Source organism: Hordeum vulgare, chromosome 2H, assembly GCF_904849725.1.
Source record: "Hordeum vulgare subsp. vulgare chromosome 2H, MorexV3_pseudomolecules_assembly, whole genome shotgun sequence".
In the NCBI taxonomy this organism is placed as follows: domain Eukaryota; kingdom Viridiplantae; phylum Streptophyta; class Magnoliopsida; order Poales; family Poaceae; genus Hordeum; species Hordeum vulgare.
The window spans coordinates 637037489-637108446 of NC_058519.1; the positions used below are offsets into that span (position 1 = coordinate 637037489).

At 47.5% G+C, this 70958-nt stretch overlaps 4 protein-coding genes across 6 annotated transcripts in view; 1 reads left to right on the top strand and 3 right to left on the bottom strand.

Annotated features, from left to right (window-relative positions):
• Positions 1 to 20613: 20613 nt before the first annotated feature.
• LOC123431056 (VQ motif-containing protein 31-like) lies at positions 20614 to 21446 on the top strand. Its single transcript, XM_045114869.1, has one exon. The coding sequence runs from the start codon at positions 20629 to 20631 to the stop codon at positions 21256 to 21258; it is 630 nt and encodes a 209-aa protein (XP_044970804.1). The 5' UTR covers positions 20614 to 20628; the 3' UTR covers positions 21259 to 21446.
• Positions 21447 to 34066: 12620 nt separating this feature from the next.
• On the bottom strand, positions 34067 to 46892 carry LOC123428166 (protein TSS-like). Of its 2 annotated transcripts, XM_045112335.1 has the most exons (23): positions 46640 to 46889; positions 45953 to 46014; positions 45524 to 45616; positions 45167 to 45239; positions 42944 to 43249; positions 42784 to 42842; positions 42530 to 42661; positions 42345 to 42386; positions 41723 to 42241; positions 41443 to 41633; positions 40774 to 41284; positions 40598 to 40660; positions 40327 to 40428; positions 39928 to 40245; positions 39755 to 39847; positions 39561 to 39662; positions 39312 to 39416; positions 38955 to 39088; positions 38164 to 38347; positions 37221 to 37352; positions 37024 to 37136; positions 36874 to 36955; positions 34067 to 36205 (listed from the first exon to the last, which is right to left on the bottom strand). In XM_045112335.1, the coding sequence occupies exons 1-23, from the start codon at positions 46716 to 46718 to the stop codon at positions 34544 to 34546; spliced, it is 5157 nt and encodes a 1718-aa protein (XP_044968270.1). In that variant the 5' UTR covers positions 46719 to 46889; the 3' UTR covers positions 34067 to 34543. The 2 variants fall into 2 exon arrangements, with proteins under 2 accessions (XP_044968270.1, XP_044968271.1); XM_045112336.1 differs by lacking the exon at positions 34067 to 36205 and having other exon boundaries at positions 36875 to 36947; positions 46640 to 46892.
• A 6822-nt stretch (positions 46893 to 53714) lies between these two features.
• On the bottom strand, positions 53715 to 58990 carry LOC123428168 (synaptotagmin-5-like). The gene is made up of 13 exons (XM_045112338.1): positions 58503 to 58990; positions 57624 to 57728; positions 57489 to 57539; positions 57251 to 57371; positions 56608 to 56729; positions 55985 to 56086; positions 55811 to 55885; positions 55637 to 55716; positions 55405 to 55555; positions 55094 to 55324; positions 54617 to 54913; positions 54355 to 54468; positions 53715 to 54258 (listed from the first exon to the last, which is right to left on the bottom strand). The coding sequence occupies exons 1-13, from the start codon at positions 58605 to 58607 to the stop codon at positions 54100 to 54102; spliced, it is 1713 nt and encodes a 570-aa protein (XP_044968273.1). The 5' UTR covers positions 58608 to 58990; the 3' UTR covers positions 53715 to 54099.
• A 4541-nt stretch (positions 58991 to 63531) lies between these two features.
• Positions 63532 to 70958, bottom strand: part of LOC123428169 (putative chloride channel-like protein CLC-g) — a 12712-nt gene continuing 5285 nt past the window's right edge. The window contains exons 3-9 of one of the 2 annotated variants that reach the window (XM_045112340.1): positions 67959 to 68119; positions 67647 to 67847; positions 67364 to 67541; positions 66540 to 66802; positions 65659 to 65928; positions 64231 to 65359; positions 63532 to 63884 (exon numbers count right to left, since the gene is read on the bottom strand). In XM_045112340.1, coding sequence (XP_044968275.1) covers positions 63750 to 63884; positions 64231 to 65359; positions 65659 to 65928; positions 66540 to 66802; positions 67364 to 67541; positions 67647 to 67847; positions 67959 to 68119 — 2337 coding nt within the window. In that variant the 3' untranslated portion in view covers positions 63532 to 63749. Of the gene's footprint in view, positions 63885 to 64230; positions 65360 to 65658; positions 65929 to 66539; positions 66803 to 67363; positions 67542 to 67646; positions 67848 to 67958; positions 68316 to 70958 lie in introns of those variants that run through there. The other variant, XM_045112341.1, reaches the window with a different exon arrangement.

The following is a 70958-nucleotide window of genomic DNA, read 5'->3' on the forward strand; positions in this document are numbered from 1 at the left end:
ATGTGCAGTCTTGTATGGCTTAGAACCGGGACTTCAACGTCGCTTTGAGCGTCATGGAGCATTTGAGATGTTCCAGGAGTTGGAGTTTATCTTTCAAAAGAACGCCCGGATCGAGAGGTATGAGACCTGCGATAAATTCTATGCTTGCAAGATGGAGGAAAACTCGTCTGTCAGTGAACATGTGCTCAAAATGTCTGGGTACTCAAACCGTCTAGCTGAGCTGGGGATTGAACTCCCGCAAGAGGCTATCACTGACAGAATCCTTCAATCACTGCCGCCAAACTATAAAGGCTTTGTGTTGAACTACAACATGCAAGGGATGAACAAGTCTCCCGGCGAGTTGTTTGCGATGCCGAAAGTTGCAGAGTCTGAACTCCGTAAAGAGCATCAAGTGTTGATGGTGAATAAGACCACTACTTTCAAGAGAAACGGCAAAGGCAAGAAGGGCAATTCGAAGAAGAGCGGCAAGCCTGTTGCCAATCCGCCGAAGAAACCCAAAGCTGGACCTAAGCCTGAAACGGAGTGTTTCTATTGCAAGGGTATGGGTCACTGGAAGCGCAATTGCCCCAAGTATCTGGCAGATAAGAAGGCGGGCAAAGAAAAATCAGGTATATTTGATATACATGTTATTGATGTGTACTTAACCGGCTCTCGTAGTAGTGCCTGGGTATTCGATACCGGTTCTGTTGCTCATATTTGCAACTCGAAGCAGGAACTGCGGAATAGACGAAGGCTGGCGAAAGACGAAGTGACGATGCGCGTAGGAAATGGTTCCAAGGTTGATGCAATCGTCGTCGGCACAGTGTCACTTCAGCTACCATCGGGATTAGTGATGAACTTAAATCATTGTTATTTAGTGCCTGCGTTGAGCATGAACATTATATCTGGATCTTGTTTATTGCGAGACGGTTACTCTTTTAAGTCTGAGAATAATGGTGTTCTATTTCTATGAGTAACATCTTTTATGGTCATGCACCGAATGTGAGAGGATTGTTCATATTGAATCTTGATAGCGATACGCATATACATAACATTGAGACCAAAAGAGTTAGAGTAAACAATGATAGCGCCATATTTCTGTGGCACTGCCGCTTAGGTCATATTGGTGTAAAGCGCATGAAGAAACTCCATGCTGATGGACTTTTGGAGTCACTTGACTTTGATTCACTTGACACGTACGAACCATGCCTCATGGGCAAGATGACTAAAACTCCGTTCTCCGGAACAATGGAGCGTGCAAGTGACTTATTGGAAATCATACATACCGATGTGTGTGGTCCAATGAGCGTGGAGGCACGCGGCGGATATCGTTATTTTCTCACCTTCACTGACGATTTAAGTAGATATGGTTATGTCTACTTGATGAAGCACAAGTCTGAAACATTTGAAAAGTTCAAGCAATTTCAGAGTGAAGTGGAAAATCATCGTAACAAGAAGATCAAGTTCCTACGGTCTGATCGTGGGGGTGAATATCTGAGTTTCGAGTTTGGTGCTCACTTAAGACAATGTGGAATTGTTTCGCAGTTAACACCGCCTGGAACACAACAGCGTAATGGTGTGTCCGAACGTCGTAATCGTACTTTGTTAGAGATGGTGCCATCTATGATGTCTCTTACTGATTTGCCGTTATCCTTTTGGGGTTATGCATTAGAAACAGCTGCATTCACTTTAAATAGGGCACCATCAAAATCCGTTGAGACGACACCATACGAACTGTGGTATGGCAAGAGGCAAAAATTGTCGTTTCTTAAAGTTTGGGGATGTGATGCTTATGTCAAAAAGCTTCAGCCTGAAAAGCTGGAACCCAAAGCGGAAAAATGCGTCTTCATAGGTTACCCAAAAGAGACACTTGGGTACACCTTCTATCTCAAATCCGAGGGCAAAGTGTTTGTTGCTAAGAACGGAGCTTTTTCTCGAGAAGGAGTTTCTCTCGAGAGAATTGAGTGGGAGGAAGATAGAACTTGACGAGGTTGTCGAACCTCTCATCCCTCTGGATGGTGGCGCAGGGCAAGGGGAAACTTCTGTCATTGCGACGCCGGTTGAGGAGGAAGTTAATGATGATGATCATGAAACTCCAGTTCAAGTTTCTGTTGAATCACGCAGGTCGACGAGATCACGCGCTGCTCCAGAGTGGTACGGTAATCCCGTCTTATCAATCATGTTGTTGGACAACAATGAACCTGCAAATTATGAAGAAGCAATGGTGGGCCCAGATTCCAACAAATGGCTAGAAGCCATGAAATCCGAGATAGGATCCATGTATGAGAACAAAGTGTGGACTTTGGAGATACTACCTGAGGGCCGCAAGGCTATTCAGAACAAATGGATCTTTAAGAAGAAGGCGGACGCTGACGGTAATGTGACCGTTTATAAAGCTCGACTTGTGGCAAAGGGTTTTTCACAAGTTCCAGGAGTTGACTACGATGAGACTTTCTCACCCGTAGCGATGCTTAAGTCCGTCAGAATCATGTTAGCAATAGCTGCATTTTTCGATTATGAAATCTGGCAGATGGATGTCAAAACGGCGTTCCTTAACGGTTTCCTTAAGGAAGAGTTGTATATGATGCAACCCGAAGGTTTTGTCGATCCTAAGAATGCTAATAAAGTGTGCAAGCTCCAGCGATCCATTTATGGACTGGTGCAAGCATCTCGGAGTTGGAACAAATGCTTTGATGAGGTGATCAAAGCATTTGGGTTTATACAAGTGGTTGGAGAATCTTGTATTTACAAGAAAGTGAGTGGGAGCTCTGTGGCGTTTCTAATATTATATGTGGATGACATATTGCTGATTGGAAACAACGTAGAGCTTTTGGAGAGCATAAAAGGTTACTTGAATAAAAGTTTCTCTATGAAGGACCTAGGAGAAGCTGCTTACATTCTAGGCATTAAGATCTATAGGGATAGATCAAAACGCCTGATAGGACTTTCACAAAGCACATACCTTGATAAAGTTTTGAAGAGGTTCAAAATGGAACAGTCCAAGAAAGGGTTCTTGCCAGTTTTACAAGGTACGAGATTGAGTAAGACTCAGTGCCCAGCAACTGATGAAGATAGAGAGCATATGCGCTCCGTCCCCTATGCTTCAGCCATATGTTCTATCATGTATGCAATGCTGTGCACTAGACCGGATGTTAGCCTGGCCATAAGTATGGCAGGTAGGTTCCAGAGTAATCCAGGAGTGGATCACTGGACGGCGGTCAAGAATATCCTGAAGTACCTGAAAAGGACTAAGGAGATGTTTCTCGTGTATGGAGGTGACGAAGAGCTCGCCGTAAAAGGTTACGTCGATGCAAGCTTTGACACAGATCCGGACGACTCTAAGTCGCAAACCGGATACGTATTTATTCTTAATGGGGGTGCGGTAAGCCGGTGCAGTTCCAAGCAAAGCGTCGTAGCAGATTCTACATGTGAAGCGGAGTACATGGCTGCCTCGGAGGCGGCTAAGGAGGGTGTCTGGATGAAGCAGTTCATGACGGATCTTGGAGTGGTGCCAAGCGCACTGAATCCAATAACCTTGTTCTGTGACAACACTGGTGCCATTGCCTTAGCAAAGGAACCACGGTTTCACAAGAAGACCAGACACATCAAACGACGCTTCAACCTCATCCGCGACTACGTCGAGGAAGAGGACGTAAATATATGCAAAGTGCACACGGATCTGAATGTAGCAGACCCGCTGACTAAACCTCTTCCACGGCCAAAACATGATCGACACCAGAACTGTATGGGTGTTAGATTTATTACAATGTAATTCACATGGTGATGTGAGGGCTAGATTATTGACTCTAGTGCAAGTGGGAGACTGTTGGAATTATGCCCTAGAGGCAATAATAAATATAGTTATTATTATAATTCCTGTATCAAGATAATAGTTTATTATCCATGCTATAATTGTATTGAATGAAGACTCATTTACATGTGTGGATACATAGACAAAACACCGTCCCTAGCATGCCTCTAGTTGGCTAGCGAGTTGATCGATGATAGTCAGTGTCTTCTGATTATGAACAAGGTGTTGTTGCTTGATAACTGGATCACGTCATTGGGAGAATCACGTGATGGACTAGACCCAAACTAATAGACGTAGCATGTTGATCATGTCATTTTGTTGCTACTGTTTTCTGCGTGTCAAGTATTTATTCCTATGACCATGAGATCATATAACTCACTGACACCGGAGGAATGCTTTGTGTGTATCAAACGTCGCAACGTAACTGGGTGACTATAAAGATGCTCTACAGGTATCTCCGAAGGTGTTAGTTGAGTTAGTATGGATCAAGACTGGGATTTGTCACTCCGTGTGATGGAGAGGTATCTCGGGGCCCACTCGGTAATACAACATCACACACAAGCCTTGCAAGCAATGTAACTTAGTGTAAGTTGCGGGATCTTGTATTACGGAACGAGTAAAGAGACTTGCCGGTAAACGAGATTGAAATAGGTATGCGGATACTGACGATCGAATCTCGGGCAAGTAACATACCGAAGGACAAAGGGAATGACATACGGGATTATACGAATCCTTGGCACCGAGGTTCAAACGATAAGATCTTCGTAGAATATGTAGGATCCAATATGGGCATCCAGGTCCCGCTATTGGATATTGACCGAGGAGTCTCTCGGGTCATGTCTACATAGTTCTCGAACCCGCAGGGTCTGCACACTTAAGGTTCGACGTTATTTTATGCGTATATGAGTGATGGGGAACGTCGCATGGGAAACAAAATTTTTCCTACGCGCACGAAGACCTATCATGGTGATGTCCATCTACGAGAGGGGATGAGTGATCTACGTACCCTTGTAGATCGTACAGCAGAAGCGTTAGTGAACGCGGTTGATGTAGTGGAACGTCCTCACGTCCCTCGATCCGCCCCGCGAACAATCCCGTGATCAGTCCCATGATCTAATACCGAACGGACGGCACCTCCGCGTTCAGCACACGTACAGCTCGACGATGATCTCGGCCTTCTTGATCCAGCAAGAGAGACGGAGAGGTAGAAGAGTTCTCCGGCAGCGTGACGGCGCTCCGGAGGTTGGTGATGACCTTGTCTCAGCAGGGCTTCGCCCGAGCTCCGCAGAAACGCGATCTAGAGCAAAAACCGTGGAGGTATGTGGTCGGGCTGCCGTGGAAAAGTCGTCTCAAATCAGCCCTAAAACCTCCGTATATATAGGTGGGAGGGAGGGGAGGAGGCAGCCTCAAAACCTAAAGGTTTGGCCGAAATTGGAGGTGGAGGAGTCCTACTCCAATCCTACTTGGAGTAGGATTCCACCTTCCCACTTGGAAACTCTTTCCACCTTGTGTTTTTTCCTTCTCAAACCTCATGGGCCTTAGTGGGAACTTATTCCAGCCCACTAGGGGCTGGTTTATCTCTTCCCATAGCCCATGAGACCCCTTGGGGCGTGACACCCCTCCCGATGGTCCCCGGCACCCCTCCCGGCACTCCCGGTACACTACCGATGAGCCCGAAACATTTCCGGTAATGCACGAAAACCTTCCGGTAACCAAATGAGGTCATCCTATATATCAATCTTCGTTTCCGAACTATTTCGGAAACCCTCGTGAGGTCCGTGATCTCATCCGGGACTCCGAAAAACATTCGGTAACCAACCATATAACTCAAATACGCATAAAACAACATCGAACCTTAAGTGTGCAGACCCTGCGGGTTCGAGAACTATGTAGACATGACCCGAGAGACTCCTCGGTCAATATCCAATAGCGGGACCTGGATGCCCATATTGGATCCTACATATTCTACGAAGATCTTATCGTTTGAACCTCAGTGCCAAGGATTCATATAATCCCGTATGTCATTCCCTTTGTCCTTCGGTATGTTACTTGCCCGAGATTCGATCGTTAGTATCCGCATACCTATTTCAATCTCGTTTACCGGCAAGTCTCTTTACTCGTTCCGTAATACAAGATCCCGCAACTTACATTAAGTTACATTGCTTGCAAGGCTTGTGTGTGATGTTGTATTACCGAGTGGGCCCCGAGATACCTCTCCGTCACACGGAGTGACAAATCCCAGTCTCGATCTATAATAACTCAACGAACACCTTCGGAGATACCTGTAGAGCATCTTTATAGTCACCCAGTTACGTTGCGACGTTTGATACACACAAAGCATTCCTCCGGTGTCCGTGAGTTATATGATCTCATGGTCATAGGAACAAATACTTGACACGCAGAAAACAGTAGCAACAAAATGACACGATCAACATGCTACGTCTATTAGTTTGGGTCTAGTCCATCACATGATTCTCCTAATGATGTGATCCCGTTATCAAGTGACAACACTTGCCTATGGCCAGGAAACCTTGACCATATTTGATCAACGAGCTAGTCAACTAGAGGCTTACTAGGGACAGTGTTTTGTCTATGTATCCACACAAGTATTGTGTTTCCAATCAATACAATTATAGCATGGATAATAAACGATTATCATGAACTAAGAAATATAATAATAACTAATTTATTATTGCCTCTAGGGCATATTTCCAACAGTCTCCCACTTGCACTAGAGTCAATAATCTAGTTCACATCACCATGTGATTCCAACGAATCCAACACCCATATAGTTATGGGGTCTGATCACGTCTTGCTCGTGAGAGAGGTTTTAGTCAACGGTTCTGAAACTTTCAGATTCGTGTGTTCTTTACAAATCTTTATGTCATCTTATAGATGCTGCTACTACGTGCTATTCGGAAATGCTCCAAATATCTACTCTACTATACGAATCCGTTTCACTACTCATAGTTATCCGGATTAGTGTCAAAGCTTGCATTGACGTAACCCTTTACGACAAACTCTTTAACCACCTCCATAATCGAGAAAAATTCCTTAGTCCATTAGTTACTAAGGATAAATTTCGACCGCTGCTAGTGATTCAATCATGGATCACTCTCTGTACCTCTCAACATACTTTGAGTCAAGGCACACTTCAGGTGCGGTACACATCATGGCATACTTTAGATTCTACGGCTAAGGCATAGAAGACGACCTTCGTCTATTCTCTTTATTCTGCCGTGGTCGGGTTTTGAGTCTTACTCAAATTCACACCTCACAACGCAACCAAGAACTCCTTATTTGCTGGTCTATTTTGAACTCTTTCAAAAACTTGTCAAGGCATGCATCTTGTTGAAACTTCTATTAAGCGCTTTCGATCTATCTCCATAGATCTTTGATGCTCAACGTTCAAGTAGCGTAATCCAGGTACTCCTTTGGAAACTTCTTTCAAACAACCTTGTATGCTTTACAGAAATTCTACATTACTTCTGATCCACAATATGTCAACCACATATACCTATCAGAAATTCTATAGTGCTCCCACTCACTTCTTTGGAAATACAAGTTTCTCATAAACCTTGTACAAACCCAAAATCTTTGATCATCTCATCAAAGTGTATATTCCAACTCCGAGATGCTTGCACCAGTCCATTGAAGGATCACTGGAGCTTGCATACTTGCTAGTATCTTTAGGATCGACAAAACCTTCTGGTTGTATCACATACAATGTTTGCTCAAGGAAACCGTCGAGAAAACAATGTTTTGACATCCTACGTGCAATATTTCATAAATAATGCATCAACAACTAACATAATTCTAACAGACTTTTAGCATCGCTACGAGTGAGAAAGTCTCATCATAGTCAACTGTTTGATCTTATCGAAAACATCTTTGCGACAAGTCGAGCTTTTCTTAATAGTGACTTATCACCATCATCGTCTGTCTTCTTTTAAAGATCCATTTTTACTCAATAGTCCTATGACCATCAAGTAGTTCTACCAAAGTCTACACTTTGTTTTCACACATGGATCCTCTCTCGGATTTCATGGCTTCCAGCCATTTGTCGGAATCTGGGCCCACCATCGCTTTCTCCATAACTCGTAGGTTCACTGTTTCTCAACAACATGACCTCCAAGACAGGGTTACCATACTACTCTGCAGCAGTACGCGACCTTGTCGACCTACGAGGTTTGTAGTAACTTGATTTGAAGCTCAATGATCATCATCATCAGCTTCCACTTCAATTGGTGTAGGCGCCACATGAACAACTTCCTGCGCCCTGCTACACACTGGTTGAAGTGATGGTTCAATAACCTCATCAAGTTCTACTACCCTCCCACTCAATTCTTTCGAGAGAAACCTTTCCTCGAGAAAGGATCCGTTTCTAGAAACAAACACTTTGCTTTCGGATCTGAGATAGGAGATGTACCCAACTGTTTTGGATATCCTATGAAGATGCATTTATCCGCTTTGGGTTCGAGCTTATCAGACTGAAACTTTTTCACATAAGTGTCGAAACCCCAAACTTTCAAGAAACGACAGTTTAGATTTCTCTAAACCTCAGTCTATACTGTGTCATCTCAACGGAAATACGCGGTGCCCTATTTAAAGTGAGTGCGGTTGTCTCTAATGCATAACCCATAAACGATATTGGTAATTCGATAAGAGACATCATAGTATGCACCATACCAAATAGTGCGTGGCTATGACGTTCAGACACATCATCACACTATGATGTTCCAGGTGGCATGAACTGCGAAACAATTTCCACATTGTCTTAACTGTGTACCAAAACTCGTAACTCAGATATTCATTTCCATGATCATATCGTAGACAGTTTATCCTCTTGTTACGACGAACTTCACTCTGAAACGGAATTGAACTTTTCAACATTTTAGACTTGTGATTCATTAAGTAAATACTCCTGTATCTACTCAAATCGTCAGTGAAGTAAGAACATAATGATATCCACTGCATGCCTCAGCATCCATTGGACTGCATACATCAAAATGTATCACTTCCAACAAGTTACTATCTTATTTCATCTCAATGAAAACAAGGCCTTGCTCATGTGGTATGATTCGCATGTCACTAGTGATTCGAAATCAGGTGAGTAGAAAGATCCATCAGCATGGAGCCTCTTCATGCAATTTATACTAACATGACTTAAGCGGCAGTGCCACAAGTAAGTGGTACTATCATCATCAACTCGTATCTTTTGGCACCAATATCATGAACATGTGTAACACTACGATCGAGATTCAATAAACCATTGAAGGTGATTATTCAAGAAAATAGAGTAACCATTATTCTCTTTAAATGAATAATCGTATTGCAATAAACACGATCCAATCGTGTTCATGCTTAACGCAAGCACCAAATAACAATTATTTAGGTTTAACACCAATCCCGATGGTAGAGGGAGCGTGCGACGTTTGATCATATCAATCTTGGAAACACTTCCAACACGTATCGTCACCTCGCCTTTAGCTAGTCTCCGTTTATGTCGTAGCTTTCATTTCGCGTCACTAATCACTTAGCAACCGAACCGGTATCCAATACCCTCGTGCTACTAGGAGTACTAGTAAAGTACACATCAACATCATGTATATCAAATACACTTCTTTCGACTTTTGCCAGCCTTCTTATCTACCAAGTATCTTGAGTTGCTCCGCCTCAGTGATTGTTCCCCTCATTACAGAAGCACTTAGTCTCGGGTTTGGGTTTAATCTTGGGTCTCTTCATTAGTGCAGCAACTGTTTTGCCGTTTCACGAAGTACCCCTTCTAGCCCTTGCCTTTCTTGAAACTTAGTGGTTTTACAAACCATCAACTATTGATGCTCCTTCTTGATTTCTACTTTCGCAGTGTCAAACATCGCGAATCGCTCAAGGATCATTGTATGTATCCTTGATATGTTATAGTTCATCACGAAGCTCTCACAGCTTGGTGGCAGTGACTTTGGAGAACTATCACTATCTCATCTGGAAGATTAACTCCCACTTGATTCAAGCGATTGTCGTACTCAGACAATCTGAGCACATGCTCAACCATTGAGCCTTTTCTCATGTGCTTTGTGGACAAAGAATCTTGTCGGAGGTCTCGTACCTCTTAACAAGGGCACAAGCATGAAATCACAATTTCATCTCTTTAGAACATCACTTATGTTCCGTGACGTTTTACAACGTTTTCGGCGCCTTGCTTCTAAGCCATTAAGTATTTTTGTACTGAACTATCGTGTAGTCATCAGAAACGTGTATGTCGGATGTTCACAGCATCCACAGACGACGCTCGAGGTGCAGCACACCGAGTGGTGCATTAAGGACATAAGCCTTCTGTGCAGCAACGCGGACAATCCTCGGTTTTACAGACTCAGTCTGCAAAGTTTGCTACTATCAACTTTCAACTAAATTTTCTCTAGGAATATATAAAACAGTAGAGCTATAGCGCAAGCTACATCGTAATTCGCAAAGACCATTAGACTATGTTCATGACAATTAGTTCAATTAATCATATTACTTAAGAACTCCCACTCAAAAAGTACATCTCTCTAGTCATTTGAGTGGTACATGATCCAAATCCACTATCTCAAGTCCGATCATCACGTGAGTCGAGAATAGTTTCAGTGGTAAGCATCTCTATGCTAATCATATCAACTATACGATTCATGCTCGACCTTTCGGTCTCATGTGTTCCGAGGCCATGTCTGCACATGCTAGGCTCGTCAAGCTTAACCCGAGTGTTCCGCGTGCGCAACTGTTTTGCACCCGTTGTATGTGAACGTTGAGTCTATCACACCCGATCATCACATGGTGTCTCGAAACGACGAACTGTAGCAACGGTGCACAGTCGGGGAGAACACAATTTCGTCTTGAAATTTTAGTGAGAGATCACCTCATAATGCTACGGTCGTTCTAAGCAAAATAAGGTGCATAAAAGGATTAACATCACATGCAATTTATAAGTGACATGATATGGCCATCATCACGTGCTTCTTGATCTCCATCACCAAAGCACCGGCACGATCTTCTTGTCACCGGCGTCACACCATGATCTCCATCATCATGATCTCCATCAACGTGTCGCCATCGGGGTTGTCGTGCTACTCATGCTATTACTACTAAAGCTACGTCCTAGCAAAATAGTAAACGCATCTGCAAGCACAAACGTTAGTTATAAAGACAACCCTATGGCTCCTGCCGGTTGCCGTACCATCGACGTGCAAGTCGATATTTCTATTACAACATGATCATCTCATACATCCAATATATCACATCACATCGTTGGCCATATCACATCACAAGCATACCTTGCAAAAACAAGTTAGACGTCCTCTAATTTTGTTGTTGCATGTTTTACGTGGTGACCATGGGTATCTAGTAGGATCGCATCTTACTTACGCAAACACCACAACGGAGATATATAAGTTGCTATTTAACCTCATCCAAGGACCTCCTTGGTCAAATCCGATTCAACTAAATTTGGAGAAACCGACACTTGCCAGTCATCTTTGAGCAACGGGGTTACTCGTAGCGATGAAACCAGTCTCTCGTAAGCGTACGAGTAATGTCAGTCCAAGCCGCTTCAATCCAACAATACCGCGGAATCAAGAAAAGACTATGGAGGGCAGCAAAACGCACATCACCGCCCACAAAAACTTTTGTGTTCTACTCGAGAAGACATCTACGCATGAACCTAGCTCATGATGCCACTGATGGGGAACGTCGCATGGGAAACAAAAATTTTCCTACGCGCACGAAGACCTATCATGGTGATGTCCATCTACGAGAGGGGATGAGTGATCTACGTACCCTTGTAGATCGTACAGCAGAAGCGTTAGTGAACGCGGTTGATGTAGTGGAACGTCCTCACGTCCCTCGATCCGCCCCGCGAACAATCCCGTGATCAGTCCCACGATCTAATACCGAACGGACGGCACCTCCGCGTTCAGCACACGTACAGCTCGACGATGATCTCGGCCTTCTTGATCCAGCAAGAGAGACGGAGAGGTAGAAGAGTTCTCCGGCAGCGTGACGGCGCTCCGGAGGTTGGTGATGACCTTGTCTCAGCAGGGCTTCGCCCGAGCTCCGCAGAAACGCGATCTAGAGGAAAAACCGTGGAGGTATGTGGTCGGGCTGTCGTGGAAAAGTCGTCTCAAATCAGCCCAAAAACCTCCGTATATATAGGTGGGAGGGAGGGGAGGAGGCAGCCTCAAAACCTAAAGGTTTGGCCGAAATTGGAGGTGGAGGAGTCCTACTCCAATCCTACTTGGAGTAGGATTCCACCTTCCCACTTGGAAACTCTTTCCACCTTGTGTTTTTTCCTTCTCAAACCTCATGGGCCTTAGTGGGAACTTATTCCAGCCCACTAGGGGCTGGTTTATCTCTTCCCATAGTCCATGAGACCCCTTGGGGCGTGACACCCCTCCCGATGGTCCCCGGCACCCCTCCCGGCACTCCCGGTACACTACCGATGAGCCCGAAACTTTTCCGGTAATGCACGAAAACCTTCCGGTAACCAAATGAGGTCATCCTATATATCAATCTTCGTTTCCGGACTATTCCGGAAACCCTCGTGACGTCCGTGATCTCATCCGGGACTCCGAACAACATTCGGTAACCAACCATATAACTCAAATACGCATAAAACAACATCGAACCTTAAGTGTGCAGACCCTGCGGGTTCGAGAACTATGTAGACATGACCCGAGAGACTCCTCGGTCAATATCCAATAGCGGGACCTGGATGCCCATATTGGATCCTACATATTCTACGAAGATCTTATCGTTTGAACCTCAGTGCCAAGGATTCATATAATCCCGTATGTCATTCCCTTTGTCCTTCGGTATGTTACTTGCCCGAGATTCGATCGTTAGTATCCGCATACCTATTTCAATCTCGTTTACCGGCAAGTCTCTTTACTCGTTCTGTAATACAAGATCCCGCAACTTACATTAAGTTACATTGCTTGCAAGGCTTGTGTGTGATGTTGTATTACCGAGTGGGCCCCGAGATACCTCTCCGTCACACGGAGTGACAAATCCCAGTCTCGATCTATAATAACTCAACGAACACCTTCGGAGATACCTGTAGAGCATCTTTATAGTCACCCAGTTACGTTGCGACGTTTGATACACACAAAGCATTCCTCCGGTGTCCGTGAGTTATATGATCTCATGGTCATAGGAACAAATACTTGACACGCAGAAAACAGTAGCAACAAAATGACACGATCAACATGCTACGTCTATTAGTTTGGGTCTAGTCCATCACATGATTCTCCTAATGATGTGATCCCGTTATCAAGTGACAACACTTGCCTATGGCCAGGAAACCTTGACCATCTTTGATCAACGAGCTAGTCAACTAGAGGCTTACTAGGGACAGTGTTTTGTCTATGTATCCACACAAGTATTGTGTTTCCAATCAATACAATTATAGCATGGATAATAAACGATTATCATGAACTAAGAAATATAATAATAACTAATTTATTATTGCCTCTAGGGCATATTTCCAACAATGAGTTATATGGTTGGTTACCGAATGTTGTTCGGAGTCCCGGATGAGATCACGGACGTCACGAGGGTTCCCGGAATGGTCCGGAAACGAATATTGATATATAGGATGACCTCATTTGATTACCGGAAGGTTTTCGGAGTTACCGGGAATGTACCGGGAATGACGAATGGGTTCCGGGAGTTCACCGGGGGGGCAACCCACCCCGGGGAAGCCCATAGGCCTTGGCGGAGACACACCAGCCCTTAGTGGGCTGGTGGGACAGCCCACAAGTGCTCTATGCGCCAAGAGAAGAAAAAACAAGAGGAAAAGAAGAAAAAAAAGAGGAGGAGGTGGGAAGGGAGGGGGACTCCCTCCCACCAAACCTAGTCCAACTCGGTTTGGGGGGGAGAGTCCTCCCCCTTGGACTCGGCCGACCCCCTTATGGCTCCTTGAGCCCCAAGGCAAGCCCCCCTCCCTCCCACCTATATATACGGAGGTTTTAGGGCTGATTTGAGACGACTTTCCCACGGCAGCCCGACCACATACCTCCACGGTTTTTCCTCTAGATCGCGTTTCTGCGGAGCTCGGGCGGAGCCCTGCTGAGACAAGGTCATCACCAACCTCCGGAGCGCCGTCACGTTGCCGGAGAACTCTTCTACCTCTCCGTCTCTCTTGCTGGATCAAGAAGGCCGAGATCATCGTTGAGCTGTACGTGTGCTGAACGCGGAGGTGCCGTCCGTTCGGTACTAGATCGTGGGACTGATCGCGGGATTGTTCGCGGGGCGGATCGAGGGACGTGAGGACGTTCCACTACATCAACCGCGCTCTCTAACGCTTCTGCTGTACGATCTACAAGGGTACGTAGATCACTCATCCCCTCTCGTAGATGGACATCACCATGATAGGTCTTCGTGCGCGTAGGAAAATTTTGTTTCCCATGCGTCGTTCCCCAACAGAAGCTTGCAAGCAATGTGACTAAAGAATTAGTCACGGGATCTTGTATTACAGAACGAGCAAAGAGACTTGTTGGTAACGAGATTGAACTAGGTATGGGGATACCGACGATCGAATCTCAGGCAAGTAACATACCGATGGACAAAAGGAACAACTACGGGATTAACTGAATCCTTGACATAGAGGTTCAACCGATAAAGATCTTCGTCGAATATGTAGGAGCCAATATGGGCATCCAGGTCCGCTGTTGGTTATTGAACAAAGAGTGTCTCGGTCATGTTTGCATAGTTCTCGAACCCGCAGGGTCTGCACACTTAAGGTTCGGTGATGTTTCGATATAGTTGAGTTATGTATGTTTGTGACCGAAGGTTATTCAGAGTCTCGGATGAGATCCCGGACATCAGAGGAGTTTCGTAATGGTCTGGAAACGAAGATTGATATATAGAAAAGAGGTAAACGGGTTTCGGAAAGGTTTCGGGCATTACCGGTAAAGTGCCGAGAGTGACGAATGGGTTCCGGGGTTCACCGGGAGGGGCCACCCACCCCGGGGGGCACATAGGCCTAAGAGGTGGCGCACCAGCCCCTGGTGGGCTGGGCAGCCAGCTCTATGGGCCTATGTGCCCAAATTGAGGAGGTGGGGAGGAGTCCGTACAGGAGGAGGACTCCTCCTAGCGTCTCCACCAAACCCCAATTGGAGGAGGACTCCTTCTCTTGGGGCCGCCGGCCAACCCTAGGATTTTTCCCTAGGGCGCCACCCCTTCCCTCCCTCCTATATATATTGGAGAGGAGAGAGGGCAGCCGACACCCAAGCCACGACGCAGCTCTCTCTCCCTCTTCCAGTTTGTTCCACCTCTAGATTGATTCAGTAGCGCATGACACAGCATTGCCGGATCAGCTTCACCAACACCGCCGCCACGTCGTCGTCCTGTCGAAGAACTCGTCTACTTCTCCGCGCCCATTTGCTGGATCAAGAAGGCGGAGATCGTCATCGAGTTGTACGTGTGCTGAACGCAGAGGTGCGTCCATTCGGGACTAGATCGTGATTGGATCGTGGGACGTTTTGCGATATGGATCACGAAAACGTTCGACTACATCAACCGCGTTCTTGAGCGCTTCTCGCTTAGCGATCTATAAGGGTATGTGGATCCGATCTCCCCTCTCGTAGATGGTCATCACCATGAATATATCATGTATGTGCGTAGGGAATTTTTTGTTCCCCAACAATTACTAGTCTTAGGGTTTAGAACACAATCATACAATCTCGAGGTATATCATCGTGTAGTATGTACCACACCAAATCAATAGAATGGAAGCAGCACGTAGGTTTTCTTTTCTTTGAAAGGTCCCGAACCTTGGTAAAATATCGCCACCCTAGTTTCCTTTTACCATTGTTCCTAAACTCACAGCTTAGGACACTACTGAAGATATGTGAGTTTTAGCACCGACATACAAGTACTACCATGGATATAAAATTGTGTCCATAATTTGTATATGCAGGTACGGTATCCGTTCCTTGCAACAACAAAAAATGATATTTACGAGTATCTGTACTTATGGATAAAGTTGTCATCCTTACATCACACACATGTCCATGACAAGCGAAGATTTAGACTATTATAGCTTTTCTACATTGAAAAGATGTCATGACCACCTTTTTTAAAGAAACGTCTCAAACTTTTCATGAAATCGTTTAAATAAAAATCGTCCAATTTGCATGAAATTTGCTTCGTTTGTCCAATTAACGTTCGAAATGCGCATGGACGTTCCGGGCACGGTGTTGAATGGCCCGCTCATGTATCCGTGTCAGATAGCAAGTCCGATATGAGGGACTTTCGGCTCGGTTTCGAAAAATATCTCGAAATGCAACGACCAAATAGACCTGCACTCTCTCTCTCCAATTCTCCATGAGCCGAGTCTGGCTGGTTACGTGCGCGCATGGCCGGTCGACACATCGGCTGCATGTAATGCCCCCGACAAGTCATCGATCGAATCGATCGATGGATGGAGCCATGGACCGACGTTACGGGACAACTGGACCTCGCCCGCGGGCCCCCTCCTCGGCCGCGTCAACTTGCCTACTGCAGCTACGTACGTGGAGCTACCCGCATCCTGACAGGTCACCCGAGCTCGCCCATCCATGCACGCCCGATCACGCGACACCGGCGCCGGCCACGAGCGCGCGCTCCGCGTGGCGCGGCCGCCGTCGCCGTCGGCCCCCATCCCGCCGGACGCGGCGCAGCTGATCCTCGCCCCACGCAAGCACACCTGCACAGGCTGCACTGCACACCTTCTTCTTCCCCCCACGCAAGCCCCCGCTCCGCTCTCACCCGTCCGCCTCCCTCCCCGGGTCCCCTGCACGCGCCAGCCCGCCGTCCACGTCCATCTGATGCGCACATATTCCGAATTTCCGATGCGTGCTACGTGCGTGCACTCTCAGTACGGGCGCTGAGAAGAAACGCGTCCAGGAGAAGAGAAGGAGGAGGAGGATCCAGTGGGAAACTAAACTAAACTAGGGATGGCTTTTCTTTTCTCTTGCTTTGCTTTGCGTGCAGTACATGATAATTAATTAGCTCGATCAGCTGTAAGTAGTTATGATCAGTGGCAGTGACGGGTTATTATACTATACACGCGCTATGGCAGGATCATATATACGGTTGCTCACTGACGTTAACGGAGCAAGTGTATATAATAATTGATGAGTACGCCCGTATGTTCTTTTTCTTTCTTATTACATGTGCAGACAGCCATGGATCCGCGCTCGGTACGTGCAGTGTATATACATCGTACGAGCTGGTACAGTGCACTAGTGCTAGCTGTACCCGCTGAGCACAACGGTTAAGCCAAGCAACCGGCCTTGCGAAGGCAGTCAGGCTCTGCACTGGCTAGGAGTATACGGTACCGCATGCATGCCGCCCTCGCGCAAGCATGTACACCGTGGTCTATACTCCATGGGCGCCGGCCAGCCGGACACCGCACTGCATGCATCGGCCTCGATCGCTCTGTCGGCACGCATAAGAGAGCGTCTAGCCGCGCTAAAACAGCGCCCCGCTGTTAAAAATCGTTTTTTAACAGCGTAATTAAAAAAGTTGGAATCGTTTTTTTAACAGCGTAATAAAAAAAGTTGCTCCAAGGATCGCGCCATAAACGCGCGCGAGGCATAAGGAGTACATCGCGCAATCGGAATCGGCATCGCGTGTTGTTTATTTGATGTGTTCGCTTCGACGCGCCGCACACTCGAGCGCTCGCGCCACTCTCTCTTCACTTTCGTCCCCACCGCGTCACCTCCGCCTCGCCGCGCGCCGCCGCCGGCGAACTGCCCGATGGACGCCCCGTCGGCACCCCCTTGACCCCTTCCTACAGTCGCGACTCGTCCGCTGCGGCCGTCGCCGCCGCCGCAAACCCTAACGCTGGGAGCTTTGGCTTCGTCGACGCCGCCGCTCCACCAAGCACCGGCGTCACGCGCGGCCTTTTCATGCCGTCACGAATGACCTCGGCGGCGGGTGGCCTCGCGCCGGCACCCGCTGTGAACCCACTTGCCCCCTCTTGCAGCTCTCAAATGTGGCGCGGGCGAAGAAGGGCAAGGTTTTCGCGAAGAGGAAGAAGAAGGCGGACGGCTCCGGCTCCTCCAAGCCGTCGAGAAAGAGACTTGCAGGACGTGTGACGGTCGTGGCGGCTCCCAAAGCGCCGGCGAGTTCACTTGTTGAGCCGCCGGCCAACACGCAAAAGGTGTTCGAGGAAATGCACCAAAGGTTAAAAAAAATGTTGTTATTATTTTTTGAATGCATACATATAGATAACTCATTTGCTTCGTTGTATATCCTTTCTAGTGTCAACGATGAGGCATATATGTCAACTATGGGTGTTGGCTTCAACAATTCTCATTGGTCTCAAACCAATGACAAGCATTTCGATGACCATGAGTTCGAGGTGGACGAGGATGGTGAGGGCATTGTCGACGCACCGAAAGGAAGAGGAGGCAACTACACCAACGATGAAGACATATTGCTATGCAATACTTGGTTGCAAGTGTCGAGGGATCCATCCATTGGAGGTGATCAAAGTAAAGATGCATATTGGAACCGAATGAAGGAGCACTTTGATCTACACAACAAGAGTGGAATTGACCGCTCGGCACGATCTCTTCGCTCCCGGTGATCCACAATCAACCGAGATTGTCAAAAGTAGGCGGCCGCACGAAAGGCGGTTGACAAGTTGAACCCAAGTGGCACTAATGATATAGATAGGGTAAGTGCCATTTCATCCACGTTCGTCATGCTTGTTCTTGGTGTTTGTTGTGCTAACTTGTTTTTTTTTGTAGTTCAATATTGCACAAAACTTGTTCAAAGGAGAGGAGAAGAAGACCAAGAAAGGAAACATCAAGAAAGGGAGACCATTTACCTTCCCTCATTGCTATGAAGAATTGAAGGATGACGAGAAGTGGAAGAAGCGTGATGGCATCGATGATGTTGATGAGAGCAACAAACGCAAGAAAACAATTGAGTTGGATCATGGTCAGGAGGAGACATCAAGTGATGACGACAAGAGAAGCCCTACATCAAACTCGGTTTCATACTCGAAGCCAAAACGACCGGATGGATGCAAGAAAGATGCAAAAGAAAAGAAGAATAGGAAAGGGGATGATGAGCTCAAAAATGCTATGGAAAGTATTGTGAAGGCAAGAAAAGAAGCGAACGAGGTGAGGAAGATGGCAAGGACCCAAGATGCCGCTGCCGAGGAGAGGAGGTTGACGGCCGAGGAGAGGAGGGTGGCGGCCGAGGAGAGGAGGTTGACGGCCGAGGAGAGGAGGGTGGCGGCCGAGGAGAGGAAGGTGACATTGGAGGAGAGGAAGGTGGCCATGAAGGAGCTATCTAGGTTGTTGGAATGGGAGAAGTATTTGTTCTTCTTGGACACATCTACTCTTAATGAGGCGCAAAAGGAGTATATCAATCTTACCCGTGAAGAGATCTTGATACAAAAAAGAGCCATGCTTCGCAGCATGGGTGGCGGTGGCATTGGCGGCATTGACGACATCGGTGGCGGTGGCATTGGCGGCATGGGTGCCATGGGTGGCTTTGGAGCACCTCCGGGCGGCATTGGCGGCATGGGTGGCGGTGGCATGGGCGGCATGGGAGGCATGGGAGGCGGTGGCATTGGCGGCATGGGAGGCATGGATGGCTTCGGAGCACCTCCAGGCGGCATTGGCGACATGGGAGGTATGAGTTTTGCGTCTCTCATGGAAGGCATGGGAGCACCTCCGGGTGCCATGGGCGGCATCTCTTCCGGTGTGCCAACACCTTCACATGATCTTACCAACACCCGTGAAGAGGAGGAAGAAGAATCCGCTTCGGATGATGAATCGGAGGAAGATGAAGATGAAGATGAAGACGAGGACGAGGCTTGATGTGGGCATGAATTTGAACTAGTGGGCATGAACTTGGTTGGATGATTTTGTGGGCATGAACTTTGTATATCATCATGAACTTGTTTGTGTGATTTAAATTATGCAATGTCTTTATTTTGATGTTTGAAATTCATTTTTTGTTTAAAATGATCAAAACCGCAACAAATGGCAAGTGTCGGCTGCTCGCGCGCTGCATTTTAGCGTGCCTGCTCGAGCTACGCGCAGGCGCTGCATTTTAGCGGGCTTGCTGGAGCTAGCGCTGGCCGTCGCGACAAAACAGGCAAACCATACCTGAAAACTGTATTTTAGCACGCCGCGGGTAGCGCGGCTGTTGGAGATGCTCAGATGTGATCGAGTGCATGCACCCTGTACTGTACTATAGTATACCCAGGGCTGAAGGATGAAGCCTCAGGTCAGGACTCAGGAGACAAGAAGAAGCGACACCACCATGCTCCACCCTCATATCATATCAAGGGACCTAACGCCGTATCGTGCAGTTTCGTACGCGTGGTAGCTAGCCTTGCGCCTATGTGCACGCCTCATGGACCAGGCGATCGAAAAGATGCATCCTTCTGCACCGTGCACATGCATGTACATGTGGCCGGCTGGATCATCGACGATGGCAAGTCATGAGCCGTCGTCGTCGCCGCCGTCGCCGTGACATCTACTGCTACGTACTCGACCTTGTATTGTACGTACCACATGCACGCGCGGCAATAAAGAGAGGCAAAGGTTGGGAGCCCGCAGAAAGAAAGGAGGAAAAGACCCTCGTCCTACGACCGATGGGTGGATCCCTACGCGCTTTAATGCGCCCTTTCTCTCCCTTAAAAAGGCAGCCAGCCGGCGAGCCCTCTTCCATCCCGTTCGCCCTCAACCTCGCATGTGCTGCCACACACCGCCTCGCCTTTCCTGCCGCCCGCCCGCCCGCCCGCTTCTTCTTTCGCTAGGTAGGTACGTACGTAGCTAGCCAGCTCGGTCGAGCTCATGCCGTCCTCGTCGTCGTCGTCTCGCGCGCCGCCGCCGAGCAGGGGCGGTGCTGCTGCGGCGGCGGGGGGCTGTGTCGACGCCAACACCACCTTCGTGCAAGCCGACCCCGCCACGTTCCGCGCGCTCGTGCAGAGGCTCACGGGCGCGCCGGGGGGAGCCGGAGCCGCAGCGCCGCCAGCTGCAGAGAGGCAGCACCAGCACCCCGCGGGCGCTATGGTGCCGGTGGTGCCGATGAGGCGGCCGAAGCTGCAGGAGAGGCGGCGGGCGGCGCCGGCCATGCTGGAGCTCGCGCGTCCGCAGCCGTTCTACTACCACCACAGCCACCAGCACCAGCACCACCACCACCACGGGCTCATGCAGTACTCGCCGGTCTCGACCATGGACTACGCCCACGTCTCCTCCTCCTCCTCGTCGCCCTCCCCGTCGCCGCCCTCCTCGTGCTCCTGCGGGGTGGTGATAAGCAAGGAGGAGGTGGAGAGGGAGGAGAAGGCCATCGCCTCCAAGGCCTTCTACCTGCACTCATCGCCAAGAGCCGCCCCCGGCGCCGGAAGCGACGCCGCCGCCGAGAGGCCCAAGCTGCTGCCCCTGTTCCCCGTCCACTCTCCACGGAGCTCCTCCTTCGCCTAGCTCTAGCTAGTAATTAGCCATTACCTCTAGGCTCTACTGCTGTAGCTAGACTCTGGTCAACCCCGCCATTAATCCCCACGACCGACATGCCGTGTTCGATTCTCTGTACCACCTAGTAGCTGATTCGCATTAGATGATCCATGACCGGACCAGTGTTGCTTCCTAATTATGCTTGATTTGTTGCTCAACTCTTGCTTTCTCCCCACATTTTCATTTCCCTACCAATATGTATGTCCACTCCTGCAAGTCTTAATTTCGTTTCTTTACACACAAGTACCCCATGCATCTTGATAAACATAAAAACCTGCGGTCAAAGCTACTTATTGCCTCGTTTCATTTCTACGCAATGCAATTGCTAAACATAGAAACTGAGGTCAAAGTTGCAATTGCTACTTACTGCCTTTTGGAAAGAAGGAGGAAAAAAAACAATCGTCATCTAAGAAGAGTCAACCAACTTTGTGTAACCGTACGAGAAAGGCATCATCATCGACCAATTGCCGGAAAGGCGCATGTGATCTTTCAACGGGGGCTGCGCGTAAGTTTCGAACATCATCTATCTGCCCATGCATGCACGAACGGAACTGATTGGTATCTTGCTCTTGCGATCGTGCTGTTGGCCACGAAAGTTGGGTAGGAATCGGATGCCGACGTCAATTTGTTATTCGATCTCCTCTCCTGGCCTGGCCGCCTGTGGAGGGGGAGGGCACCAAACATCTGCCCGTATCTTGCTGTTACTAGCATGTGGTGGCCCGTGGAATATATTTCGTGTGTGCCTAGAAGATTTACTAGCAGTCACGGGCACCATGCCGGAGGATGGTCTACGTACGCATGTAGCTATGAATCGGATGCGTGATGGGTCGGATAGGGTTTGCGCCTCAAACGTAGTATTCATTTGGAATATATGTTTGACCATTGTTAGAGCAACTCCACGGAATGTGTGTTTTGTTCGTCGTTTGTCTGTTTGAGTTGGCTCGTCCGCCCTCTTTTATAATTGAGTCAACCGTGACCCCAACGAAGCGGCACATTTTCGTATGCACATAACATTCTTTTGTAAAAAAAGACCCAGATGATGCCAGCTGCCATGTCAGCATCAAGAGTTCATGACGGTGATATGCCTGTGGCCGGCGTACATATGCCAGCATCCACAAAAACATAGTTCAGGGCGCAATTGATAGCGGCGGACACACATGCGAGCACACAAAATGAGACTTTAATTCGACCATGCCATCTTGGCCGCAGTCATGCATGCCCGCACACTTGCGGGCATACAAAAAATATGGTGCTCTTGGTCATGGATCACTCGTCATCGAGGTTGAGCATCTCGGCCTGCAACTTCTCGAACCAAGAGCGCTTCCTCGGAGAGACCATGCTCAAGTCCACCTTCATGATCTCGACCCCCTTCGTCATGCAAGCAAGCCGGATTTCTCTTGCTCCAGTGGCGGCTTTGGTGGCCTCGATATCTAGCATTTTCGCTTGCTTCTCCGGCTTCAATGCGAGCTTCTTCTTTTGTATGTTCATGGAGGCCCTAATTTGCTACTCCTTATCTTGTCAGCACTTCTCCTCTCTTGAATCCTTGTTGGCGATCATGCCTTGCAAAGTAGCTTGCAAGACAAGGGACACTGCCTTGTGTTTGTCCTCTTTCTTGGAGTTGGTCTTCCCCCGCGGTCGTAGTTTCTCCCCCTCACCATGCTCTTCAAAGGGTGCACCCCCCCCCCCCCCCCCCCGCGCCCCCCGCCCTCCACGTGCCTTGATGGCAGCGTATTGCGATTTGAACTTCTCTTCTCCGTTGATGATCATCCAACAAATGGGTGAGATTGAAGGACTTGCCCTCATATTGGACCTTGAATGCTTCCAAATCTTGGAAGGCCTATAAATGGACAAGCAACAATATGGACAAGCAAGCATACAAGGAAGATTGTCGGCGCGCGTACGAGAAAACGTATTAGCTAGCGACAATCAAATAAGCAACAAGCATGTCGGCATACCATGTCTTTGATGCTGAGGCCACTCATGGGACGGGTGATACGTCTCCAACGTATCGATAACTTATAAAGTATTTGCCTATGATTCAATACTTTTATATGGTTTTGATGCACTTTGTATGATTTATTTAGAGCTAACCCGGACTGGCGTAGTTTTCAACAGAATTACCGTGTTGTTGTTTTTGTGAAGAAAATAAAAGTTCTCGAAATCGTTCGAAACTTTTCAATGAATGTTTTGGGGGAAAATAAGAAATATAGGAGCGAAAATTCCTATAAATCCAGAAACCCCCGAAAGTTAACCTAGAACTTTCGCTCCACCGCCGCAACTCATTGGGTAGAAGAAAAACCCATCTGGAGCCTTTTCGGTACCTTGACGGAGGGGGGAAACCATCACCGGGGGCCATCTTCATCATCCCGACAGAGGCCATGACGAGGAAGGAGTAGTTCACCCTCGGGGCTGAGGGTATGTACTAATAGATATGTCTTTAATCTCTCTCTCTCTCTCTCTCTCTCTCTCTCTCTCTCTCTCGTGTTCTTGAGATGACACAATCTCGATGTATCGCGGGCTTTGTTAATATAGTTGGATAATATGGTGTTCTTCCCTTGCCATCTTGCTGTGATCAATTGAATCTTTCCCTTTGAGATCTCGTTGTGTTGGATTGAATATTTTGAGTTTGACAACACTTGATGTATATCTTGCATGTGGATATCTGTGGTGACCATGGGCTATTCTATTGATTCACTTGATATATGTTATGGCGTCAACTTGTACATTCCGGTGACCTTCGGGATCTATGCATAAGGGTTGATTGCACGTTTTCATCCTACTTTTCCCGATAGAAATCTTGGGTTACTGTTTGAAGCTTTTTGTGTTGGATCGAAATGATGAATCTGAAATTGTTTGATGCATGTCGAATAATTAACCCACGCATACTTGAGGTAACATTGGAGTATCTATGTGTCACTAGAGTTGATTGATATGTATCACAGGTGTTATTCTAACACACACTCGAGATGCCTTCACGCAAGATCCGGAAGCCTCCAAGTTCCCAAGCTAGAGAATCTACCATTGCCCCTGAACTTCACGAAGCACTTCCCCGCAATCCCTCGAGAGTTTAAGCTGAAGACGAACACCGGCTGCGCATGGAGGGTGACGATGAGGTTGATGAACGGCAGGGTCTCCATTTCTCGGGGTTGGGACACCTTCGTCGTCGGTCACCATATCATGATCGGGTACATGCTGACGTTCAAGCTCTTGACCTCCGACACCATGAAGGTGATCGTCTTCGACGACGAGGGCGTGGAGGTGGTCACCAAGTGCAAGGAGCACGGCAATGCCTCCTCCGCGACCGCCTGAGCTGCTATTAGAACCCGGGTTTCGTTTAGAACTTATCGTGCTATGTTGGTTTAAAACTTGTTCTGCGTGGTTAAGACTTATATTTGTTCTTAAGATCGTTGTGTTGCTACTAGTTTACTTGTTACTAGTTCAGGTGTTGCTACTAGTTTACTTGTTAGGAGGAGGAGGTTACCACACCACTGTTCTGGATGTAACCAAACAACATGCACTTGTGTGAGTACATACAATGCGAGCAACCAAACGCGGTGCGTAAATGCGTCGCTATGATGCAGGGAGAGGACGCAAATGGGCAAAAACGATGCATGGAACCAAACACGTCCGTAGTTGCATGGTTTGTATGGACTTGAGATATGAGATCTGATATGTTCGCTTGCAGAATGCATTACTTGAGACGTGATCGGTTAGTGTCCGCGAACGCGTCCGGACGCGTCTGCGGATGTTTGAGGGACCGGATTTGCAAATTTCGGCTGTACATAATCTCATATGTCCGGGCAAGAATCATGTGTGTGTTCTTCTGCAATGTACTCAAACAGTTTTTGGTGCAAACAAAATGTCTGCGTTTGCTATATTTTGTCGTTTATATTTGGTGCACACCGTTTCTCGGCGGTTTCATGGCGAGCATGCACGCCGGCACGGCCGCACAGGAGCCCACCGTCCGTGCGTGCGTGCGGACACTGGCCCAGTGCATATACTCCAGCACAGGATGCCGAAAACAACCTGCAGTGACCAGCGCGTTTCTCGTCGGTCGCAGCCCTCATCTCTCCCTCCGGATCAATCAGAACAGAGCCCCGTCGCTTTCCGGTTCGTAGTAGCATCTCCCCTCCCAACCCAACCGGATTCCCGTGACTAGCCCCCCCTCATCGCAGGCCGCCGCTGCTCCTGCCGCTGCACCGTTAATTAATAAGAGTTCACGCTGCCACGCCTCTCTGGTCTGGTCTGTGATCTGGCCTGGCCTGAGCTTGCTGAGCCGATCAGCAGCGAATCGATGGGGGCTTGTCATAAATAAAAAGGGCGAGGAGAGCGTAGCATCCGGCGTGTGCAGTGCACGGCGTGCTTACGCGTGCATGCATGGCGCGGCGCAGGGTCAGCGACGGAGCTGGTCCGGGGAGTTCATCAGAACGGGCGACACGGGAGGGCCATGAATGCCGATGCGTCCTCCGTCGCGCATGCCTGTGCAGTGCTGGCTGCACGGGAGACGGCATGGCGCGGCACCGGCCCCCGCTGGGCATTGGCCAGGGGGCGGATGGTTGACCCCTTGCGGGGTGGAGGAGTAGGATGGGCGCGGTGGAGCAGGTGTAGGTGGCTGCTGCTGCCTGTTGCTGCTGCAGCTGCAGCCGCAGCCGCACGGCAATGCGTGCGACGGCTTAACTGTAAGTGCGGTGTCCACTGATCTATCTGCAATCTGCATGCAGCACGCTCTGGTCTGGTCCGGTGCTCTGCGCTGCAACGGCTTATTAACTGTGGAACACAGGGGAGAGAGGTGCCATCGGGGAGGCATCCCAAGAGGAAGCCCGCATTGCATCTGGCTGGTTGAACTGGTTTGAGCATTGGAAAATCGTCAAAACGACCTAGTATTTGATTCGAACGGCTTATAATCAGTGATTGGGATTCAGCTTTGATGATTGGAACAATGCATGGGTCTACAAAAGGACCTATTTGGTTCAGCTTTGATTGGATTCAAATCACATGCGGATTCCCTTCAATATGAAAGTTGATTCCGCGGCCATGTTGTTAGAATAAATCCGAAGCATACCGTCGATCATCCGAGTACCAAGCAATCACACGAGCACGACACCGAGATTTGTTAACGAGGTTCACCGATATGGCTACATCCCCGGGGCATTGACTACGGGCACTCCTCCTCGTGACACCGTCACAATACCGCACCCCGGCCGCCGCCGGCTCCCCCTATACACCTGTGCTATTATGTTGGCATAGGTTACATCGTGTGTCTACCCCCGCTATATATGAGAGGCCTAGGATATAAATGTCCTGTTTGGACAAGACTCCATATCCTATCTAAACACAATACAACTCAGAGTCCAACTGTAACCTACCGTGTACACAATATTCGACACAACTCTAACAAACTCCACATTGGCGAATATTCTCCACCACCTTGAATTCGTCTATGCGTCAAACTTCCATGTACATTGAACCTGAGCTTATCCATGAGCACCGCTGCTACTCCAAAGACTCCATGTGACTCCACCTTCAACTTGTAGTTCCTTCTTTTCCAGACCATAGTCAACGCTTGAATGAAATTAAGCTCCACATTACTCTAGTTGAGCTCCCAACTTCCAGAGTATCCAACACCATCACACACCGATCACTGACCTGTGTGAAAGTGAACAACTCATATTGGGTGTCGCACATAAGAGTTACCTGAACTCAACATCATCGCTCTTCCTTGACCGCCTGTCTGAAACTTGAAGGAATTTCATCATTGCTTGTAGCCACCCCGAGTCAAATTCGCAGTTGTCTCACCACATGTATGACCACCAGAGCCCTGGCCCGTCTCCATGCCCCGTGCGTACCGCACGCCTCTCCGCTATTACCGCGTCGAGCCTCCGCTGTCCCGGTCGAGTCTCAAGGGTCGCGAACCCACACCACTCAACCCCCACTGCAGAGTACCACCGATCATCATCGACCGATGACGAGTTTCACGCTTCCATCGGACCACTGGGCTCTGGTCCAAATTGCGTGTCACTCGCTTTTTTTCCGCTGAATAGGTTGCGATTCTCCGGATCCTTACACCGTAGCCCCTCAATACAGCTCCACCTTCAACATGACTCCATGGTAGATGATCAGTCCACCCCACGCCCCGTCGACTTCAAGCTCCGTGTGTACACCACCTTGAATCAACCCCGCTCCATAGTCTTGTCGAAGCCACACAAGCCCTCGGGCCTGCGTCGTGTGTTTCCATGCCCAGAAGTCAGTCACCATCAACATCACGCCCCTATGTCGTCGTCGCCTATCCCACCACCGTCTTCTGTACCAACCGACTTGCGTCGATCCGTCAGACTGTCCAGTCCGACCCAGCCGAACTCGTTCGACTGTGCGACACGCTCCAGGCTCACAACTCATCTTCCGCGAATCTCCATCCACCATATCTCCATCTTAGCTGGCTTGGCTTCCTGCAACAATGCCTTCAAGCATCTCAGTTGTACCAACAAATCTTTCACCCTTGTCTGCCGTAACCCAAAGCTGCCACTCTCATCGAACTTCTCCACCTCAAGCCTGGTATCCGATGACGCCATGGTTCTTTGTACGGCTGACCCTGTGAAAAATAACTGAACAGTCTTCCCGTGATCTCCCAAGTGGAAGAACAGAACCTCCGCGTACTACTAGTAATTACAACTAGCTGGTCATCACATGAATTTTGCTCGTGGCTCAACTCCAATACTAGCGCACCTTGCTTTGCCTCAGCCCTTGCTTGCGATGTGGATTTTCTCCGCTCGAATCGATTTGCTCTTGCCTCTGTGTCGTACGAGGACTCGGTCCTCTTTTTTTTTTTCAAACAAATCTCTAGTGCATGCATAATCGATGTAGATGTGGATTCAAATCACATGCGGATTCCCTTCAATATCAAAGTTGATTCCGCGGCCATGTTCGTTTCAGCTTTGATTAGTATATTCCAGTCACCTCTGGATTCGCTTTACTAGCAAAAATCTAATTCCGTGACTGAACCTTACCGCCGAAGTACACTTTGAAATAGCTATCTGTTTCAGCTTTCAAATCCGCTTTACTAGCAAAGCTGAATCTGGTCCCCGATTCTCAAGCAATAGGTGTTTGTTTCAGAATCCACAATTAGCTTCATTTGTAAAGCTGAATCTGTTCCTTGAATCTCAAACAAACAATGCCATAGACAAAGATTAGTGTTTGCTTTGTTAATTAAAAATAGAATAGTACACCCTCTGTTTCATAATATTTGTTGTTAGAGAGAACTAGTTTAGTTCTCCCCAACAACAAATATTGTGGCACAGAAGGAGTATATGCTAAATGATACTCCCTTCATTTCAAAATAAGTGTCGCTGTTTTAGTATAAATTTTGTACTAACTTAATACAAAATTTGCGTCACTTATTTTGGGACAGAGGGAGTATGTCATTAAGCTTACAACTACACATTTTTACAACCAGGGCTGAAATTAGTTTTTTTTTGAAACGGAAGGGGTCCCCCCTCCCGGCCCCAACTTTTATTAAACGCAAGGCAAAGCACGACCAAAGGTTAGCAGCTCTCGGCAACAGCCAGACATACAAGCAGGGTAATATAAAGGTCTACCCAGAAACTACATGCCAAGCCGAGGGTGGGGAGTAAACAAGATATATCAGATGAAGCTCTAAAACACACACTCCCTCCAGGACGAGAGAAGTACCAAGCTATCCTAGGCAGTTCCCCTCTTCGTCGATCCAACGGTCTTATGCACCGGAGAAAAAGAGCACCCTAAGCCTCTGAACACAAGATTTTCTCTTGCCTGATCATAGCCCCCACCAAATCCATGATGCGGCGTATATTGTGCAACTTCCTCCCCAGAACGATAAAATCATTCATGTCACCAAATTAAGAGCCAAAATTAGTGTGTGTACATCTCTTTTGTTAGTGGATAATGGGTGCGCATCTCTAGACTCATATCTTTTTCTTGGGCCACTATAGACACATAGATGAGCAAGCAAAGGCTTCACAGTATAAAACAGAAAGTTTATTAGTGAGGAAAAGACCAGTTGCTCGGTGAAGACAAATTATTTGTTTGGTTGGTTCTAGTTGTTGTGACAATTGTACCTTTGGTTAGGGAGGCTGAGATTAAACTCGGAATACCAAGCCTTCGCCTTATTTTCCTTGAGCTAAACTCACTTAGACCTCACCCAATCACTCAGGTAAATCTTCAAGTCAGACTTTTAAAACCTTCACAAACTTGTTCAACGACAATCCACAATAATTCTTGGATGCTTAGAACGCGACGCCTAACTGTCTGAAAGATCACAATTTCAAGTGTAATAAGTCTTTAGTTCACTCAGAACAGAATGTCTTTAATGATGCTCAATCACTTTGGTCTTTGGGTCTTTGGGTTTTGCCTCGTAGGAAATCTCTATCAAAGGCTACAAAGGTGGGTAGCTCTATTTAGGCGTCGTCTTCAACGGTTAAACTGAATCTCCACAAACTTCTATTTATGTTATCATATGTACACTCACAAAACATTAATCCCTCAACCAATTTTATTTCAATACTTTAAAACCAACAAGGGACGGCACTAAGGCCCTGCTTGGAACCATAATAGATTATGATAATCTGGATTATGAAGATAGATCATATAATCTGGTTTATAAAAATAATCTAGATGGGCATGTTTGGAGGCCAAATTATATAAACTGTAATCCAGGTTTTACATTGCATAATGACCTGTCTGACCTTTGTTTTTTTTAAACAGGAGGGTGGCGGTGGTAGGACTGTAATTATCTTCAACTTTACAAGGGTAATAGGTTATTAGCAATCCATAATCTGATTTTAGCTGGGGTAGAGTAGATTATGAGTTTTTAATAATCTGTCCATCTAGTTTTTATAATCTACACTATAATCTATCCTGTTTGAAGACAGAATAGATTATAAAAACTGGATTATATAATCTGAGCGGTTCCAAACAGGGCCTAAATGCACTTTACAGTTTGTCACGTCACACTATGACAATCCGTGCACAACAAAATTGAGTCGGAGCACGTGCATTTCGAAATTCCCGCCACTATTTCTGCATGAAAAGTCGCCCTTTCTCGCTAGGGTTGGGCGTTCGGTTTATATGGTTAATACAGTTTGGTTTATTCGGTTTTATATAATTTCGATTTTGGAAAAATAGACACCTAAATAATCATTCAAAATTTAGAAACCGAACCATATTAACCATAATATATCGGTTCGGTTTGTTCGGTTAACCGAAAAACCAAAATTCATGCACTTGTCAGTATAAGTGTAATGACTCGAGAGCATTGATTTGGATTATATAATATGCAAAAAGATAATCACAAGTTCTAGCAACCTTAATATCATTCTATGGTTTATTCGGTCAAGCAAACAAGTAACCATAATTAAGTAGAAAAAGCACATGGAACGTGAAATGTATTATGTGCGAAGAAATGTGTGATGCCTTCATACTGTTGCACTTTCGAAAGCAAGGTATTATATGGGGTATCCCACATATCGGTTTGTTCGGTCTATTCGGCTTCTGGGCACCAAAAACCGAACAAAAAGAAAACACCGAACAACCTTAAAATTTCCCACCGAATCAAAAAACAAACCACCAAATAAACCGACAAATCGGTTAATACGGTTCGGTTCGGTTTGGTTTTTCGGTTTTCGGTTTTATAGTGCCCACCCCTATTTCTCGCTGCCTTCACCCCGATCACCGCCCCCACCACACCATTCTGGCTCATTCTGCCATCGCCTCCGCGATGGAGCAGCTAGAGGACTCGATAACGACGTCCGTCGTCCCGCCAGACCGAGCAGTGGTCGCCCGCAAGGCCCGATCCCTGGAATGCCATGCCACATGTATCAAGCCGAAGAAGTCAAAATTATTAGGGGGCTGACTAGTTTAGAGCAACTCCAATGGGGCGACCCATTTTGTCCGCTGTCGTCCGTTTGGGTCCGCGCGGACAAATATGATGGCCTAACGCGCGGACCCATTTCCAAAAAGTGTGTGCTTTGCGTCCGCGCCGACCCATTTCTCGCTCAAATTTGGGGCTGAAATGTGTCGGCGCGAACAATAAGCGGACGAGCGCACGTCCTCTTTGTGTCCGCATGTGGCCGGCCTCGCCTACTTGTCACACAACCACCCACCCACATATGTCTGCTTATTTAATTCGTTGTCCCACTTCCACCCACCTCTCTTCTATTACTTTAATATTATAGTGTTGCTGCCCACTTGCTTGCCGTTGGGTGCATATGCCGACCGACAGGCCGGTGGACGACCCAAACGGACAAAAAGCGGACAAAAACGATGTCCGTTTGAGTCACCCCGTTGGAGTTGCCCTTAGGCGAAGGCCAACTCCACCGCACGACCCCAAACGGACGTCCGGTTTGGCCAGATTTTGTCCGTTTGGGGCGGCAATGGGTTCGCCCATGTTCGCTTCTGTCCATTGGATCGTGCGTGCGCCCACCTCGCGGCCGCACCCCAAATCATGTTCGTGTTGGACGTGATTAAAAAAAATAGAAAAACTTAAATAAAAAGTAAATAAGCGCGGTTAAAAAAACTTAAAACATAAAATTAAGGGTCACGGCCACAAAACGTCCCAGTTTCACCGTCGTTGACATAATTAACATAAAAAAAAATAAAAAACGCCCGTCGATGCCGTGGCCGTCCCCGTCTTCAGTGGCCGTCGGTGTCGTCGCCGTCGCTGACGAGGTCGACGTAGGCCGGCGGCGTCCAGAGGTGGGCCGACGGTTCGTGGTGCGCGAGGGTGGGCTGGAAGCTGGCAGGTGCCTGCACCACCTCCTCCCGTGTCGAGACGTCCCGCTCTGGTGACCGCGGCGGCGTGGGGCACCAGTTCACGCCCCCCACTGCGTGCGCCATCTCCGGAGCCGTGCACGACCAGCTCCACTGCTGGCCCACCAGATCCGGGTGGAAAGCGGCCACCGGGGCGTCCTCCATCACCTCCTCCGACTCCGTCAGCTCGGGGATGGCGACGTCGCCGACCGCAGAGAGGGCCATCGCGTCCTCTAGGCCCGGCCATTGGCGTTCATCATGCGTGATCATGGAGTCCGCCATGACACGCTGCATGAGTCGGGCCTCCTCCTGCGCTGTCATGCAAGGAGGTGGAGGTGGTGACGGAGACGGGGAAGGAGACGACGTGGGCGTGAGGCCGCGCATCAGTGTACGCTCGCGCACCTCCTGACGTGGCCGCCACAGCCTCGACACCGTGCCGACGAAGTACGAGGCGCGCTGCACGTCGTGCTCGTCCATGAGCCACGTGTCCCAGAGCACGGAATCGGGGGCGTACCTGTCATCGTAGTAGAGGTTGTCGGGGAGGAGGAGGCGGTGGCGCTCGATCTCGTCGCGGCGCGCACTGCCGCTCGTCGGCACCGGCGGGATCGGGACCCGGTCGGCGGAGAGATGTCAGTTGTTCGGGAGGTGGATGTCGCTCCACGGGACTGGCGCCCTCGTCTCCCAGTAGCGCCGGCATACCTCAGCGTTGAGGTACTGCCGGTCGCGCTGGCCGACGAGCCTAGGGCCGATGGTGAAAGGAGCAGGCGCGGAGGCCCGGCGCGGTGGCGATGCAGCCTCCTCCTTCACGGAGCCGCGGCGGCGTCCCGACGAGGAGCCAGCCTCGCGGTCATGCTTCCCCTTGCGGCCGTAGTTCCAGAGCCCCATGGATGGGAGGCGGTCGGCCGGTGAGTTTGAGGCTAGGGTGTGGGGTGTCGGGTTTCGAGGAGGCCGCGGGGTGTAGTGGAAAGTGTGGACGACGGCCGATCCACGACTTCCCCATTTAAGAAGGACCGCGACCCTTTCCTGGGCGGATGACAGGCGGGCCCAGCCGCTCGTGCGCATTGATGTGGGCGGATGGGAGGTAGGTGGTCGCCTGCCACGCGGACGAGCGCGCGTCCGTTTGCTGTCCACCGCGACCCAAAGCCCGCGCAAGTTTGCGCTCGAAATGGGTCGCCCCGGACACAAAACGAACAAGATGGGTTCGGATCCGTCTCGCGTTGGGCCGGCCGGTTTGTCCTTTTTATCCCAAACGAACGAAACCGGACAGGATGGGGTCGCGGGGTGAAGTTAGCGAGGCCGGTGCCGCCTAGGCAATCGCATCCCTGGCGGCCTGGCCCTCCCTGCTGAACGCGGCCTACTACTACGCAACCCAGCACCTCGGTCCGATCGACACACAGTAGTGGCCCTAGCAGTTTGTGTCCTCCTTCACCTCTGCCATCAAGTATCGATCACCGCCGGTCTCAACACTGACTACATCTTCACGGAGTGACGGATGCCTGTTCAGACGTGGATGTCGGTCGTGAAGATCCCGTCCATTGGTGTCGAGTCACTATTTTCCTGAATGTCTAAACAAATTGTGGCAACGACAAAAGAGGAGGAAATGATGAACATGATCCACGAAGGAGGTGGTCACGAAGACTTACATGTCGATGACTCCCAGCCATGATTTCATGTCAAATGAAACCATGCATCAACATTTTGCACACCTTTGTCAAGAAGAGATTTTATAGAGAAGAGACTTGATTGGTTAATTAGAGAGAAACGGGCAGACACTACTTAACTTGGCAATCACATTATAACTGAACCTCTGATGTCAAACTACTTAACTCGGCAATCACATTATAACTGAACCTTGATGTCTCCAGTCTCGCACTCTGCTCTGCAACGGCAACTTGGCAGTGCAGACCATCAAAGCAAATTCAGGAGCACCACTGGAGTTTTGGATGGAATGAATATATTCGCTTCAATATCCTATGATTCTTGTCATAATAACTACTAGTACACAGGAAGGGGAAAACATTTTATTCAGCACTGCTGCCAACCCAAATTACAAAAAATATTAGAAAATGGAATTGGGTAAATATTTGTACAGTTTGGCTACATGCTCAGTCATCTGGATAGGGCAAAACTACGTTCTGCAGCGGTACTTGACGAGTGCAAATCATCAAAGCAAATTCAGGAGCATCATTGGAGTGTTGGGAGGAAATGAATGTTTGCTACTATATCCTATAATTCTGTCATAATAACATAGTACATCCATAGGAAGGAGGGGGGAAACCATTTTATTCTGCTACCTCAAATTACGAAAAAAATATTGGAAAGGGGGGGCGGCGGAAAACTTTGTACAGTTTGACAACATGCTCGTTCATCTGAATATAGGGCAAAACTCTGCTACCAAGCGCCTAAAAGAGCAAAGTAAGCAATACCATCTTCCAACACGTTGCACTGCTTGCAGATCTCAGGAAGTGCAGCAACCTCAGCTGACCGAAGTGCAGATTGACTGCTGGGAGTAGAGACCGTTTATGGGATTCACGAAATGCTGCTTGCTTTTTCTGCGCTTTGAAACCACTGTAAATCCCTCTGTATCCTTCTCGCTTTTGGGCGCCTCGGTGGCCTTCGGTTGTTTGTCGAACTCTTTTGGACTTAAGGCGGTCTTGGTTATGTTGCTGCTCTGTTCGTTACTAGCTTCATCTGACCCGCTTGGTTTTCTGTCCGGTTGAGGTCGAGTCGAACCTAAGCTGTCATGGACCGACTTGACAATGAAGCTGAGCAGAATCTGCCTTGCGAGTTCTGCTTTGTATGAATCTCTCATCGCGTCTTTCGCTCGTTCCTTCCCTTTACCTGGAGTTGTCTTCTCCACTTGACCTGCCTTGTCAGCCTCACGAACATCGACTTTCACTTCATCTGAAGCATGTGATGCCAACTGCTGACCTGCTGGATCAGTCACAGAATTAGCTTGTTCCTCTGTAGCCAAATCAGCTTGTTGCACAGTCTTTCCAGGCACAAACTCAGCAGCATGGGGATTCATGGTTGGGGGGGAGGTGCTGCCTCTCAGAATAGTGCTCTGGCTCTGCGTATAACCTTGTTTCCTTTGGAAAGAATGCCCAGTACGATAGTACAAGGTGGACCGAGGGCCACGGGGTACTCTAGTATCGACAGCATGAGGGAGAATCTCCATTGCTTGACTTGGAATCGGCTGAAGCACAACGCTAGCATCATATATTGCCACTGTGCTGTAAGGATGGGACACTGATAAGAGTGATCCAGGTTTGAATGGAGGTGCTGAGGCTGAAAGTTTGCTTCCACTTGTTTTCTTGCCCGGAGATGAGCTTCCGTCACTATTGCTGTCAGAAGCTTTCTCTGGCTCTGTGGGACTGCTTTCCTCTGGCTGAATTGAGACAATCTCTTTGATGCTCTCATCACTTGACTTCTCCTTCTCTTCATCTATAAGCTTTCTATCTCCTTCCTCGGATGAAGGTGCTGCATCAGTATCTTGTTCATTATCCTTCTCCTTTGCTTCCTTCTGTTCCAAAATTGGTTTCCACACTGTGCCAGGCGGTGACACTGCCACATCTTTGTATGATACCAACTTTGAAGCTATGGTAGTTGGCCTCTTACTTCCTGTAGGCTTTACCTTCCATTCTGATTTAGATGTGCCCTTAGAAGACTTGTCTTCGGTAATCACAGGATCCCCATTCAACTTGTCGCTTCTTATAAAGTTGCCAAATGATAGTTGGCTAGGGGAGTTTACAGCTTCTTCTTTATGCTCTTTTGCTTGTGGTTGTACACCACTCCTATGAGCAGAAGGAGTGCGACCATCTTCTGTACGATCAACCAATAATTTAGTGAGAGATGGTCTTCTGCGGATGCTTTTCTTCCGCACATTTGAAGATCTCCCTTTCAAAGTAGCTGCTTGCCAACCTTCATCAGAATACTCTTCAGGTGACAAAGTATCTACCTGCTTCAGCTCATCATGGACAGCATAAGTTTCTTCCGCTACTGCTGCTACTACACGAGGGCTTGCTTCCAGTTTTGCTTCTTGAAAATCCTTTTTGTCTGCTTCAAGAAGAGATCCTGAGTCATGCTGGAAGTTCTCCTTCTCTTCAACTGATTCACCTTGGTGTGCTCTGGTATTATTCTGCATTTAATGTTACAAATGGTGAAAAAAGGGAAAGTAAGAGGCAATATGAGCAACATGGAAGTTTCATATAATGATTTAGGCAGTAGCAGGCAGCAGAACCTTTGAAACCATCAACACAAGGAAGAGAAAAGTGACCACAACTCATAAATCTTATAATACTACAATAAAGAATAAAGTGCGTGTACATATGCAGAGAATTTCTATTTAAGAACATAATGGACTTCTACTTGGTTCGTACATGGCACTAATCAATCAAGAAGCTTAGCCAAATATATGCCAGTACATATCCACAGGATTTTTTTACCAAAATAAAATTGGTATATCTCGATGAGATTTTGTGTTCCTGCGGTGATTTCTGGTTAGTACCCAACTTACCAAGATAAGCTGGTACCACTGTAGTGTCTATTATGGCAGTTGTAAGATGTAACTTTATACCTATACTAACTTCATAAGCTGCCTAGGGATCACTAACTAGCACATGTTCATTGGTCCATACATAACACCCCTACAAAAATTATTGTACCAGCCCTGTTCTGAACTTTCCGCTGCGCTCCAATCTCTTATCTCACAATTCTTTAACAGATATAATCTTGAAAATTAATCATATCTCTGCTAACTCATTTTAACAATAATAATCTTGAAAATTATACATATACTATAATCACCTTTGCACGCCTGCACTTCCTTTGCATATCCCTCTCTTTTCTTTCCTGATCCGGGCTTATGTAGTCAAGTAGATCTGATACACTGGAAAGATAAATGTTTCAATCTAGATTGAGACAGTTTACAATTGATAATACACAATTTATTCATACCTAAGATGCCCTTTACTTGCAATAGAGGAATCAGGTTTTGGTATTCCTCTGCGAGCGGCCTCTTGTTGTTCTAATGCTTTTGAATCGAAATACTCTAGCCAAGCAGCAGCATCCTGCAGCAGAAATGTAACGTTTAAAAATCCAAGAGAACACTGAAATATTTGGTCTTCAGCTTCATATATTCACAGAAAAAGAACCTGAGTTCGAAGGTCATCTTCTCCTAGTTTCTCCTGAAGTATCTGTAAGGTGGTTTGTTCATGTTGCACGCTTAGGGAGAACGCATCCATCATGGAGAGGGCTATGGCTATGGCATGGTAGCTTGCAGCAGTCTGATTGGGAAAAAAGAAGACTAATTTAGTAACCGGATCTTGTGCATATTATGTACATCACATCAATTCAAATATACCAAACAAATTGGTGTATTTCTCTAATATATAAAGGGTCATGTTTAGCTAGATGCATTTCAACAATACATGACAGCACAGAGCTACACTAATACATATCTTTTTCTGAACCAAAGAACAGCATGGTGATATCGGCATTATGTAAAAAAATATAAATATGTCATTTCAAAACCTGGAATACGTTGAAGAGTTTTGTTGAGAAAAACATGAAAAGTTAGGCACACCTTCGATGGAGAGCAATAGAGAATATCCAGAAACTTGAGAAGCTAAATCACAAGTTGGCTTTTGCATGCATTGTTGTAGCCTAATACGACATGTCTAAATACCATAGGTGTCTTGCAAATTATTCGGTAAGACAAGCATTTTAGTACAATAATGCCATTTCTAAGGAAATATTGGTGCAAGAGCACTTCTGAAAATGTTGTTTGGGTTAGACAAATTTAACTATATGAAGAATTGATCTTGTATTGATTGTAAGTGGTGTCTTGCATCCTCATTGTTATAAGATAAGCATTCCAGTACTGTTTTTTAATCCTAGAGAAATATTACTGCAGGAGAAAGCCCGAATAACTATTTTGTATTAAACAGATGTAAGTACAGAGCTGATCTCTATAAATGTTGTATCCTAGAGTATGTCGACCAATTCCAAGATAAAAAAACTAAATTGCGTCATTTAATTGTGTAAGCCTTAGGTGGACTAATGAAAACATGGTAAGAAAAAGTTAAAAAAAAATACCTGTATGTGATCAGCTCCAAGCAATCTCTTGTTGCATTTTAGCGCTTCATGCAAATATCTTAGAGCAACATGAACATTTCCCATACCTTCTTCCATCATAGCCACATTTATGTAGGTGGCAGCTGAATTTGGATGTGAAAGCCCACAAGAAAATTGAAGTAGATAAAGTGCACGGTTGACATACCTTCAAGAGGAAAATATACCATTAGGAATACAAGTCAACAAAAATAGAGAATAGAAATGAAAACAGGTGGATGCTATGTGAAAGATGATTGTTATCCAACAAACAGGTGGCCATTGTCACTTCATCAGTAAACACATCTCCAGTCACAGGCTATTTGACAAAACAGCACACACACTGGCTAGTACAGCAGAACAAAAGCTGCAATGGTCACATCCTACTTGTTGAGCTTCATGCACTCGCCAACGCAACCAAAAGTCCAAACTGATGGACAAACTCAGAGGTATGGCTCAAGAGGCCTATACATGGACACATTAGGGGCAGCAGCAATTTTTGAATAAACTGTGAAAGCCAGGACTTAAACACAAGGCCTTAGGCCCTGATACCATGTTAAGCTTCATGCTAGGCAACCAAAAGTCCGAACTGATGGAAAGGGCTAGGCAATTCACATATACATTTTAACACTTGTAACATATATGCTCCTTGACCATATTATGGGGAGAAATATATCGGCACAATAACATCATGGATTGCAGTAGACTGCCTAAGAGCCAGAGTCATAATTGTAATTTTCATGTTTCCACAAGCGAACGCCTATAACAACACTTACTTTAGAGCCATCTCAATGTGTTGGAGACGGTAGTAGAAAACTGACAGATCACCATAGCTCTTCATAGTTTCCGGATGGTCAAGACCAAGCTCCCTTTCATTGATATCAAGTGCCTTCTGTTGATATATAGTTGCCTACAACAAAAGAACAAATAGTAGTAAAGAACTGCAACTTCCAATATTTTTACAAAGTGCTATCCTACATGTCTCTATTTGCTTGCAGAGTTCTATCAATGACAAACTATGCAGCTAACTGCAATAATAATAGCAGAGTGGTTTTCGAGCAAAACAAATTTGCGCAAAGTAGAGCATCCAACAGATAAATCACAGGCAACCTAAACCAAGTTCATTTAGGTACCTGATTAAAATCTCCAGTATGGTAAAGAACTACAGCAAGAAGACTGTATGCATTAGCAGTCAGCCGATGGTATGGACCACAAACAGCTATAACTTTGGACAAGGCCTTCAAAAGAAAAGAGAGTATATTAGGACATAAAGATGACAAGCCAATGACTTCACTAAAATTTAAAAACATGCAGGAAGAACTGTAGCACAGCAGTTAGATGATGTACAGAGAAGACGTGAAAAAAGGTTGACAACTGCATACCTTTGCTCCATAGTTAACAGCATCATCAAGCTTTCCTTTGTCCAAAGCCATCTTTGATGATTCTAGTAAGTTTCGACTATCAATAGATGAGTAGACGACATGCTGGAAGAGAAGACAATGCCAAAGAAAACTCAATCAACAATACATCCAATTGACGAGACATAAATAGTTCTGAACTTTCAGTAATATGCTACCTTGCATACAGGAACTATGTTGACAATGTCGGATTTGTCAAACGGGTTTGGGCTATTCATATCATAATCTCTTGCGACTAACTCAAGGCCAACCTGATCAACAGATATATTAGTATGCTGTTCAGGAAACAAAAAGCTATGAATGTTTGCAAATCTCACTTTACAGTATGTACCTTGCTGCAAAGGCCTCTCAGAATGATGGGCTTCCGCAAGTGCGCAAATTCATCTTTCAGTGTCCAACAGTATCTTTTAGAAAGGAAGCTCTCTACCCATTTCAGCCGCAAGTTATGCTCATCAGCATCTGTATCAAGATCATTTTCTAATCTTGGAGATCCCAGTAAAATGTTCAAAGTCTCAGCTATAACCGCAGACATATTTTGCATGTCATCAACCGCTGCAATAACAGCTCGAATGACGTGCTTAAAGGCTCGAATGACCATTTCATGGATGCATATTGACTGGATATGTGGGAGCTTCTCTGCTAGCTCTACCTGATATTTTGAAGAAAAAGAACATGAGGATATCCTGCTAGAATAGAAGCATAAGCAATTAAGACTAGTATTTGCACCCACCACTCGGCCTAATGAGCACATATTTAGTCCCCTTGTATGCATGAAATCAGTCATCGTTCTTCCATCCACTGGAGAAAGCTCAAGGGAAGCAAAATCAGCCACCTGCAGAAATCAGTCCCAGAGAATGGTAATTATTAAGTTTGGGAATCAAATAGTATGTAAGAAAGTTTCAAGACAGCGATATCTTAAATATGGACTCTCAGACTCTCAGAACTGTGGATTTTAGCTGAAGTTTTCCAAATAGATAAGACTAGGAGTACACAATACTTACCAGCTTTGGGAGTGCAGTATCATCATAGAACTTATGGGCCATCATTGTGAGCTCTTCAAGGGACTAGATCAAGAAAAATGAAGTTAGGTAATAATGCATCAAAATTAAGACAGAACATGTCAACTGATGGCACTTGGAAACTCTAAAACAAGTGTGGAATCGTATAGTTAAATCACCTTTTGATGAAGGCCAGCTTCCAAACTCTTCAAGCGGCAGAAAGCATCCTCTGTAATCAGGTTCCTTATTTCAGTCTCCATATTGGTTTCGGTAACTGCTACATTTTCAGACTTTTCCATACCATTTGTCAGGCAGTTGCTATCAGATTCTTCCTTCTCAGTCTTAGCATCTTCAGTAGTGCTTTCTTTCTTTTTAATTTTTCTTAATTGTTCAAAGTGCTTGCCGAGACCTTTGACAGATGAATCTTTTTCAGATTTTTTTGCATTCTTCTCACTGTCCTCAGAAACGGAAGCATCTTTTTTCTGCAAGTGCTGGAGCCAGGAGGACCCAAGTTCCCACCTGATACGTCTAGGATTTTTGTTCGGGGTGTTCCCCAGCTTCCTCAAGCTGGTTTCAAGTACCGTACATGCTAGTTTCCTCGCATAATTATCAACATGTGGTTTAGATGCAAGGTGCTGGCTACTGGCAGCGATTTCTGGGTTGGTAATTTTCGGCAGTGGTATTCTTAGACTGAAAAAAGAAGAACACACAGAGAGAACAAGGTTAGTTAAACAACATTGAGTGTGGAGTGTGGAAAATTCCTCTAGTGATGAGCAAGTATGTGAATAAAATCTTGAAGCTATCAGCCTATCACTAAGCAAGCATGTAAGTAAGAAAAGATATCAAACCTGTGAGCATTCAAGGCATTAGAACCTCCATCTGGATGATCATCCACATCGATGTTAGGTATTTCATCAAGATGATCAGAGATATCACTGGTTTGTTTGCCATCGCTGCTGTTCTTTGTGCGTCCCGAAACTTTCACTATTGCCGTATATCCGCAATGCTTAACAATCACCACACCTAGCGTGGAAGAGTCCTGCATGGAAATCATGTTGACAGAACTTAGTAGTCAATATTAGAGCACACAGTTTAAGTATGTAAATCATAAAGGTAGCTAGCAATCACCTTAGCAACGACACTCTCATCAGAAGTTAAACCTTTGAGAAGATTTCTTTGTGATATATCCATAGCATCCGTCTGGTAGATGGCAACTCCGTCAACTTTGTCCTCCAACTTCAAACTAGCATCAGCCTCATCCTTCTTTACAATTATATGCAGGTCCCCAACACGTTCCTCAAGTAGTAACGAACCATTCGGACCAGTTTGCGGACTAGTATCAACCAGTCGCCGTATTGTCGACGCAGCTCTGAAAATCGCTGTATCTACAAACAGGTTGTGTAAAAGGAAAGCCTTCCGGTCTCTGATCACCCTCTCTTCCTCAGTCTTGGACGGCATTCTAGCCAAAATAGAAAATTCTCTTGCCCAGCGTCTCCGGTCATGTTTTCCGTCTCGTCCGCAGCCACCTCCATTCCCACCCCAGTTCTCATCCTCAGCGGGCAAAGCTGGGCTCTTCGTAGCAGAATCCACATATACAGGAGGAACAAGCCATGTGTTTGCACGAAAGCCGAACGGGAGATTCCCAAACTAAGGATGCAAGAGACGTGTCACCATCAGAAGTTCGAAAGATTTAACATTGGTTCAATCTTCAGTATAACCAGGCAAAATGAAAGTATTTATGAAAAATCACCTTGTTGTGATCCACAAAAGCTTTCATCAGTGCCTCGTACGCCTGTATGAAACGAATAATGGCTACCAATGTCAGATAAACAGACGACGTTCGAAATGTAGGGTACCGAACAAAGTTACAGATAAGAATAGAAAACGAAGATGGCAATGCATTTGTGATAATCGTGTAGAATCGCGCTTACTAACATTGGCAAATCCACTGCTGAGCTGCTGTAGCAGGTCCACCAAGGACCGGCTTACGGTGTGCGGCTTGCCCACCAGGTAGAATCCCTTGGCCGAGGCAACTATGTGCAGAAGCTTCCCGTTGCAAACCTTCACCTGGGGCACACATCAAAATGCTGTCAGTGAGGTGTATTCTGCCTATGGTTGCAGATTCACAGTGGTGTTGCCCATTTCAGAGTTGGGCCGATTCGAAGGGCCAACCAAACGAGCTCACACACCTCGATTTCGAAGTAATCGCCGTCCTGGGCAGCGCCATTCCTCTCCTTCCTCCTGATAACTGCACACCCGAAGTCAATTAAATCCCCCACACACACACAACTACACAAGCAGGCTCCATGAGATCAGAGAATCCACGACTGAGCAAAAAATGCGGCTTACAGTGGAGGGGCGGGGTGAGGTGGGCGAAGGAGAAGAAGTCGTAGAACTCGCCGAGCTTGGGCGGCGGGCCGATGGCCACCATGTCGTGCGCCGCCGATATCGCGGGCGCCTCGCCGCCGGCGCCGGCGCCGACGCCATTGGCCCCGGCGGAGGAGGCGGGCGGGGGAGACGGGGGCGTGGCGGGGCGCTGCGCGTGCTTGGACGAGGACTTGTGCTGCTTCGCCTTGGCGAAGGCGGTGGTGCAGGCGACGATGTCCAGCAGCCGGCGGACATGCGCCACCGCGGCCTCCTCCGTCGCGTACTCCTCTGCGCACAAAGGAAAGAAAGCCGTTGTTGGGCCCGGTTAGTACCTAAGGCCTAGTAATAGTTATGATTGGGCTGGGCTGGGCTGGGCCAGATTGGTAGCCTCTTAGTTGGAGCCCAACACTCACAGGCCAAGGTTCAAAAAAACATTCTAACCCAACAATGACTAACCAGGTCTCAAAAAAAAACTCAAAAAAAAAAGGTGTCAAAAAAATATTTTAGCCCAACACTGGCTAACAAGTCTCGAAAAAAAAAACATCCCTGAAGAAGTTGGTAACCGAAGTTTCAAGCAAAAATGAGAGCAGGCAGGACTAGCAGCAGATTGAACAGAGGGGGAAAAAATACATAGAAGAAACGAATCCGATAATAAAATGTGTAAAGTCTACAAGGAAAACTCCAGTTATGCCAGCAAGCTAGAAACACATAAATTTATGATCAACTTCCACTGAACTCCTAAGGTACGTACCGGACGTAGTAAACTTGGCGAGTCATTGCAAGCTGGTGCGGCCTCGCAGGATTAGTAGAATAAATTAGTGTGCACTAGACCTAACACAGTCCAACACACCGACCGCCGATTCCAAGAACCGCCCGGCTTTGTCCTGCACGCACCGTACCAACGCCGGGCATTGACAACAAACCAGATATATACCTCCTTTTTGTCTCTTTTTTCAACCAAAAGAAGACGCACAGGCCCAGCTAGATACATACTTGATGGGCAAGGAGCTGCAGAAAGTTGCATTTTTCTACTCCAGATAGTACTAGTATATGTGTATGATCCTAGCGTCAGGCGATAGATAGATAGATAGATAACAGTGCTTAATCAATTAGTGTGCCCAAGAGAAGGTGGACTTGGCATCAGGCATGTCGCAGGTGGAAAATATGCCCTCCCAGTGCGTCCAAATTAATCGGCCGCGTCGCTCTCGCTCATGGGGGAGAAGGAGCGAGGCGACCTTAAACAAGGCGTTTTTGACCAACCAACCAATGGCCTTGCACGCCCCGACGGCATCATTAACCGGACGTTAAGTACTATGCTGGTCAGACATGCCACTATAAGTACATTCTTCTTATTAAGAAAAGAAAAGAAAAGAAATCAGTCACTGAAGCAAACAGTTCTTCTACCGGCCACCGCAACCGCGCGCCGCTCAACCACTCGCTGCCTGCACCGTACGTGCGTGCGCGAACTAGATCGGCATTTCGTGCACTCCCAAAGCCATCAGAGAGCTCCTCTCCCTCTCCGTGCGCCGTGACGCCATGGGGGCGGCCGGAAAGGGACGTCGGTGAAGAAAAGGCTAGCACGACTGGTTGGTGTGGTGGGAAAATGCACTCCCCCGTAGCCGCCCCAGCCAGAGCTGAGGAGGCGGCACGGCAATGCCAATGAGCTCCCCTGGCTGCCGAGAGAGCCATGCCGACGACGCGCGCGGCGCCGGCAATGCACCGGTCGACCTTTTTCCAGTGGAATGCGAGGTAAGATTTGATCTACCGGGCCGGCGAGTCAAAACCCTACGAAATACAGCAAAACCACTCGTGCTTTCTTTCACGTTCAAGGCAGCGAGCAACAACAACAGTGCCTGCTACTATGTGTTTTGTCCACTAGTTTCACGTTGCACTCTTCTTCTGGAAACCTACCGTATGCGCTCCTGTTGTAATAATCCTAACGCCAGCAGGCCAGCTGCTGCGTACGTACAAGCCCGCTGTTTGCGTCGGCTAGCAGGAAACACGATCGAGCGCGAGGAGCACCTTTCGACGGCGCCAAAACAAAAGAAGCTTAAAGGAAGAAGAAGCATCAGCATGCGTGCGTGCGTATCATATGCAGCGCGTGCATTCAGTTTTACCGCTGCCGGTGTCCTGTTTCTGAAGATCGAAACAGGGTGCAGCAGGCAGGCAGGAGTAAGATTGTCTGTTTCAGCGCGTGCCACCTACCTTCCACGATGGTGAGCGCGCAGGGTTTCAGCGCCACGACCTCCACGCCGTCCTCCAGCCGCTGCCCACGCACCTGCACCCCCGCATAAACACAATTGCGCCACCGTTAGCCAAGTACTACTGTACTAGCATACAAATCAAGCCAACATTGCGTCCCGAAAGTAGCTAAGTGAATAATGGCGGTGCAATTGAAGAAGCTGCAGCTAATTAATTGGCAGTACGAACAGAACAGCTTGCTGCCAACAATGTTGGAGCAGCGCCTAGACTGACAGCACAGCCTGCAGACGAATGAATTTGGGCCGTCCAGCGCACAAGGAAGGTGAAGACAAGTGAAGGAATCGAAGCGAGGAGCATTACCACGTGGGAGAGTGAATAGTTCGTGAGGTGGCACGTCTCCACGTTCGACCCCAGCAGCTTCCGCACGTCCAGCACGCGATCCGTCGATATCCCCTGCACACAAATCACGCGCGCCAACACAATTACACAAGAACAAGAACCACAGTAATTCTCGAGCTCACTGCTCTGCTAGCTGCTGGATACGCATTGTGAGGCATCCGTAAACAATGCTCTAAACTACTACAGAAGGATACTGGGAGGGAGGGAGCATCTCTCTCGGCATGGAGATTGCTGCGGACTAAGTAATTTGCAAGCATCGGTGTGCTCGGAATCAGAGACATGTCAGCCAAAATCAGCTAAGTAGAAAATATTCGTCCTTTTCGTTGTCCTTTCTGCGCGGGAGAAGGCGGCTGGCAATGGACGGACGGAGCCATGGCGATGCATACATACCTTGAGTGTCACCTGGGACTCGTAGGGGGTGGTGACCGCGACGTCCAGCACGCTCGGCACCACTGCACAAACACACAAGGAAACGGAGAGTTTCAGACATCACCAACACCAACACCAACAAGAATGGTTGGGAATTAAGGCGGTCATACGGAGGCGGAGCCATCACGGCCGGCCGCGCGAGCGCAATTCACTGCGCGCCCGCGAACCGCATGACCCAACTGACGTCGCCCCCCACGGCGCGTGGTTGCACCAAGAAACGGAACCGGCATCGTAATTCGAAGCTAAACAAGTAACAAAATAAATAGGGACGAACATCGGGCGCGGCGAAAACTAATCATGAGCAGGAAAAAGGGATGAGCGGCGTATCCTTCAATTCAGCGCCAGATTAAAGCAAGCATGGCCAGGAATCGAAGCAAGCGGTTTGGAAAAGCGAAAGATGAGGGGAAGAGCAAAGAACAGACAGGGTTACTGTTCGCCGCCCGTGCTATGCTGAATCGCCCGTCTTTTCTACCTTTTATACGCATGGAAATCGCAAAGGAGTGGAACAAATATGGGCATACGGCATCGTCAACAAAAACGGCGATTCAGTGCCGACGAGGAGGAACTCGACGACGGCGGCGAGGATTATCGACAGCACAGCGATGCACGGGCACGCAGAGATGAGTTGTGTCATCGGTGTTTATGTACCTTTCTCCTCCTTCTTCTTGCGGTCGCCCTTGCCGCCGCCGCCCCGGCCCTTGCCACGGCCGGCATGCTTGGGGGCCATTGCCGCCCTCCCTCGGAGAACCCCTCCTCTATCTACCCCGGCAAGAGCACGCAGGAACGGAGGATGGGGTTTAAGATAAGCCGAGGTGAGGTGCAACCGTGGGAGGGACGGGCGAAGAGGAGACGGAGGTAGGAGGAGGAGGAGGAGGAGGAAGCAGGGGGAGCTGGAGTGGAACGCGGGCGAGAGGATATAGGATGAGCGGCGTGGGAGGGCGGGCCGAGGCTCATCCCGTCATCCGATGGGTCGAGCCCGTGCGATCCTGGCCTCTCGATCGCCTGACCCGCGCCTCCGGTCACATGCACCGGGGCCCCGCCGTGCAGCACGCGGTACATGGCTTGACGCATCAACGGCCTCGTGTAAGGCCAAGCCCAGATGAGTTGCACGGGAAGGTGAAACAAACGGGACAAGCTCGCTAAGCTGCCGGCCGGCTGGCGCTTGCGTCTGTACTGTGTTTATATAACGAAAAGTTTGCGTCCGTGGGTGCGAGGGGTGATCCCACCGTCGCACCCGCGGACGCGCGTCGTCGTTCGGGGAACCGTGTGCCCTCCGGTAAGGTACGGGACAAGTCATGGGAGCTGTGTGTCCCGTGGTCTGGACGGTGGCTGGCACGGTCTCTACAAGGTGGCCGGAGGTGTCCCATTGGCGTCCGTCCGTCCGTCACACGGTGCACGGCCGGTCCGAGGCGCCAGTTTTGGTTTGCCAGGTTTCGTGCCTCTGTTCGGCGGCGGATTGGGTGGCTCTTGTGCCGACTTGGGCAGTTTTCAATTGCACCTGCGACAAAGTACGTTCGTGCAATCTTTTTGAGGATCAACGTTGGTGCAATTTGGAGGCAACTTCCGTCACTGATTGTGCGGTCTAGACGCGGAATCGGGCTGAATATTCCGGGAGGCTGGTAGTGAAATAAGTGAAATCATCATCATTTGGCCTGGAGAAAGCAGGGCGGTTTGCTACTCTTCTTGTCCGCCCTCTGCCTGGAGAACGCCGACACATGTTTCGGCCCGATCGGGACGTGGACGGACGGAGGTAAATTTACAGCAACCAGCCGACCCAAACACACGGTCATTATGTTCGTTTCGGTTGGTCCAACGGACATCAACGTTTGCTTCGATGTTTGGATCGACGCATGTGTCTAACACGGGTTCGATTCATTTTTATTGACGTGTGAAAAAATAAAACATTTTTAAAAATAAAAAACAAGCACTAATTAAATATTAAAAGCCGGGCATGAAGGGTGACGAGAGTCCACGCGTTCCCATTATATTAATTAACCATAAAAAAACCTAAACTAGGAGGCAGCCCTAGGCAACGGCGGGGCCGGTGAGGTCAACCAGCGTATGCGTAGGGCCGGCCAAGGGAAACGCCGTGTTCCAGAGCGTAGCTGCTTGCGCCTCCGTTGTTTGTCACATCGGCATGAACTGTGCTGGTGACGGTGGCAGCATAGCACGGACGCGCTCCTCCTTCTCCATCTCCCGTCGTTCCTCCTTCGCCTCCTTCTCCAGCGCCATCTCCCGACGGCCTTCGGCGCGCTCCGCTGACAGGTGTTGCGACTTCCACTGCAAGAGGTACGCTTCCTCCTGCGCCAGTGTCGCGCCCAACCAGATAGGCTGCATGCTGACCCACTTGCGGAGGCAGCCAGTCCACTGATAGACCTCCCGCTGGGGCTTCGTGGGCTCGGTCTTGGCGAAGGTGGCACGACGCAGTTGCCGGCGGCGGACAACGCGATGGTCTCCGCGAACAGCTCCTGGTACGTCATCTCCTCCTCGTCGGCCTTGGGCCGCTCTTCCTCCTCGCTCTGGCAGAGAACAATTGTCAGCGCCGCCTGGTAGGTGGCCTCAGCCTCTTGGTCCTCCTCCCTAACGACGGACGGGGGCGGCAGAGGGCCTCTTGGCTGCACGTCGCGCACGCCACGCCGGCGGTGTTCCCCGTGCTCGACCGCAAACCAGAGCTCCTAGTGGAAAGAGTCGGCCACGTAGGCAAGGTTGAGCCACTGCTTCGGCGTCACGAGGCGCCGACGGTGACTCACCTCCTCCGCGTGCAACCACACCGACCGCGGAACGGCCGGCACCGAGATCCTCTCCGGATCCAGATGCTAGTGGTGCAAGAGGATGACATCGGGGTACGGCAGCGGGACGTGATGCCCCCAGTGCCACCGCGCTTGGTGCACCATTACGCTGACACGTTGGCGAGGCCGGCGGGAAGACGTCGGCGGGGAGATCGCGCGGGGGTAGACAGGGGCCTTGCCTTTGTTTTGGAAGGAGCTGGCCCTGGCACGCAGTGCTAGGGTTTGGTCGCCGATGAGGTGGCAGGATGGGGATGGGTGAGTTCTGGAAGCATATGAAACCGAACCCACCCCACGCTCGGATTAAAAAAGGTCGACCGCGGCCGTTGACGCGTGGACCCGCGGAGGACGGCCGTCATAAATTATGTTGACCGCAGGTGGTTGGAACGGACACGAAAGGACGCGTGCGCGTACGTGCATTTCAGTCCCAAATTTAAGCCAAAAATTTATCAGCTCAGATGCAAAGTGGACGTGTTTTGGTAATGAATCGGCGCATTGGACCATTAATTTTATCATTACGGACACAAATAGATGACGACAGATGAAATGGGTCCGCGTTGAAGTTGCTCTTACAAGGGAGAACAACGGTGAATGGTGACATAACATAGCACAAAGTGTGGTGTGATCATAGCCCCATTTCATAGGGGTGATTTGCCGGCCACCCCTGCTGTGTCTGTCTGTGAACATGTGTGCCGAGAGTGGTGTGATAACCAAGGTCTAGTGGTAGTAGATTCCTGGCAACTCCACGTCGTCGGACACAACGCAAGTGCATGCAGCATTGCTTGAAAGCGAGCAAATGGCCTTGCCGAGAAGGACTACCTCTTGGTGAGACGGTGGAGTCGTGTTCTACCCCTTTCAAACGACAGTGTTCACATTTAGGCACACTCCCACGATACGTCCGATGACAACCCCCCGCGTCAAATCAAAATTAGCGGTGAGGAGACGCATGGGTGATGATGTGTTCGTCATCTTTGCAGTTGCAAAGGAAAGAAACGATTGATTCAGTTTTGTTCCACAGCATAAAAGACTTTTGTCTGCTCAGGGAAACGTGGGGCGCGTGAGCCTGCAAAAGATGCGTCGAGTTCGTTTACCCAACAAGCAGCAGCCAGCGCCGTCTCCGCTTGGACGATACACTTTGTGCACCCCAGTACGGCACTCCAGTTGGAGCGCGCACACAGAGTCACAGACGACAACGACGGAGCAAGAGAGCGAGCAGTCCGGCGAAGCCACACGGTTTAGGGATCAGAGCTTTGGGTTAACGACACGGGCAAAGCAGCAAAAGGGCCTTCGTCCGTCCTGTCACTCGCATTCGTTCGTTCGTTCATTCATTCCCCTACGTATGGTGATTTTGTCTCGTCTCCTAATAACTCCTAAGCATTGTTAATTAGCGCGCCGTGTCCGCCACCAGAGCCCAGACCGGTTCGTGACTCCTTCAAATTATACATACAATAACAATAACAATAAGAAACTATAGTGGTGTGATGTGTCAAGGGCGGAGGAGTCATGCGGTAGACTTCGCGGCCATGTTTGGGTCCGGTTGACGGAATTTTCAAACACGTGTCATGGACCATTTTTCATGTGGCTGTGACTATTGGGTCATGCTCCATTGGTAACCGGTCTTGGTCAAACCCCTCCATGTAGTAGTAACCGGCCACAGTTTAAATTCGAGCTAGGATGGCTAACTAGTCTGGGTGAGGCCCGCTCAAAAGATAAATAGTTTGGGTGAGGCAACCCCGGGGGCAATACATGATCCAATGATGGAATTACAGAGTCCACGTTCTTGTGATGAATTTTTTGTGGATGGGCTAAACAAACCGCTGGTATGTAGAGTAGAATAAAAGATAATTCGCAGTTCTCTACCATGATCGACACGCTCGATAAACCCGTAGAGATGATGCCTCTATCTGCTCGTAAGATTGAGCAAAAAAGAGCCGAAGAAATGAACAGGTTGCGCGCAATAACGCGCGAGGAAGAAATCAAATGGTACCGATGCTACAAGGCCCAGTACCTAGTTTGAGGAGATGATAATGCGAAATATTTTCATATGTTGGTCAATGGCAGGCATATAAAAAAAGGTATATTCGCTCTCGACCATGACGAGGGCTGAATTGAGGGTGACATCTCGCTCAAAATTCTTATTACTAATAAGTACTGCAAATATTTTATTTTATTTTGCACCTTCGGCTCAGAGTATGACTTTGGGTTTGTGTGTGTAGATGGCCGGGTTAACGACATGGAGGAAGCAGCAAAAGTACTTTCACTCGCATTCATTCATTCCCATACCGTATGTTTTTGTCTCCTCTCCTAGTAGGCATTGTTAATGCGCCGCCTTGTCCGCTACCAAAGCCCAAACTGACGCTCAAATAATAATAATAATACAACAGAGTCTAAAATAAGTACTCCCTCCGTTCCTAAATATGACTACATACGGATGTATATAGACATGTTTTAGTGTGTAGATTCACTCATTTTGGTCCGTATGTAAACCCTTAGTGAAATCTTTTTAAAGACTTATATTTAGAAACGGAGGGAGTAGTAGTATATCAAGGCGAAGGGAATCCTTTGGTTAGGGTTAGGGTTACATAAGTAGCATAAGTTTGTCTCTAGGACTCCAGTGATGATGGAAGGAAGGAAGGAAGGAAGAAACGAGGATGGATGCTCCGGGCCGAGCTGGGCGGCCGTCCCCGGCGGTAGCGTCCAAAACCGCGGGGCGCATCTTCCCAAGGAGGAAAGCCTGGGATGCTCGTGTGCTGATCCCTTGGCCGTAATGGGATGCTTACAATGGCGTTTGGTATAGTATTACTACAATTAGTCCGTTGACCAAAGCACCTTCAGGAGATTATTACTCTATATATATTGCGTTTGCAGCGGCCGTTCGTTGAAAGGAACAGGAGGCCTCCCGCGCTTTTGCCTGACGGGAGCAGAGATGGCGCCCTCACATCAAGCTAGTACAGATTCTCATTTAGATTCCGTTACTTTCTTTTTCTTCCTAGCAAAAGCAAGATCCGGTTACTGGCTGCACCACTGGTGACTCTAGTCTTCACTGGTATATCGTTTCAACCGTAAAAAAGGTCGCCGGCCCGTTTCATTTTGGGCACAAATCTGCATCCAGTTTGCGTCCACACGGCTCCTCGTCCGTCTCGAAGATGCGTGACGGCCTCCCACCTACCTTCATCGTCCAAATTAAATGCGGACGTGCGGCGGACCACGGTTGTTAGCGACCCAACTGGCGGGTCGTCGTCCTTCTTATTGTGGAAGTCGTGGACCGACCAGTCCACAACTTTCACTTCCAAAGCCCCCCCCCCCTCTCCCCCAGCGGGAACTTGCAAAACCATAGTCCCGCCACGATCGCTATGACTTGGCCTTGGACCAACAAGGGGAAGCACGGCCATGACGTCGGCTCCTCCTCTGGTAGCCGCCACTCCGGCCACTCTAGGAGTCCCCATCATCGTCTCTGCCAACATTTGCCATCGCGCCGCCTGCGGCCCCGCAGCGTGTTCCACCCTATGTCTTTTGGAGACGGCGACACCACTCCCCTGGGGAGATGCCCACCTCCCCAACTACCGACATCTGTCCGCGGATCGGGTGTTAATCCCTCCGGTGCCGGTGAGCGGATGCGCCCACTGTGAGGAGATCGACCGACGTCGCGCGTGCCTGCCACTGGTTCTGCTCCACGACCCAAGGTACGCCATGAACTCGCCGTTGTGGGATACGTGGCTCCGCGACGAGCATGGCCTGCGGCGGCAGTCTTGTTTCGTCGATCGTCCACCTACCCCATGTCGGCATCGTGTTGTTAGCCCGCCCCAAACGCACGCACATAGGCGTGTGTGCGGCCTCACGCCGATGCCATCTCTGTCCCCGTCCCCGCCACCACCACCTTTGATGCCCGAGGAGGAGGAGGCCGAGCTTATGAGGCGTGTCATGGAGGACTCAATAAACATGCACGACGAGCGCCAATGGGTGGGCTTGGAGACGGCATTGGCCCTCTCTACGGCCGACGACACGACCATCCCGAAGCTGGAGTAGGCCACCATGGTGAAGGAGGTGAAGGAGGAGGTGGTGGACGAGCCGCCCCTTGTCGTGTGGAACCCGCAGCTGGTGGCCCAGCAGTGGGGCTGGTCGGCCGCGACGTCAGAGATAGCCAATGTGCTCGGTGTCGGGTTAGGGTCAGTGACACCACCGCTGTTACCCAAGCAGGATTAGGAGCCACGGGAGGAGGTGGTGCAGGCGCCACCAATGCCTCCGATCTGGCAATGGCTGCCAACCCACCTTTGCAAGCCGTCTCCATACGTCGACCTCACCAGCGACGATGACGAGTAGGACAACGCTCCCGAAGACGACGGGGACATGCCTTATCTTTTTTACTCCCCCCGTCACGGTTTAGAAGGCGTGCATGCAAATTCTCTAGGACCTAGGTGGTTATTGATTGACTGTGAAATGAGTTAAAAAATAACATTCACACTACGCATGCATATAGAAGTAATACAACGGAGTACTAATTAGCTGCTAGGAATAAATGCAGCGTGCCTTAATCTTTATCTATTTTAAAAACGCACGTAAGTCTAACTGTGCCTTCTAAACCGTGACGGAGGGAGTATATTTTATGTTTAATTAAGAAATATGTTAAACTTGGCTATGTGGACGTTTTAATGGTTTTATTTATGGTTTTATATTATTTAATGTTTATTTGGGGACAAAATTCAAATCCGCATACGCGAACACTTTGGGATGTAATAGGCCTGTTGGGCAGAACAGCACGACTACTGCAAGCGCGCGATCATGTTCATTTTTCTGTCTCCAACGGACGAAATTCAAATAAAACAGACGTTTGGATGGGGTCGTGTGTTTGAGTTGCCCTTAGTAACTTCAGACGACAAGAGCAACTAGAGCCAATCGACAAATCCCTTCGACAAATCACGACCCAATACCAGCAAACAGGGCCAAATGCCATTAACATGGCATAGTTTTGCATTTAATGGCAAGGATTGATCCTCATGAGAGTGATAACGCATCCACGATTGCCCCCAAGAGCTGAATTTGTTTCTACTGGATTTACAGATGTGCTTTGAAGCACGGCGTTACAACGAAATTAAACCCTGTTTGATCACTGTCACTGCCATTGCAGAATTCGATCTATGGACACCACAGACTCTGCCGCGACGAAACAATGGAAATCATTTACACCTGAAAAAATGATGACTGAACCCCAGCCGGTTTTCGAAAGGAAACCCAAATATCATAGCAAACAGCCAGCCCAGTATTCGCCCACGGAAACCAGAGGCAAACATATAGTTGTGCGCACATACTTGAATGGTCTGAAAGTTAAGCTCCTTCTCCTGAATCACGCATGATTGATTGTGGCGACCACTTCAGATGCAGCTTCAGCTTCCCGGTCTTTGCTCCCTGCAATGGGAAGCTATCGGTGTAGTCTTCTTCGATCAAAACCTTAGTCAAGGTCAGGATGCACCGTCCCATGTAATCCTACAGAAAACAAAGTTTGACATGCAAACATGAGACCATATCGCAGTTGAAAAATTACCCGGATAGCACCATGATAAAAGCTTCGATAGGACTTACTCTACTGAAAGTGTCATGATCATAAACTTCCAGCACAAGCATGTCATGCAAGCCATCTTCGACAACAAAGTCAAAAGTTTGATTCCAAACCGGGTTCAAGCTTTCATTCACAACCTGCAGTCGGCACATGATAGGAACAGTGAAGACATGCTTTAACCAAAGCAAATTCTAATGGTAACACTGCAAAATCATTGAAAAATTAACACTATGATATTATACTACTTAAAAACTGGCAATGCTATATCTGAACGAAAGAAATTACCCTTGTCTTGTGCTTCGTTTTTGTTTTCTTGAGAGAAACTACAACATATGGGTCAGACTTTCCATTCATATCCATTGCTGGCAGATCTTCACCAGATATCACAGTTACTGAGAGAACCCCTCGCAGGATAATTTCCTTTCTCTTCCTTGATGACAATCTAATATATTCTTTGCTAGCTGATCCATTTCCATTACTTGTCATTGTCCTCTCCAAAGAAGTCATCGAAAAATGTTGTTTGAAAGGATTTGGAGTCTCATCCTTCATGTTATATGGATAATAGACTAACTCAAGGTGCACCTGTTGGGGTCATGCCACAACATTAGGTTACATCGAAACAAGAAGGTTATGTACCCAATTTTGCAATATGCGCCATGAAAAATGATGATATGGAAAGCTAAATCTATTTTGAGTGTCAATCAATTCAGATTCCAGGAAAGCAAAAAAGTTTACAGTCTACTCCAGGAGAACTGGGCTAACCTGACCCCGATCTTTCCTGTCTCGTTGAATCTCCAAATCTTTTACAAGCTTCAGCCATACATCCTTCACTTTGCCAGGTTGAAGATCCTTCAGGCTAACTTGAGTACAGCCAATCAGATCAGATTCCTGAATACCGTCATCATCATAAATCTTCACTGTCACGCTCTGAGTATCAGCGTCTTCAACAATAAACTCAAAGTGTTCATTCCAAATGGGATTGAGATCATTGTTCTATAAAGTTTATGACAGAAGTTAGTAGGAATCCCAAAAAGGCAAAGCGCGCAAACAAGGAATGAATATAGTAGACTTACAATTGTTTTACTTCTCTTGGTTTTGTCTGGTAATGGTCGGATATATAAAGTGGCAAAAGGATCCGATTTTCCTATCAGATCCTTGTTTGTCAAATCTCTTGCTTGCACAAGCTTGACTTCCAATGTACCGACAGGTTTCAGTTCCAGATCACTGGTACACAATCATTATAGTCATTCCACTGTGATTTTTTAAATGATACTATTATGTAACCAGGAATTAACCAATACTCACCTGTAGTCCCCAGGTACTATAGGAATGACTTTCCTTACTGGCCATGTTATTGAGTCTTCTATAGCATTTTTTATAGTTTCCTGTAAAAAGATTAAGGATATTACATCAACAGACTCAACAATAGGATTTGCAAATTACAACTCTCCACTATGAAACACAGGCGTACGGCCAAACCTCAAGAGCAGCTGAAATGCCAGGAATAGCAGAAATATCGCCACCAATGACCTTCAGTTTGAAATCCAGTTTTTTCTAACATAATTTTAGGAGATAAAAAATAGTAAGGATGCTAACAAAGATATAGCTTCAGCAACCAGAGAAAAACAATGATGGGTTGGGCAACAAATTAACCTTCTGTCTTAGAGAAAAACAAACAGCTCCAAAGCAAGGCAGTTGTTCAACCAGCGGTTTGAAAATCAAGCGGAAAACTCCCGTGAAGCCGATGTCCTTCACCTATATGGCAGGAGAATCTTAGAATATGGAAGAACTGATAAGGTTCATTTTGGTGCATGGAATACATGACATGGTAATTGGTTGAAATTTGAAGGATCAACACTATCACTATCCAACCAAAGCACATGGACCCTCACAACTCACAATGTCATGCACAAATTGCACGTAAAATTTTGCACTGGAGAAACTAATGAGTTGACTGATGAACTAATACCATATGACCCTTGGTCGATCATGAGTAAACTAGAGTAAAATCTAACCAACAACCTTTTACCTACTTGACTACTTCTTACTTGTTACTCCCTCTGCTACCTAAATAATTGTAGTTTGGGAGAACTAGCCCCAACTACAATTATTTAGGTAGCAGAGGGAGTAGATATGTGTAAGACAACTGATTCATAATTCAATTGGTCTAAAATTAAAAGGTCAGTTGTGTGAGTTAGTTATGATTCCTTGCGCATATTCCATCAAGTCATAGTTTCATATAACATGACCAAAGACAAAGACATGAAATAGATCACCTGTATTGGTAATGCCACCCCAAGTCTAGTTTTTACATCCAATATGATACTTGGATTGGCATCCCAATTCATCTCTAGCTCCATAACGATACCTTCTTCATTACTCTCAATGATTGAAATACCTGCACCAAGATGAGTAGGGCATAGTGGGTCAGGCTAGATGAAATGAAACTAAAATAAAGCAACATAAAACTGAAGGAACTACTTCAAACTCATCACAATATAACTTATTTTTACAGAAAGTAGCATTTTCAATGGATAAGTGGAGTGGAGCACCTTAAATGAACAGTATAAAGATCATTAGAACAACCTTATTTCCATTAGGATGAAATTTTATTTATTGATAGTCTTGTGCATCCAAAATAGGTATTCATCCACACCCTCAAGGCCTCAAAATCGTTTTACTACTATCCCAAAGTATGGGCAAACACCATGTATAAAATCTAATATGCAGGTGCAGCACCAGCAGACTTAAGGGGTTGATGTCTCATTTGCTGGTGTCATACAATTGCCTAAAGCATGCAAAATTTGGGCAACGAAATTCATGCACGAAAAAAATGCTGGCAACAATAGAGTGAGTTCAATGTCATCAAGAACATAACAAGATAGAGGAAATGATGAGAGGTAGTTTGAATATACCTACCAGTAAACTGCGGTGCAACGGTACCAAGAGTGAGTTTTGAGAACGTGAGGGCAGCAAAGACAATTGGCCTATATTGTTCAAGAACAGGCTCAACGGAGGCTTTGATGAGTTCTGATGCTGCCTGCAACAACAGATGACCAGAGAAGAAGATGCTCAAGAAGAGGGTATTTACAAAAGAAGTAAAATAGAAAGAATTCTGGTGACGGTTTCAGGATACATGGGATGAGATGCATCATACGTCATTCACAAAGGGCCATATTTTGTTGAGCTCCTCATTAAGCCATTTTAACTGCAAAATTGCACGCATGAATACATTGATCATTCACCTATAGTGCGAAGGAGAGCTTAACTAGAGATTGCTAAATAAGTATACCTTTTGCTGCGTAGAGAAAACAACCCAGGATGGGTACAGGGTACCTGGAAGTAACTTGCGTGAATCTTCGACCGTCATTTTAGAGAAAGTAGCAACCGTGGCAGCCTGCACAAATAACCAGCGAAAATTCCTATTAATTCAGGTATGGCTGCAACCCGGAAATTCAGTCACAAAGTGAAGGTTCCCAGTTTAGGATGGACATGGAGATTGGAGCCTATCTCAGCTGGGTGGGAAAGTGGGTGGACAACCCACCACCTGGGTTCAAGTACCATGCACAAATCTGGGCGCCAATGCCTTCTCTATTAATACAACATGAAATTTCTTCAACAACAACAACAACAAAAAGGTGATATAGAAGTGAGCCCATGGACTAGAATTGGCCTGGCCTAAACAGTGAAAGGCAGTGGCCAGCACTAGAACTAGAAGAACCATATGGCATGATTAGGAGCACTTGCAACTGCGCTCATCCGTGGGCAATATTCGAGGGCCCCAAAATGACTACTACTGCCCTGCCTGCCCTACAAGCCAATGTAGTGTAGTGTGTGACCAATAAAAATGGTGCTACCATTGTAACAAGCTGCGAGCAGAGGTTGCAAGTTGCAACCAACACAATCCAAAAACCTGTGCCGACACCGACGCAGTTAAGCAAAGGCGACAGGGATGATGATGATGATGATGCCGAGAGCCGTCTACCTAACGCGAGGGCGAACAGTTGAACAGCCCCACCGGGGAAGGCAAGGACAGATTCGGGGCCCGCTTTCGGGTCGTACGCCACGCCGTGTTCCTCCAATCCCCGAGCGCCCGCAATCCCGTCTCCGCGTAACAGAGGCGCATCTAGAGGATTCGAGGTAGGGGGGAGGGGGGACGGGGGGCGCTTACCAGCTTCCGGCGGCGGGCGGCGCGGGCGTTCTCGCAGCGGGCGAAGGCGACGATGAGCGCGACGCCGGCGGCGACCCCCATCGCCAGGCCCAACCAGAACCCCATTCCGCCGCCTCTCTCCGACTCGAATCACCGCCGCGCTACGATATCCTCCTCCCCCTCCGCGGGCCAACGCGCATCTGGGGGCAGGCACGGGCGGCACGCGAGCGAAAGCGAGGCGCTGCAGCAGCAGCTGGCGGGGCCCTCCACGGGCCCGGTCGTCGACGCCGGCGCGGGGCGGGGAGTCCAAGTGGCGCCTGCTGCTTGGCTGGCGGCGGTGCCGACTGGGGAGAGGAGGAGTTTGAAAGACGACGGGGAAAAAAGAAAATGGAAATAGGCGGAGAAATGTGGAGACCGGGGAGCGGAAATCGGGAGAGGAGCGGAAAGCGATGCCGGTTTGGGGGTTTGGGATTGGGATTGGGATTAGGATGTGAGGGAGAGATCTCGGCGACCCGCCAGAAAACTGTTTTTTCTTCCGCTTTCTCGCCAGGATGGGATTCGGATGGCGTGAGCGAGCTGGGGTGGGGTTAGGGGTTTGCTCGCTGGCGGGTGGGGCCGCGGGGAGGCGGGCGGCGTTGATGGTGGGGCGGCGGTGGGTGTGGCTTGCTATTCTTGGGGGGCGACGGATCGGTTCGGGATTCCGTGGTTCGAAGTTTCTTGGGGATTGAAATGTTTTTGGGGAGGAGGATTGGGTTCTGCGTGCTCCGTGCACGTGCATCGCGGCCGAGCTGCGTCCGTGCTGACCCCGCCGGTTCGATGATCGTTGTGCGGGTCGGTTCGACCGGGAGGCTGTAGTCACCGGTGTGTGATTCAACACGGGGATTTCATTTTGCTGGCTTTGCTTCGTCAAGGGACGAGCGCCTGCCGCTCGACTGTGCAGTAAGAGCAACTCCAACCCCGCATTCCAAACGGATGCGTATTCTATTTGTTTTTTGTCCGTTTGAATCGGCATATTCGTCTCATTTTGTAAATGAGTCGGTCGTGCGTTCAACAGGATGGCCAAAATCTCGTTCCCACGGACGGACATCATTCATTTTTTAATCACATATTTTCCTTTATTTTAGATTTGAACAATATTATTACTTCATCAAATACATTTTATACTAATTCTTTGTTATGAATATAAGGCCAAAGAAACCAATAACTACAATTAAATATTTTAAAAGATGTCTAACTTTTATAACTTCTCGATCTATATCTTCAATTCTAAATAGAAGTGCACAAATCCCGCTCGCAGGATGCGCAAAATTTCGCCACCGTCGTCGCAGATCCACCACTAGGCCTCCCACACTGGTACGAAGGAGGCACCCTGCCGGTGAATTTGCTGCTGGAGAGCTAGGGTGGCCGGGGGGAAATGGGGTCGTTGGCCTAGGGTTTGTGTGCTTGCGGGCGGCGGGTGAGGAAAGGGCATAAGAAGGAGAGACTTTGACGCTAACTGGCGGGCAGGGGAAGGAGCACGCAGGCGAGGTGTGTGTCCACTCCGTGTCCACGACGACACAAATGACACTCAAGTTTGGGCCTAGAATGGGTCGTGGGCGGACGGAAAACGGGTGCACGTCCGTTTAGGTCGGTGCATTGGGCCGAATTTTCTGTCAGCAGCGACCCAAACGGACACGGACGAATGAAATGGGTCGCCTCATTAGAGCTGCTCTGAACCTGGGCATACCCCGGGCCGAGCTCGGGGCTATCCCAAGCCTGAGCCTAGCCCGGCCTGGCCATTACGACTAGCGAAAAAAGGGTGATGTAGGCCGTGCTATTGAGTGTTCCCAATGGAGTGCCTTTTTTGTAAATGGGATATACTAATATCGCGAAGATATCAATAGCCGACATGCCACATCGTTATGTGCCTTGTTGTGCGCGACGGGCCTGGTCTTTGATTCAGAAAGCCCTGGTGGCCATGATGCTCTCCTGACTATGGCGACGAAGGGGGATCTTCCCCTCTCTCTTAGGCGATTGTGGTGGTAAAGTTGGTGGTTGGAGGTGGGCACAGTTATGTTTTGTGCAGGGAGTTCAAAGGGCTTAATTGTATTTTTCTTTCTTTCTTGGGATTTTCTGCAATGTTTCATGGACAGTTGTCTTGTCCATCTATGTCTAATAATGTCACGTGGGTCGATTCATGTAATATCTCTTTGATTTGATAACATACAGGGTTATCATAAAAAGAAGATGTCCAAAGACATTCTGAATACACACAACCAAAAAAATACGGAAAAAAGATCCGCCATGGTGATTAATCACTAGCATCAGTAGCACTCTAACCATCACCAAAAACAATACCCGGATTACAAAAGAGATTCTCCACAAGCAACACCTTCAAAAAGGAAGCGATGCACGAGCGTTGTCATTGCCCGGTCAAAATCTTGGGTTTTCATCGTGAAGAAAGTCATAGTTCACCAAAAAATAACACCTTCAACAAACTCGTTGATATGTACAACCAATAAAGGCAAACCTTGGTTTTTCACCCTAGAAGCATCATCAAAAATACAATCCTTCAGTGTTGCTGTCCCTGCTTGCCGAGGCCATTGTTGGAAATCACCAAACACCTGGCACACACTCTTCATCACATCCAATACACCCTTTCACCAAAATTTCAAGACATCCAATCGTAGCCTCCATGACTTTCTCGAGCTCTATCAATGCCTTGAAAATCTTGACTTACACATGCCGTGTGACATCAATAAGAAATGGAAGCTTCGCGACGTGCCCTCTTGAGACCGTGCTGGCTAATAATATGAGCGTGCGCGACCAAAGCCGAAATGCTGAAGTAGGCAAGGCTCCTCATCAGTTTTGGATTTGTGGGGTGAAAAACTTTGTCATTGTTGTTCAGTTCGTCGTGATTTGTAGTGTTGTTTTCTTGATGGGATCGTATTAAAGTGTAGATGGTAAGCTTACAACATAAAGTACATCGTAAGCAGACATCGCCGAATGTATGCAACCAAATGCATCAACACACCGTAAGCAGGCAACCAAATGCGGGGCTAGAATTTGTTGCTATCATGTAAGCATACAAGACGCGGGCACCAAACAACATGCACAACATGGTTTTTAGCCTCCATCTGTTCAGCCAGGCCCAATTGAGTAACGGATGCAACAAAAAAACCCGGTGCAGATAGCCAAACACACCTTAAAATTCATTTTCATCAAGAAAACGTCATGGCGTGGATTTGTCTCGCGTGTTGCGAGATGACGCAGGCACTCTCCTCCATCGATCGGTAAATGAGTTGGCCCATCAACTGTTCAGCACATTTTTTTCTTTTATTACCATTTATATTTGTATTAATAAAATGGAAAAAATATCACAATATATTTAAAACACACTCATTGCACGTTAAAAAATGTTCATGCAGTGCTAAAAATATTTTTCACAACTTCAAAAAATGCTGATTGCATTCAAACAAATGTTTGTGGCATTTTAAAAATGTACACGTGTTTCAATACATGTTCATGATATATATATATATATATATATATATATATATATATATATATATATATATATATAAACAAGTTTATACTCCCTCCATAAGAAATATAAGAGCGTTCGGATCACTACTTTAATGATCTAAATGCTCTTATATTTCTTTATAGAGAGAGTATAATGTAAAAAAATGTTCACGTAACTCAAAAAAATGGTTAAATATCATTGAAAATATACTATATATTTATCTCATATCAGGCTTTTCAAACAAAAAACTTGTGATACTTTAACAAAAATCATTGTAAAAAATGTTTTGTATCATACAAAATTATATTTAAACGTGTATTTGGAAAATTCTTAACTATTATTGAGAACATTTTTAAAAAGTATTTGAAAAAATATTAATCAACTATTAAAAATGGTAAACTTATATAAAAATTGTTTAAGATGTATATGAAATATGTACAATGTGTATGAAAAATATTAGACATAAAAGAAAAGGTTAAAAGAGCAAAACAAAACGCTACTACTGTGACAACTAACTTCATTTTACCACTTTTATTATTTCCCAAGTTCGCGAAACCCATGGTATTATCCCTTTTATTATCTCTTTCTTTGGAACGGTTTGTTCGTTTTTTAGTTTTTCTTTCCTATTTTTTCTTGTTTATGTAAACGTGTTAAAATTTTCAATTTCGCAATTTGGTTTTAAAAATATTTTTCTAAAAAAATATCGATGAACATTTTTCAAATTCATTGAATTTCTTTTCAAATTCTTTTTTTCAAATATTGATAAACGTGTTTTCAAATTCGTTGAAATATCGACGAGTGTATGAGCATCTTTCATATTTTGTTTCTTATAAGAGAAGAGAATTTCGATCCATGAAGCTTCAAGATTTTTCTTTTCCAAGTGCCTCTTCAAAAGGTGACTCTATGGCAGTACGAAGTGGAAGCATTAGCTATAAATAAAGAGTTTGTATTCAATTTCAATATAAATACCAGTTCTACTTCACCATGTGCAATGAAATGGAGTCTGAAATACTCCCTCTTTAAAGAAGTATAAGAGCGTTTAGTCTAAAGCTATGACTAGCAACCCCACGTTCTATCGTCATTATTTTGCGGGAAAAAAGAAATATGCCCTTACCCCATAAAACAAGTTAAGCCCCGACTGCAACCACAAAGTGGCTGACGGACATCACAGAATTTGTAAGCATTTTGGTCGCATGACTCTGCCTTAAGGCTTGTTCGGTTGCAAGTGGTTTGGAGAGAATTAAATCCCTTATAAGTCAAATTCTCCGTCAATCCCCTCCAAACCTCGTCAATCCTCTCCAATAGAGGTTTAACCAAACAATGCCTTAATCGAATGCATGATGTTCCTGTAAAGGAAAAACTAATTCACTACTACTAACATTTTCTATATATACTGCTCATTGCCATACAAATCATGTACACGTCTAGTCTCCCGCAAAATAAAAGAAAATGGACAATTCTAGTGATCACAATGTGCGGGGTTTTTTTTAGTATCGCATCCACGAGGAATCAGCAGAAACAGGCTTCTTCGAAAGGATCTCATTGTAGGTTGCAATGGAAACCTTCTGTGTATATTTCAGAACATCTCTCAGGAGCAACATACATTGTCATGTGATTTGTGATAGCAGAAAATGCTATTGCCGCTATCATACAACTAGCTTATCCGTATATGGTTGGTAAACTACAACCCGATGGTTCCCATACAATGTGTCGATGGTCGCTTAGTTAATTCTCTGAATCATTAGTTACTACTATGGCAACTGTCAAAAGAAGTTGGAAAAGGCTGTCTTGCCAAATCGCACCTTCTTCCATCTGCTCTTGAACAGGTACGGATGGAGACCCAATACGTGCTCAGGCATGAAGTCATGCCGTGTTAATATGCCAACAACAGGCGCCCTCTGCATTCACAGACAGTAAACGGTCCAAAATCAGTCGCTGGTAACCATTTGAACAAAATATATACAGTTTCGAGTATCGAGTTCTCATGCATGCAGTATAAAAGATAATTATACTAGTAGCAAAGGGATTCGTATATGCTTTCTTGACCTGTATGATTAATCATCATGGTTACTCTCAGTACTAATCAATAGTCATGATTATAGACAACTTGCCAGCAAAACACATGACGGTTGCAACATATGAGCATGAGAATGGAATAAGAATGAATTACAAAGCAGATTTAAGAAGTAATCCTTGAAAAATCTTAAATTTTGAGATAATTCTGATGTAAACAGAGTCGCTCACCTTGGAAGTTTTTGGAAGAACCAAAAGGTGTCTTAATCCAACTTCACGAAAGAGTATAAGAGCTTTAGCCAAGGACATAGTCTCAACCACAGTGTAAGGGGATGTGTTTGTGAAAGGATGCAAGTCTACAAACATTTCCAGTTCTTCTGCAGTCAATTCAATGTCCTCAATTCTGTCATGCTTTCCTGAACCACGTTTAGCAAAATCATCAGGTGAGAAATGCTTTGAAGCATCTGATGCTGAAGATGTGCAACTATTGAGGAACTCTTTCTTCCTCAATAGAACAAGCAGGTGCGACCGAAGAACTAGGCCATATAGCAGAGGAGTGTCTGAAAATGGTGGCTCGTCAACGACGGGGAAGCCATTATGACCGGTTGCCTTCAAGATATCCACAATACGGCCAACCTTCTCTATGCCACTGAATGTCTGCAGAGGGCCAGTTACAACATCAGTAACTGACAGTTGTCGCATGTACGGTTCAGCATGGCCTTCAAGAAAAGGAAAACCCTTCAATTTAACAAGCAGATCATAGACATTTGCATTAAAAGCATCTGCCACTGTCTTTGATATGATAAGGACCAGCATAACCAGAGGAAGCATCAGCAGATTATTTGTCAGTTCTAGGATGACAACACAAACTGAGACTGTCATTCTCATTGATCCACCTAGAAGGGCAGCAGAACCAAGAACAGCAAAAAGACCATGATCCAAAGTTGATTGCGACCCAATCAACATGCCAACCAGACGACCGTAAGCTGCACCAGTCAAAATAACTGGTACAAAAAGGCCAGATGGTAAGGCGAGGCCATAGCTGAAAATGCCCAGGAAATATGACGCAATAAAGAACACAAGGATCGACGTGATATGGAACTCATGGTCAGTGCCATTACTGTAGAGGTTTCTTATGGTGTCATCGTTGGTGTTAAAGAACAGGCTGGCCAAGTCATTGTAGTTATGCATTGGACACTGGAACTTCTTGAAATTTCCAGATCTCCCTATTGACGGACAAGCTTCTCTTGAGTCAGCCGGGCAAGGTTTGCAAGCTGCAAGCCATGGCAAGCCAAAGAGGCAACATGAAGTACAGATGGAGACTGTTGCGGCCAGGAGCAGTCTGTAGGTTCGACCTTTCCTGATAAATTGAAGAGATCGGAAATGAAGTTAATCTGGGGAAAATGTTTTCACATCGAATTGAAAAACAAGTCTAACTGACAACTGCAATTAAGTATCTACAAAAAATAGCAGTAGGTGTGCGTTGGCATTGTTATTGTCAGTTTGGAACTTTTAATTAACTGATTCTCAACATTGATAAGAGATAATATTTCAGGGAAGTGATGTATTCCGGACACTAAAACTTTACCAAATAGAAAGCCTGCAGTTGAAAATTACGGAAGTGAAGCCCAGTAACATTAAGCGAATATCAGTACATACTCGTTGATAATATTGTAGAGACGAAGAACCTTGTCGAGGAAGAAGTTGTACAGGCTCCCCAGTACTCCTCCAAAAACAGCTAGAGTGATTACTGGAGGTAAATCAATCACATGATAGTTGACATAACCCGAAGTCACATCGAACATTATAAGACCGCCTTTCCCAAACAAGCCACACCGACCTCTTTTACAGATGTCTATTAATGCCCTAAGCACAACGGCAACCACTGCTGTTGTGAAGAAAGCTCGCCAGAGTAGGGCACTCCTCCACCTGCAAAGACAACAAAAAGGATGGTCCGTAAGTATTTTATTCGATGCAAAAAAAAAACAGGTGTTGTGTTGCAGAAGCCCTTGGAATAAATATTTTCATTTAAAAGGATATGCATAAAGGACATATATATTGCACCCTACCCTTCAACACACCAATGTCAATTTCTGTCAAGAATGGTCAAATAGGTAGAGCGGTGATTTAAAATTTAGATAGTCACAATACGAAAATCAGATAATCCCAAGTTAAGGAGAAAATGTCAGAAAAAAAGATAAAATCATTTTGATATAAGGTGGCACATGGTAAAAATCTTCGTTTTTATGGGATTACATAATATCTTATATAAGGTGGCGAGTTTAAAGTTTTGCCACTAGGTGGAGCAATCTTCTCTTCACTAACAACCAATTAAGCTTCAAAGCCAGCAAGCCGCAAACTTGAGGCATATATGGGAGCACGAGTGTGTCACCTTAAGCATAGAACCTATAGAATAGGCAAAACAAATTCCTGCATTTCTCAGATGGTGGGGATATGCTGTTCTCTTCACAAATAAATAATGAAATAAGACAACTAATTGAGGCAAGTACCAATATTTATAATCATGGAGAAGTTTTTACCGTGAAGACACTGTTTCTAGAGCAAAAAGAACTCCGGCGACTGGAGCCCTGAAAGCACCAGCAATACCAGCACCAGCACCACAAGTGACAAGGTCCCTGCGATCCCTATCATTCTTGAAGTGCCTTAGCCATTTACATGTCATGCGATATTTACGCGAACCACCTTGCCCAAGTATTGATGCAATGCATGCACCCGTGTGTACCAGAGGACCAGCTTTGCCCACATGCAGTGATGATGATACTGCAGCAATGCATCCCACAACCTGTTCAGAAACCAAAGATACGAAATTCAGGCATATAATAAAAGGGGAACAACCAGAGGCAATTTGGTCTGCACAAAAAGATTAGGCGAAAGCGTATGGCCGGAAATGGGGTATAGTGATGGTGACCATAAATGGCATTACGACAACACATTTCTTCTCTACATCTTTTATGGATACGAACTGTTCTATGGGTTAAGAAAATACCATAACATGTTTCTGTTAGACATAATTTCCTACCCCATACAGATCTGATCAAGCCCAACACTCCCACTTGTGTAAATCATGTGTTGAACAAAGCATAATAATCATAAACAAACAGAACTACTGCAGATCCCACTACAATGTCTGACAAGTAGATTAGAAGTATGTCTGCTACTGTACTAACCCCAAATGAGAGGCCAAGAAACCAATCAAGCAGCCCATTGCTTTAAGTTAAGCCAAGTGTGAGCTAGTAGTGAGTGCCAAGTGCCAGCCATCATGAACGCAAGGGCACATCATCATACCAACAATTCATGCCATGAAACAACAGGGACGAAAGCGAAAGGGAATTCACTACTCTACCTTGACCACCAGAGTCTTGAAGCAGAAAACGTTGGGTGCATCGACGCCGTTCAAGTAGGCCTTCACCTCCGGGATGCCGGAGCCGGCCGCGGCGGGCGCCACGTACACCGTCAGCACCGTGGCGAACATGGTGAGCAGGAGGTTCGAAAATAGGAAGACCAGGAACGCCGATTCGAACCTGACGGGATCAATTCTCAGTCAAGTCGATGTTCACGCCTACTAAATCGCAGTCAGTTCAGTTGAGTCCAGCAGAGATGAGACAGTGGACGCTGCCGGTTATTACCTGCGCGCGAACATGCGGTTGGAGGTGACGACGAACTTGGCGCCGGCGACGTTCTCGACGCCGAGGTTGGCGACGAAGGCGGCGGCGGCGGTGAGGGCGCCGACGAGGAAGCAGAGCGCCCACTTGAGCGCCAAGTAGCGCAGGATGTGGCCCCGCCCCTGCGCCCGCCAGTCCTGCTTGAACACGTCGTTCTCGATCAGCCTGCAAGCAGCCCCGCACCGTCAGAGCCAAACAGCTGACGCCGACTGGAACCAAGAGCCCAAGACGGCTGAATCGCCGGAGAGATTGCGGGGGAGGGGGGCGAGCGCTTACTCGTAGTCGAGGCTCTCGATGGGGCAGAAGTCGGTGCCGACGAGGGCGACCTGGGAGGTGGCGTTGGACTGCAGCTGGCCGCCGAGGAGGGACCGCCGCCGGTCCCGGCGCTGCTCGTCGTCGCCGGAGCCGTCCTCGCCCGCGTCCGCCCCCGCCTCGTCCTGGAAGAAGGAGGAGGAGCTGTAGGAGATGAGAGGGGCCTCGATGTCGGCCTCCGGATCAGACCCGCCGGCCCCGGCCCCGCCGGCAGTCTGCTCCCTCGGAGCCATCGCCGATCCGCTCCGCTCCACCGCCGCCGCGACACACACACGCGACGCACGAGGAACAGAGGGAGTGGTGCTCGGCGAGCACAAGTGCCGACGACACAGATTCCCCGGGACAGCGAGACTCCTATTGACCGCCGGGACGCTGCCGGGTGGGGCCGAGGGACGCTGGGCCCCGCGTGGACGTGACGGCGGTTGGGCACGCTTGCACGTTCGGGAAGTTGGGTTGGGAAACGGTTGGGATGTACTCCACTGTACACAAGTATTTGTATACTACTGTTATTCTTTTTTTTTTTTATTACGGGAGTTGTGCATGGTTCATGGGGTGATTCCTTTCCGGAGGACTGTACAATTTTCTAGCGTGAGTCTTTGTCTCAAGTGTTGATGTGCTCCAATTGTACTGTGTTCGGTTACCTAGGGTTCCGCGAAGCTCTCGCGACGTGCGACTCCCAGGAGCAGAACTTCCCTGAGATTGCGATCTAGATCGCTTTTCTCCAATCTTTCTCGCCTTTCTTCTCCTGGCTTTCATCACTGTCGCTCGTCCCGGTTGATTTCTCTCCGCCTTGTTGCGTTCGGGGTGATTACGGGGCGCTCTAGCAGTGCTACCCACCCTTGGTTCAACGAGGGGGAGACCTGATCTGAGGCGGCGATGGCGGGACGATCGGAGACGGAGGCGGTGAAGGCGACGGTGTCTGCCTCCCCTGGTATTGGCAGCGGCGGGAATCCTCTTTCCTGCCTACAGTCGGAGAAGGGGAAGGCGGCAGAAGGTGCGGGCACGGGCGACAGAATCACGTCGCCCAAATCCGGGGAGCAGGTCGAGAGTTTGATGGCGCGCCTGCGTCTAACTGCTGTGGAAGCTACAGCTGTGGTAATCGATGATACGGCTGATCTGAATCTGGTGGATCCGGAGAAAGCTTTTGTGGGCAAGGTCTTGGCCCCGAACAAGCTGCACATCCAGACCATCTCGGCGGCCATGAGGCCGGCGTGGGGCAATCCGAAAGGACTTGTCATCAATCCAGCGGGTGATAATCTGTTTATTGCAGAATTTAGCACAAAGGCAGATCGCGATCGGGTGATGGAGGGATCGCCTTGGGCAGTAGGGAGACATGCTGTTCTTATGAAGAAATATGAGACTGATGTGCAGCCACAGATGGTTGTGTTTGATCGGCTTGCCATCTGGGCTAGAATCCTCGCACTGCCGAATAGACTGATGAATTCGCAGCGTGGTACGGCTCTTGCTAGCCCAATTGGCTTAGTCACGAAGGTTGAATCAGATGCCCTAGGGCGTTGTTGGGGTGGTTATATGAGGCTGAGGGTTGAAGTCAAGGTTGATGAGCCCTTACTGCGATGTGTCACCGTGTTCTCTAGCAAGCTGCAGTCTACTGAGAGCTATGCGGTGCAGTACGAGCGCCTCCCTATCTACTGCCATTCATGCGGCTTTATTGGACACTCTACCCTGGTCTGTGCTACACCTGCAGAGAGGGACGAGAATGATGAGCTGCCCTACTCAGCGAAGAAGCTGTCTGTTCCAGATGAGAAGAGATCGGGCGGTGCACGCTCTGGGAACAATGCTTCGTCTACTGGTGGTGCTTCTGGCCAGGGCTCCAAGGGTTCTACGGCTGGTTCGTCTGCGGCATCTGGACGTGGACGAGGTCGTGGTACTAAAGGTGGCCCGGCTACTGGTGAAGATCAGGAGGTGTCATCTCCCGTGAAAGGAGGACGTGGAAGAGGCCGTGGGCGTTCAGCTCGTGGCCGGGGGAGAGGCTCAGCTGTTGGGGAGCTCTTTCCCACAATGAAAACTGACAAGGCGACATCTGGGCAGAAGCGCAAGGCCACCAAGGCCACCAAACACCAGTCCTCTCAGGTGTTGGCTATCGAGCAGAACCAGCAGGCGGGCTCTCGGGCCCTTGTTATCGTGAGTAGTCATAATGCTCACGAGGACAGTGTTGAAGATGATGTTCAGAGTTCAGATTCTAACAAGAAGCTAAGAACTGCCCCTACACGATCGGCGGATCAGGCGGCGACTGCAACGCAGTCCCGCCAGACGCAATGAGTATCCTAGCATGGAACTGTCGCGGATTGGGGTCTGACGCGACAGTGGGAGAACTTCGCTATTTGGTGAAGAAATTCAGACCTGCCCTCCTCTTCTTGTCTGAGACGAAGATGTGGGATAACAAGGCAAAGAACTTTATGTGGTCTCTTGGCTATTCTGGTTCCTTTGCCGTCAGTTGCGTAGGTCGCAGTGGTGGCCTTGCGCTTTTCTGGAAGCAGCCCTATGTTGTCTCTTTGAAAGGCTTCAACTCACATTGTATTGACGTGGTGGTGAAGATGGAAGATTCAACAGAATGGCGGGCTACCTTTGTTTATGGTGAGCCAAGGCGAGAGCTCCGGTACATCTTCTGGGATCTGTTACGCCGGCTTAGTCGAGAGTGGAAAGGCCCTTGGCTGTGCTGTGGTGACTTCAACGAGGTCCTATGTCGTGATGAGCATTATGGTGGGCGAGACAGATCTGATGCCCAGATTGAACAATTCAGAAACTGTTTGGAGGAATGCAGTTTGGTGGACATGGGTTTTTCGGGACCGAGGTTCACGTGGTGTAACCGGCAGGACGCACAGAGTAATGTCCGTGTCAGGCTAGACCGAGCTGTAGCCAACAACGAATTTGCGTCTCGGTTTGATGAGTGCCATGTCGAAAATATAATTACGACAACATCAGACCACTACGCTATATTACTGA

Bases quoted from the DNA above. Each gene is read 5' to 3' on its own strand.
- LOC123428166 (XM_045112335.1), bottom strand. From the start codon at position 46,718: ATGGCCCCCAAGCATGCCGGCCGTGGCAAGGGCCGGGGCGGCGGCGGC. The intron at 39,848-39,927 runs GTACATACTGTA...TCTGTTGATCAG, and splicing joins TGAGAGGCCTTTGCAGCAAG to GTTGGCCTTGAGTTAGTCGC. The intron at 37,137-37,220 runs GTTCTTTTTCTG...TTTCTGCTGCAG, and splicing joins AAGATGACCTTCGAACTCAG to GATGCTGCTGCTTGGCTAGA.
- LOC123428168 (XM_045112338.1), bottom strand. From the start codon at position 58,607: ATGGGGTTCTGGTTGGGCCTGGCGATGGGGGTCGCCGCCGGCGTCGCG. The intron at 57,540-57,623 runs GTATACTTATTT...GCAATTTTGCAG, and splicing joins TTTTCTCTACGCAGCAAAAG to TTAAAATGGCTTAATGAGGA. The intron at 55,886-55,984 runs GTTAATTTGTTG...AAATTATGTTAG, and splicing joins GTTTTTCTCTAAGACAGAAG to AAAAAACTGGATTTCAAACT.
- LOC123431056 (XM_045114869.1), top strand. From the start codon at position 20,629: ATGCCGTCCTCGTCGTCGTCGTCTCGCGCGCCGCCGCCGAGCAGGGGC.